Below are 71,538 nucleotides of genomic sequence, written 5' to 3' on the forward strand. Positions count from 1 at the left end.
CTAGAATGGTAACAATCGAAAAATCCTTCAGAAATCTGGAAAATACGAGTCTATATCTCATAAAACGGTGAAATCTGAAAAAACAGAATTGAAATTCGAATTCTAAAAGTTGAAAAACCCTAGAATGGGAACAATCAAAAAATCCTTCAGAAATCTGAAAAATACGAGTCCATATCTCGTAAAATGATGAAATCTGAAAAAACGGAATTGAAATTCAAATTCTAAAAGTTGAAAAACCCTAGAATGAAAACAATCGAAAAATCCTTCGAAAATCTGAAAAATACGAGTCTATATCTCGTAAAACGATGAAATTCGAAAAAACGGAATTGAAATTCGAATTCTAAAAGTTGAAATACCCTAGAACGGAAACAATCAGAAAATTCTTCGAAAATCTGAAAAATACGAGTCCATATCTCGTAAAACGGTTAAATTCGAAAAAACAAAATTGAAATTTGAATTCTAAAAGTTGAAAAACTCTAGAATAGGAACAATCGAAAAATCCTTCAGAAATCTGGAAAATACGAGTCCATATCTCGTAAAACGGTTAAATTCAAAAAAACAGAACTAAAATTTCAATTTTAAAAGTTGAAATAACCTAGAATGGCAACAATCGAAAAATCCTTCGGAAATCTGAAAGATAAGAGTCCATATCTCGTAAAACGATGAAATTCGAAGAAACGGAATTGAAATTCGAATTCTAAAAGTTGAAAAACCCTAGAATGGAAACAATCGAAAAATCCTTCGAAAATCTGAAAATTACAAGTCCATATCTCGTAAAACGGTTAAATTCGAAAAAACAAAATTGAAATTCGAATTCTTAAAGTTGAAAAACTCTAGAATGGGAACAATCGAAAAATCCTTCAGAAATCTGAAAAATACGAGTCCATATCTCGTAAAACGGTTAAATTCGAAAAAACGGAACTAAAATTTCAATTTTAAAAGTTGAAATACCCTAGAATGAAAACAATCGAAAAATCTTTCGAAAATCTGAAAGATAAGAGTCCATATCTCGTAAAACGATAAAATTCGAAAAAACGGAATTGAAATTCGAATTCTAAAAGTTGAAAAACCCTAGAATGGGAACAATCAAAAAATCCTTCGAAAATCTGAAAATTACAAGTCCATATCTCGTAAAACGGTTAAATTCGAAAAAACGAAATTGAAATTCGAATTCTTAAAGTTGAAAAACTCTAGAATGGGAACAATCGAAAAATCCTTCAGAAATCTGAAAAATACGAGTCCATATCTCGTAAAATGGTTAAATTCGAAAAAACGGAACTAAAATTTCAATTTTAAAAGTTGAAATACCCTAGAATGACAACAATCGAAAAATCTTTCGAAAATCTGAAAGATAAGAGTCCATATCTCGTAAAACGATAAAATTCGAAAAAACGGAATTGAAATTCGAATTCTAAAAGTTGAAAAACCCTAGAATGGGAACAATCAAAAAATCCTTCGAAAATCTGAAAAATACGAGTCCATATCTCTTAAAACAATGAAATTCGAAAAAACGGAATTGAAATTCGAATTCTAAAAGTTGAAAAACCCTATAATGGAAACAATCGAAAAATCCTTCGGAAATCTGAAAAATACGAGTCCATATCTCGTAAAATGATGAAATTCAAAAAAAAGAATTGAAATTCGAATTCTAAAAGTTGAAAAACCCTAGAACGGAAAAAACAGATATAAAATTCGAAAACTACACAATCAAAAACCCTAGATAAGAAAAATCTCAATTTACCCCCTCATAAAAACTCAAACTGAAAGGTCTACTGTGTTCTAACGAATTACCCCAGCTTCCCAATATTTTAAAAAAGCTACTTTACCCCCCTAAAAACAGCCAATCTTGGCTGAACGTGGGATGCGCGATTTTGACGTGGGAAACACTGTTCCCACGTCGGACTGCCGATCTCTTCGGCAGTCATTTTCGGCCAAATTTTGGTCGTTTCAGCCTCCGATTTTCACATAAATCAGATCTAAATGTTGTCTAACACAAAACCCCTCAATCAATTGAACAAAAACAACCAAGAATCAAAACATTTTAAGCATTATTCAAACCGTAAACCCTAAAATTTCAAACCGAAAAATCTCAATCAAATCTCAATAATATGAGCAATAACTTGATCCAAACAAGATTACGAGAGATATACTAACCTTCTTTGCCATTTGTGGGTGCTGGAAATCAAGAAAATCGACGGAAATCAGATCGCCCGTGGGATGAACGTGGTGACGTGAAAATTTTTGAAATTTGAGAGAAATGCACAGTAAATTCGCTAATATTAACGTGGGAAATAGGAAATTTTTTTCTGTATTATATATGTGGACATTTTCGTAATTTTGCCAAACTCGCGTTGACGTGATAAATTTCAAAAAAACCCCACGTGGGATAAGGATCTCCCACGTCACCCCAATTGTTTTAAAAAGCTAAGTTACCGCCCTAAATTAGGCTGAACGTGGGATTTTGATTTTGACGTGGGAAACACTGTTCCCAATCGGACTGCCGATCTCTTCGGCAGTCATTTTCGGCCAAATTTTGGTCGTTTTAGCCACCTATTTTCACATAAATCGAATCTACACGTTGTATAACACAAAACCCCTCAATTAATTCAACAAAAACAACCAATAATCAAAACATTTTAAGCATTGTTCAAACCGTAAACCCTAAAATTTTAAACCGAAAAATCTCAACCAAATCTCAATAATATGAGCAATAACTTGATCCAAACAAGATTACGGGAGATGTGATAACATTATTTTCCATTTTCGGTTGCCGGAAAGCAAGAAAATCGGCGAAAATGACGTTCGCCGTGGGATTGCCGTGGGATGCGTTAAAAATTCGAATTTTCTTTGAATTGTACAGTGAAAATTTGCTGTGTTTATATATGGGGGCATTTTCGTCATTTCACAAAACCTGGGCATTTTTGCTTAAACCTGAATTTTTTGGGCAATTTCGCTTAGACCCCTTTGATTTTGCCTAATTTTTAAAATTTCCCATATTTTAATCACAATTAAAATTTTAAGAAGTTTAATCGAGTCCTAGTCAAGATCATTTCAATAATTGACCTTCTTGGATAATAATAATCCCAAGCTTTATTGGAGTTAGGCGCAATCGGCTTAGGGATTGTTTATTTACAATCACACAACTAATCATAATATAATATTAATGTGCTGTGCTGTGCTGTGCTACCTTTAATATTAGAATTTTTCTTAATTTCTAATAACATTCTATTTAATTCCAATTTTGATTTACATTCCTTGAATGCGGACTCTTTTGTTTTGCTTATCTATTCTTTATCTCTTGTCTTGCCAAAAACTGACAAAAAACCTTCTAAAAGTTTTTTTGTTTTTATGTATTTTATCATTCTTGTCAAATGAGTTCAATTAAGTGCATATCATATCTAAAAAGAATAATGTCATATACGTATATTTTTTAATATCAAATTAGATATTTAAATAATATGTCATTAATTAATTAATTATTATTTTATTTTTAATTTAAAATTATTCAATCACTTAATTTATAATATATTATCTGAGTACTTTATTAGAGACAAAAAAACAAGTGTATATAATTTTATTAATCAAATAATAATAATAAAATACCATAAAATAAAATAAAATTTGTTTTATCTCCAGACTAGAGAAGCATAAATTATTAGATGCCATCAAAGTAGGCCTGGAAATTGAGGAGGAAAATGCAAGGCTGCTACAATTTTTGAGTGGGATGATAGGATTAGGATACTTCTGCGAAACAGGAGGCAACAAAAATACAAAACATTAGTGTCCTCATTGCCTATCTATCAATTGTTTACTTTTCTTTTTCTCTAATCTTTTTTTCTTTTTTTCAAAATTAGGGTTTAGAATACTGGTCAAAATTAAAGAGTTCAACAAAAAATTCATTAGTAGTTAATGTTTCTCTTAATAGAACCTATATATAATGATTCTTTGAAGAGTAAAAAATATGTAAAAGATAAAGTAAATAATTAGAAGAAAAATAAAACAGATAGTTTATTATATACCGCCCTTATATTGCGAGGTAAACCTTAAGATATGCGTTGGCTTGTGCCAATAATCAAGGTTCGATGATGGGGTGAAGTACTCTGTTGAAGGTTTTCAAGACTTTGACCAAAATATGAGGTTAGATTTTCGTAATCCTGAACCAGCTAGACATGACTTGGAAACCATGATTCTCTTTTCCACCATGAGGTACGAAGCAAGAATATTGTTTGGAAATCAACATCCACCAGAAACAGTGCTTAAAAACCATTGGCTTCTTCATTCACCTTGTCAAGCTGTAAAGAAATGCCAACTGCCTTGGCCATCTCCATTATTTTGTGTGGAGCCCCGTAATCCCTTATGTATCAGTTATTACAAAATTTTGTCCTTTTTGTTTTTGAAAAACTTGATATTGTATACACTATACATGAAAAAAATTAAGTTTGTACACAGGTAAATTAGTTTTCATTTCCTATAGTTTATTAGATTTATTATTTTATACTTTGTTAGCTTTATCCATATTTTCATTATAATCTACAAATGTATTATAATATAAATACCAATGTAATTTATTTCTACAACAGAATAAGTTTTCATTCAAGAATAATCTTATATGGTATCAAAGCTAAATTGATTTTCTTTATTTGTCTCTATTATTTTTTTCTCTCTATTTTGAGTCAGTTTATTCCTTGCTTCCTTACACCATGACCACCCAAAAATGTAAAACTAAAATTTTTTCATCTTATGCTCTTCTAATGTCATCAAATCTCTCACAAAATGAATTTTTATTCTCTGTTTCAAACATAAAAAATTATGTTGGGAAAACTTTAACTTATACTAATTATTTATTTTGGAAATCTTTTTTTCCTCTTATCCTTATCACTTATGATGTTCTTAGGCATGTGGGTGGTACTTCTCTTTGTACACCAAAAACCTTTATGAATGATAATGGAGAATTTGTTTCTAATCCTTCTTATTTCATATGGATCAAAATTGATAATCTTATTCTTTCATGGATCCAATCTACTTTATCAATTAACATTTTGTGACAACTTCTCAAACCAAATCAAACAATGACAACTAGAGAAGTTTGGCCTGAGATTAAAAACTTTTTCAAGATCAATCCTCCTCTCAGCTTTTGCAATTACAAAGTGAGTTTTACAACACTCAAAAGAACTATCTCTTTATTGATGCATATCTTTAAAAATTGAAAACAATATTTGATTCTCTTACCTCTATTAGGTATACCATCACTGAAGCCAATATTGTCTTTCAAGTTATTGAAGGATTACCTCCAAAATACGATAGTGTTGTCGTAAACATTAGTGCCCAAAAACTTTATCGTCTTTGATTGATGCCTGTACTCAATTATACCTTCATGAGATTCGTCTTAGACATAATTGTCTTTCACCCATAAACACTTCTACTGCACTTGTTGCTAATCAACGTTTGACATAGGGTAAAGGACAAAGTATCACATCTAGTTCATTTTGATAATATTGGTCGCGGATGTGGACGTAATCGTTCATACAACTTTAATAATCATAGTTTCCTACCTAGTCAAGGATCCCAAACTAGTCATGACTTTCATTCAAGGCATGACTTCTCTTCTTATTATAACTCTCCAATACCGGGTATCTTAGGTCCTAAACCAAACTTTGCACCAAATTTTTCTCCCTCTTCCCAACCTGTGCAATGCCAAATTTGTTATGAAAATTCATACAACTCGTGAATGTCTTGTGTTATATCGTCAACATCAACCTTCTCTTTCTCCTTTCAATGATAATCTCTTTAAATCCTTTGTTTCATTCTATCTTCAAAAGCCCTCACCATTGTCTTGGTTTCCAACACCAATGTTACATCACATCTTCAAGAGCCCTCACTATTGTCCTGGGTTCTAAACACCAGTGCTACATCACACATGACTAATGATTCTGGTAATCTTCTTTAATCTTCCACTTATATTGGTAATGATTTTGTTGTGTTTGGTGATAGTTCTATTCATAAAATTTCTTCAATAAGTTCTGTAAAGTTACAAACACCTTAAGGTTATTTTCTTTTGAATGATGTCTTTGTCGTTCCTTCATTCAATATCAATTCCAATTTACTTTCTGTTAAAAAGTTTACTAAAGATAACTCATGTAGTATTGAGTTTGATCCAACTAATTTTTATGTAAAGGATCTACAGGCACAGACTCCACTTCTTGGGTGTAATAATCCAAAAGCTCAATACCTTTTTAATTTTTCCTCTTGTCATATTCTAAAATACATTTAGTCATTAGCTACAAGTCACATCCCAAATGAACTTTAGCACCGTCAGCTTAGTCATCCTAATTCTCAAGTTTTGCCTATAGTTTTATCATTCAATAAGATGTCCTGCTCTTTAGATAGGTATTTCAAGTTTTTATGTAATGTTTGTTCTTTGGGAAAACATGTTAAACTTCCCTCCTTGCTCATGTAAGAGCTCCAACTCCATTTGGAATAATTCATTTAGATCTTTAGACATCACTTGTTTCTTCTTTTTTTGGCTTATGATACTATGTAGTGTTCTTGGATGATTATCATATTACATTTGGATTTTTCCATTGCATTATAAATCACAAGTTCTTGAAAAATTCAAATTATTTCATAAATTTATAATTAATCAATTTGGATGTTCCATTAAAACATTCCAATATGATAGCAGTGGTGTATTCACAAGCAAATTATTCAAAGATTATACCAATTTACATGGTATCAAAATGCAATTCTCTTGTCCTTATACACCCAACAAAATGGTGCAACAAAGAGATCACATCGGACAATTATTTAGGTAGTTCACACTTTGTTATTACAAGCTAAATTGCCATTGATTTTTTAAGTAAAGGCCTTCATATGTCAATTCATTTCCTTAATTTGCTATCTAAGAAATCTCTTGCAAATTGTTCTCCCTTTCAAATGTTATTTCGTTGAACACCTAATTATACAAATTTGTGAGTATTTGGGCATTTGTGTTCTTCTAATCTTACTACCAAATCACAACACAACTTATTAACTCGATCAGTTGCCTGTATTTTTCTTGGTTTCTCGGATAGCTATAAGAGGTTCAATGTTATGATCTTATTTCAAAAAAGGTATATCTCTCTTGGCATGTGTTGTTTTTTGACAATGTTTTTCCATTTTAAGCTTATCCAAAATCGAAGACTTTCATTCCACCACAGACACTTTTCCTTTAAAGTCTCCATTTCCTGTATTATCTTCTATTTTATCTCTACCTCAACAATTAATTTCAACTCACTCTATCCAAAATAAATCTTCAAACCAACAATCCATATTTACTTCCTCTACTTCATTTTTATCACTACACCATGATAATTCTAATCCTCATCTTATTGATTCCTCATTATCATCTTCTTCTTTATCCTTATCATCACCCTTAATTAACTTTTCTCAAGATATAGATAATTTTTCCTTATCTTTTTCTAATTTATCTTTATCACCATAACAAGATACCTCTAATCAACTAAATAATGTTTCTTTCCCATCTTATCCCTTATCTTCTTACCCACACGATAATATCTTTTTTACATCATAATTAAAACCTTCAATAACACCACAACATGGTCCTACCACAACTTCTCTTTCCAATGTATCCTTACATGCAAACCAATAAAAAAATACACAACATATGCAAACAAGGTCTAAGACAAGTCATTCCAAAACACATTCACGTTTTTCCTGCCATATTGAAAAATAACAACGTAACTGTGAGTACCACTTATACTACCCTTTCTAAGCCACTTAATTAATGGCGTCATGTAATGAAAGATGAGTGCAATGCTTTAATTTAGAACAATAATTGGACTTTTATTCCATGTCCTGCAAACATAAATTTGATCAATAGTAAATGGGTCTATAAAATCAAAAGAAAGGTAAATGGTTTTATGGCACACTATAAAACGTGTTTAGTCGAATGGGGTATACTCAACAAGCTGGTCTAGACTATGATGAGACATACAGCCTAGTTGTAAAGCTGACAACCATTCATACAGTATTAATCATTGCAGTTTCATGGAGTTTGTGCATTCGACAATTAGATGTCAAAAACGCCTTTTTACATGCCAACCTACAAGATGTTTACATGAAATAGCCAAAAGGGTTTGAACATCCTAACAAACGAGATTTTGTATGCATGTTAAACAGGGCCATTTACTACCTCAAATAAGCCCCATAGGCTTGGTTTCATAGATTTGCATCATTTTTGCACCAAATCGGATTCAAGTCTTGTGCTACAGATAAATCCATGTTTACTCTCAAAACTAGTACTAGTATGACAATTTCATTATTGTATGTTAAGGATATTGTTTTAACTGCATCTACAATAACACTTTTGCATAAATTTCTTTCTTTATTGAGAACTATCGATCTTGGTTCTTTAAATTATTTCTTCAAAATTTTGATTACCAAGAATTCATAAGGGATCTTTTTAGATCAATTTAAATATGTAGCTTCCATTATTCAACAAAAATGGTCTTCAACATGTTAAACTCGTTGTCACACCAATAACATGTACAGATAAACTATCTATCACTGAAAGTCCTTTATTACATGATGTTCAATTATATTGCAGTCTTGTTGTTGTGTTATAATACTTGACATTTACTCGACCTAACATCACTTTTGCAGTTAATCAAGTTTGTCAATTTTTAAGTGCTCCTTGAGAACATCATTTGAAAGTAGTCAAGCGCAATATTAGATACACCAAGGGTACTGTAACTTATGGGCTCCAATTATTTTATAGTCTTATTGACCATATGTTTGTATACTACAATGCTAATTAAGCAAGGTGTCTAGATACTAGGCATTCTACATCTGGTTTTTGCATTTTTTTGGGTTCTAATTTAGTTTCCTGGCCTACAAAGAAACAAGCTACAATTAGTTGCTCTTCTGCTAATGCAAAATATCGTGCCTTAGCAAGTGTAATAATAGAGGCATGTTGGTTACAAAATATGTTTCATGAACTATCCTTCAGTCTCTCACAACCTTGAGTTATCTATTATGACAAAGTCAATACAACTTACATGGTTGCCAATCCCCTTCAACATGCTCACTCCAAACATATTGAAATTGACATTCATTTTGTAAGAGAACTTGTTAAAATACATTCCTAATGTTGATCAACTTGCAGATGTCTTCACCAAGGGTTTTGACTCTAATAGGATTCGTAGTCTTTATGCTAATCTTTGTGTCATGCCTCATCACACAAATCTTAAGGGGGGATGATATTGTATATGATACAGTTGAAAAAAATTAGGATTGTACACATGTAAATTAGTTTTCATATCCTACATTTTATTAGTTTTATCCTTTTACAATTTGTTAGCTTTATCTATACTTTCATTGTAATTTATAGATGTATTATAATATAAATACCAATTTAATTTATTCCCATAGTGGAGTGGGTTTTCATCCAAAAATAATCTTGTAAAACTGAGATCGTAAATCTAATGGACAAGTGTTAAGGCATTCACATGATCATTTAAAAAGAAATTTTTATGGATATAAATCTCAACAAACCCTTTAAAAAAAGGGAAACTGAAAATTTTATCTTATTTAGTAACCACCTATACATAAATGTCATACCTGTAAACTTTTATATATTTATACCATAAAACCCATTAAAACCTAAAAACATCATTAATTTTAGCATTCATGCATGAATCCATAACAACACTCATGAACCATTAAAAGTTGACTTTACAAAAAAATCAGTGGAGTAAGATTTTGTCAAATCAAATGCCCAAATAACTAACCCTTGAGTGAAGCGAAATGACGACAATCGATAACAACCAATGACTCACCCAAAATAATCAATGACATAATGGCAAGACAGGTTAGTTATTATTTCTGGTTAATAACATAATTAATGGATTATTAATGGTGGATGCATGTCTTTGTTAGATTTAGGGTTTAGGTATAAAAATAAGGCTTGATTTGTTGTTTATGATTTGGTTTGAGCATGATTTTAATTGGTGGTTAAGGTTTTGTTTGGAAAAATAGGTTAACAACCTCTTCAACCTTACCTTGTTGATAATAGATGCATTGTTTTGTTAGATTTAGGGTTTAGGCATGAAAATGATATTTAATCTATTGTTTTTGATTTGGTTGAGTGTGATTTTAGTTAGTGATTGGGGTTTTATTTGGAAGCCAAGGCTTGACCTAACCTTTGCCATAGTTACATTTATATCTTTGTAGAATATTAGATTTAGGGTTACTACTTTTGTAGTTACTAATTTTGTTATTATGTCAAGAGAATGCAATCAACTACTAGGAAGGGCCTCACAGATTCCATGAGGCAATAAAATTTCGAATGCACTTTATGTTTCTCCTATTAAAGATAGACACAATGAGTGTCATCAGGGACAAACTAATGATAACTTAGAAAGATGTTTTGAATGACCAGTTTTGGGTGCTTCTTGGAATTGGAAGAACCCTAGTTTAGCATGGTTTTTATGCATGTAATGCTACTTTGTATACTTAAATATAGGGACCCGATGAGAGAACTTTGGTTTAGATTAAACAATGTTAATGTCTAGTTTGGCCTTGTAAAGTTTGCTCTAGTGACTAGTCTATTCTTTAGGCATGATATAGACATGTCTAACTATGTCGATTGTTCAGTAACTCTTTGATTGAAGAAAGAATACTTCTCGGATCCTAATAAGTCATTAATTTATAGCGACATCTAAAGCGTAATTGAGGCACAAATATAGGGAGACAATGATGAGGATGTTGTAAAGTTTACGACATTGTATTTATCGCATATGGGACTATTATAGGTAGACAATAGAAATATCATCAAAGATTGCTTCTTGTATTTAGCCGATGATCTAAATGCACTTAGTTGTAACTCTTAGGGTATGATGTCATGGAATAAGATAGTTAACTCCATATGGCAAGGCGTATAAAGAAGATACTAGTATTGTCTACAAAAACACCAGCCTTACAGAGAGTTGATCCTTATGGTTACCTATTTGATTATGAGATTCCCTATTGCATTCCATGTAAGCATCGCATATTCTATCAAGTTAAAATTCATACAAATGATCATAAATACTAACCTGTTTTATAGTATTGGAATTATGAGATGGTAGGAAACCTAGTGCCTTTTATCAGTCTCTAAGTAGACAATCGGGTTTCCTATATGCAAAAGTGGAGAATTGTTGTCTTATTGACATGAGATAATGTATAGCAAGTTGGGATGTTCATCTAATTAATGAATCATTCATACTTTCTAGTTAATCGTTTGAAATTACATTTGTTTACTTCTAATGAATTTATGTTTTGTTCCAAGAGTTTGTTTCACATGTATTATGTCCAATTCAAATTGAGCAGGAGACCAAGTGGTATATACAAGAATTAGAGTTCATAGGAGAAGAGACACCAATTACCTCATTAGATGATGAGATGATAGAATTTGATAACAATGATGACACTCATTCAACACGTCATCCTACTTTCTAAGCACCCTTAAAAGGGTCTTCTCAATCATTTATTGTTGAGGTTTGGAGCCCCCAACTCCTCATGCCCACCCTCTAACTCATGTATCCCTTACATGGGTAGCCAACCCCTAACTTTCTAGCTTTTTTATCTATGTATAAAGGTCCACATCACAAGGCTCCCAACCTTTTGTCCTAAGTGTTTTCCTTTATGTACAAATGTCCCCTCTACAAATGTTTATCTCTTGCTCTTTTCACCCTCAAGAGTTTCAGAGGGTCTTTCCTGTAAAACACTTATTTCATAACACTACTTACAATAGTGTATTAGAGGATTGTCTCTAGTAACTCTTTTCGTAACATGTCTTCATGATTAACTGTTAGATGTAATAACATCTTAACTAGCAAGTTGCAATGATACTAGGAGAAATGCAACAGCTCCTTCAATAGTAGGCAACAATGATATAGGGAGAGATGTAAGAACTCTAATCTTTCATAATGTATTGGATGAAAGCACTTGAAGATTCATGTATTCAAAGATTGAGACTAGTACACATTCACGATAGTTGTCTTTTTCATTTGATTACATGTGTTTATATGTGTAATGATGAAATAACAGGTATGTAATTTATTCAAGTGGATATGCCCCTACCAGTAGATATGCCCTAGCAAAAGGTTATACCCTAGTAGGATAATGTGCCATAATAGCAAGATATCCCATTGAAAAATGTTGGAAGGCTTTAATAGTTCCAAAATAGTCAGCATTTGGTTATGTTCTTTAAAAAGGTAAATAGTTTATTAGTCTATTCACAGATCCAACGAAACATATGGAAGATTGTTACATTGAAAGACAATATGCCCATTGATATCCCTTCCAATGCATCACAAAGAGAGCCCGTTGTTGTCTTAAAGCTAACATTGGTCCAATTCTATACAATATTCAAATGGTAGTTCCTTAGTGATTCATATAATGACAATAGACGTGTCTTCCTTGTTGGACCTAATTGTACCACTGGACATGTAAGCAAAGGTGCCTAATAGACCCTATTGGTTACGCAGGGGTTGCATAACACGGTATGCATTAGTCTTGTATATATTATTTTATTTCTAAGTTTAACTAATGTTATTATTTCTTCTCTAACACAACACATTGAAGTTTTTCTCAAGGTACTTCATAAAACCTTTCTAGATAATAATTGGATAATGGTCTTTACCTAATTTATGGCACATCTCTCAACCTATGTAAGAAAATTCAAGCATTTAGGTTCGAAAATGGAATGACCTTTTTTTTCATGCATTAAATCCACGACGTGTCCCCTCCCAACTACCCAATGAATTTTTTAAAAAATAAAGCTTAATCAAGAAAGTGCTATAATTTTATTAGTTTATTCAATTATATGATGTTAAACAATATTTTTAATTTGCATTGCGTCCCAGATATTCTTTCCCATCAACTTTGACAACCAATACTAGGTAGTGACGTATTGGCTTTGAGCAATTAGACGTTATATGTACATGACTTCATAAAATATACCACTAGTAAAGTGAAATTCAAGAAGCTAATTACATTGTATAAGGTACTACCATATATGATTGTGACAAGCAATTATTATCAATCAAAGGGTATCCAACCACCACCACTTAGACATTGTATATATATGACTCTATAAAACATATCGCCAGAAAAGTGAAATTCAAGAAGTTAATGGCACCGTATAAGGTACTGTCATACATGATTGCAACAAGCAATTATTATCAATCAAGAGGTATCCAGCCACAGCGCAACGTTAAAATTCATGTGTGTTTGGAATGTCCCTAAACAAGAGCTAGTAACAAGAGACTGTGGAGTTTTTATGCTAATGTTTATAGAGTAGCTTGCCTAGAATCATGAATTCAACTTTACATCTAAAACTTTGAGGTTGTTGAGGAAGCAAGTCCTCATGCCTTTATTTCATGGAAGGGCCTTTGGAAAGAAATATTTGTTGCGCATATTATAAATTTACATGATTGATTAGATGTTTTCATTAATGAAATATTTTAGTTGTCTAAGCAAATTTAGGGCAATTCAATTAATGGAGGGTGTACATGCAAATGTTGAGGACTTTATTTATTTGTACTCAGATATAGGAGCATTTACATTTGATTGGTGTTTTATTAATTTAATCACTTTGTATATAATTACTTTATACACTTTTGACTATTTTATTATGGATTATTATAGCTATGCACATTTCTTTGTTTAATCACATAGTCATACAAGATTATTCAACGTCAAAGTAGTAAACTAAATATTATACATATACAATGACTATAACATAGAATTGTAAACTACATCAAATCAATGACTTAACTTAATTGAATATGAGATCAATGTGGTTGTAACTTATATAACTTGTGTGCCTTCACCACAACTTCATTGCAAACTTCACCAAAAGTAAATGTGCAATGAAGTAATGAAGAAAGGACATTAACACAATCAACCTTAACAAAGCTTATCCAATGTGCTTGCAATTATAATCCTATATCTGAGACAAATTAAGGTAGCATATTAATATCTAATAAAACATAAAATTAACACAAAAAAAATTAAAGGTTTACACTTGATTTCACCAATAAATTACAATTAAAGTGTATACACAAAATAAACCATGATAAACTATTCAGCTGAATAGGTTTAGCGGTAGCTACGATAACCTTGTCCTTTATTGTAACCTGAATTACCAGATATGGTAACAATGAGCACTGGAGCAAGACTCAAACAATTTAGTCAAGTATGTCCAAGTTGATGACATTTATTACAGTTTTGTGGTTAAACTTCCTCTCCTTCTAATAGCCTCATTACATGGTTGGACGAATGATTAGACTGTCGTAGTTACATCATAGATGGATAAATTGTCGACATATTAGATAATGCCCAAGTTGACTAATCCCCTATCAGATTAACATATTCTCTATACATCTTTTGTACATATTCAGTCGAGTAATAATATGAGAGATTATTGAACCTTGCCATAAACTCGAAGTGTGCACATAGAATCTAAGATAGTCAAAACTTCCTATAATCACATGTTTGCTGTAGAATATTCATGACATACGTATGCTGTCAAGAATCATGTACTTTGTATTTGTGGACGTTGATTGGTTTGACCACTATATTGACAAATTTATAAACATGTCCAAGAATCTTGTTCTTAGCCTAGAGTGTTAACGAGTAAGACCTCAACTAATAAAAACCAATGTAACAAAAAATTAATAAAAACTAATTTTATTAATTTTAGTCAAATATACCTATTAGGTTTTGCCTATTGTAAAACCAATGTTGTATTGTGTTCTTAAGAAACTCAACCAATACAATGACAGACAAAATGTGAGCAATCTATGTCAAAGCATTAAAGGACTCAGCAATATTAGTCATCATAATGTTGTACCGTCATCCTCTAAAGTATGTGCGCACCAATTTTTCATATCTAATATTAGCCAAATAGGTTGTCGTAGCAGCATTTACCTTGGTAATTCTACTCATGGAAAATTTAGAATCACAGATGAAATATGTTTTAGTAGCTCTCCAAAATAATCTTTATGTATGCTTCGTTTTTTTTGTACTGTGTATACATGTTACCTTTTATATTATAGTTACAAAAACCATATAGGGCATGAGGCAATATGTTGACCACTAACACAGTGATTAAACGATGTGGATTAGAAAAAGTGGCCAAATGTACACATAAGAATGACATTTATGTCTCGATTCCCCCCTTGTTATCGATATAAAAGGCCAGTGGATATATTTAATTATGTCATCTTTCATAACAATAATGAAAAGAGTCCAAAGGTACTTTCCTTTTAAATGTTAAACGTCAATGCAAATCACCAGGCAACAAAACTATTATCGAACAATCCAATCTAATGAAAAAAAATGGAAACTTATTTTTCACATGGATATCAATATGTGTTATAGCTCTTGGGTTATTTAGCTCTAGATTGTGATAATACTCAGGTAAAAGTATGAAAGATCCCCCAAGAGATCCTCGTAATGCATTTATTGCATATGTTTTCACACACTACGTTTATGTGTATGAAATATTGATTTTGTACCTATCTGCCATGCCAAAAATAATTTTCTTCAGTCAAAAGATTTAATCAACTACAAACATTGATTTAAAGATAGTCCCCGATAACCTAGCACCAACATATCTATAATGTGATAATATTTGATTTCGTAGACAAGTGTGTGCATCATCGATATGTTGTAATGTGTAGTTGTCTCTATACTCCTCTCTTATTGCACATGCTAGCCATTGGCATTGTTCATATACACACTAAATCTCATGTTATTTCCCATCAAAGTAACCTACTTTCCATTGAATACCGGCCTTTAATGCATATTTTTCAAATAATGTTTTCAATTCTACTTTTGAATTATAAAAGCCCATTACTTTTAGACTGTTGTCTCTTTGTGTTTTCCGATTACTAATACTCATGTTCTCAACATCCACGACAAGCTTAAAAACCAAAAAATAGATTAGGATTAAGAATGTGACTTGTATATGCTTCAATATCTATGGAGTCATGGCCTTCCACGCTACACTCAACCTCGTCATTACAAACATTTGTTTGACTTCTCCTAACGTCTTGGATCGATACATCATACATGTCATCACCATCATCGAACTTGACAAATTTATTATCATCGTCATCATCATCATTACCCTCAGTATCATCATAGTAATCCAAACTCATGTCATCATCATTATCATTATCAACACCATGATTTACACCATCATCTTGAAAACTTTGTGGTTGTGTTTAGTCGTATGTCAAATAATTCTCACTTTCTTCCTCGTGAACCTCTTCATCTTGTAGATTGTCTGTTCCTTTAATACGACTCTTGGTAATATAAAATTTTGTCGATCCTCGTAAACTTCTTGCTACCACTATCACATACTTAAGATCATCATTGTCTCCAATCTCATATGACCTTTCACCCACCGATACATCGCTAGAGATACATTTGTGAATATTTGACTGACTTTGATCAATTCTAAGATGATAACATATTTTTTCCACAAATCATTCAAAATCAATACTTATGCCAATGTAGATTGGTCTCTCATCCCCACCGACATATCTCATTATATTGTTATCACTTGTAATCCATTGCCCTTCGAAACAAATTTTAAATGTGGTTTTTTTTCCATTTTTTGCTTAAACTAAACTTGCAACGTAAAACAAATAAATTTGGATAACTAATTGAGAATTTACAAGTCTTGAAAAACATATTGGCGAGATCGCCTACAATTAGCGAGGTCATCAACCAAGTCCTTAGATGGATTTTGACCGAAATTCACCTTATCTTGGTAAACTCATTTTACATAATCATTTCTTATTTTTCTAGTTGAACTATCAGTACTTCAACTAGTTTAACTTAAAATTACAATATTGAACAATAGATTAAAATAAGTTCTCATAATCACCTATTTGTCTAGTTTACATTCTAGTTAGTAAATACACATATTATTAGCGTATTAAACGTATTCAAAAGAATTTTTGAACCCAAAATATATTAAACACGTATTTTATACCCTTCCTGTATTAAATGCGAATTATACATCATATTTTATATTTGTTGTATTTTTAAATTTTTTGTTAAACTTAAAGTACAAAATTGTCCCTTTTATTTTCAATTATTTACAAAAATGCCATTGACATTTAAAAAAATCCCAAAGACATTTCTTTCTTAATTCTCAACCCTACTTTTGCATTTTCTTCTCTTATGGCATATACGAATATTCACTCTAATTTGAAACTTTGAAATTTAAATTGATTAATTTATTTATTTTTCCTAATTGACTAATAATATACTTATTGTACAAAGAATTTTAATTATATATTATGTTATATTAAGTTTTATAATTAATTAAACATTTTACATTTGAATTATTATATTGATTTTCAATAAAAGATTTATGAAAAGTATTAAAATTATTATGACATTGTCATATTTTTTTAAAGATATTATTAAGGATGTGTCGTATTAAACATATATATACACGTCCCATACATTTTCTGTATGCATATTTTAAGGATTATTTTTATAAACGTATTTTTTATTATTTATTATATTATACTTGTATAATTCACATATTTTTTTTTTGTATTTATTAGCTAAGGTATACATTCTTTAATTTTCTATTGTTAAGCAAAAAAAAAAAATACATGATATAAGGGATATGGATCACATTGTCTAGATTAGGATGACTTTTCTAGGAGTCTTTTGAAAAATATTCATCTTTTGCGTTCAAAGGTTGACTCATTATAACGTTGAAAGCAAAATTAATTTAAATATTATGTTAATTAGTGGTATAAATATTTAGTTTCTAAAAAGTGCAATAAATTTGTATAAGCAGCCGTAAGATGGTAAAATATTCAATTAAAAAAAAACCCAACTGAATTAGATGTAAATAATTTAACTATCGGATTTGAACAATGAGGCTAAAATGTTAAATTGTTAGACTATCGCAATTTGAATGGCCATAACTTGACAACTACTTGTCGCCAATGAAAAATCCAATATCAAGGCTACCAGATGGACTCTCTCCTGCTGTCACAAACGCACTGTCAAGCTGTCCCTTCCAACCAAAAGTCTCCATATTCTTTACCAAACCCACCACAACTGCATATACATTGGATAAATATGGGAATCTGGATACTGATAAGGTTAAGAAAGAGGAGGAAGAGGAAGGGGAAGAGGGTTAGGAGGAGGAAGAAGTAGAAGCATGTTTGGGTGAGGAGGCGACTGTGAGAAAGAAAGAAAGAGAAATAAAAAAAGACTACGTTACACATATTTTTTAATATTTTGCGTGTCGGCAATTAATTGGTTAAACTTTTAAGTATTTTTGAATTATGACGAATGAGAACATAATTTAATTTGTCGTAATTAGGCCCCAGACCCACCACCACAACAATTCAGTCGCTTTCTTCTTTGGGGAACAAGTCACCATATGACAAATTGACCCAACAGGCACGACCCAGGATTCACGTTAAATACCAACCGCACCGCACCATTCACACTTATGCACTACTTCTTCCATTCCAAAGAATTATTCAAACTTCAACACCAAACAACAACTTAATTTCTGCAAGCACTAGTCTATGGAACCCGAAGCTTCATCGTAAGTTAATCAATTTGGAAACTTTTTTTTTTTTTTCCAAAATCAACTCACTATATATTCATTATATTATTTCAGGTTTGAGACAAGTGAGATATTGGCAACATTCGTGTCATCAACGGCAGTTTTAGAAGCAACATGGAGATTTTGCAATCGGGCCAACGCGACTCCCAACCAAGGTTTCGTGATGGAACAAGTTGGGAAAATTGGATACGTTGGTTTTCCCAGCATGGGAAATATGGATTCTTATTCTCAGTCAGGGGTTTTGACATGTGTAGAAGATAGTGAGAACAACCAGATGTTTTCTCCTTTGCAACGCCAAATCAATGAAGGGGAAAAACCCATCATGGTCGAAGCTGCCTTCTTGCACCTTTTCTTATCCATCTACCCAACCTTCCGAACCCAGGTCAGTAATTATTCACTTTCTTAAGAAAAATTATAACACCCTGGCTAGCTACTAGTAGATTTTACAAAAGCTTAAAATTGTTGTAAGATGGGAAGCGAATGAAAGGAGAGTTTAATTATAGTCGTTTTTAGTACGTTTCAACGCTCTTGTATTGTTTCAGAAAGAAAGGTGTGGAGTTAGAAAGGATAAGAAAGCGATCAATTTCAATAGATTCTTGAGTGGGTTCGGGTTTTTGAGTTAGTCAAGTCTGACAATGGTGGATTGCCAAGACCAGAGCAGTAATTTTATATTTATATTTATATTTAAAAAAATGTGAAGCCAAAGTGGGGGTGAGAAAGTTGGTGTAAGTCCATAAAAAATTTATTGTGATTATGTTATGGCTGCCGAAAACATCATTCGGAAAGAGATTAATTTGGGCTCTAGCGTCTGCCCACAAACGGTACCATCATTACTGCCACCGTTTGTGGCTGAAGCAAATCTCTTTTCTTGGAATCCACTCTGTTGTTAGCCCAGCCCAAATGTGTGAGTGTGACTCTACCTACACGTAGTCCACCCCACTACAACCTACCCTTATCGTGTTACAGCTAGATCTACCACGATTGTATGCTTCCTACAAATATATCAACATGAATAAAGAAACTCCATCACAAATCTAACACCATTCCACACAATACCACATTCTTCTCTCCCCCCAAACCATTTCACTTAATTGAAAGACGTTGTCTAGATTTTTGGGTTTTATCAAATTTGTGTTCTTTTGATATTTCTATTATGATTGTCTGGATGAATTTGTATAGGATAGAGATGAATGGAGAAACCAAATTACAGTCTCCAAGGTGGGAATGGGATTGATCAAGATTGTGATTAATGTCAAACCTAGGGTGGGAAAATGTAATAATTAAAGCTAAATGAATGTGGGTCAACCAAATTTTTGTTCAAGACCACACCAAATGTGGGCCAAGTCAATCAACACGGTTTACGGTTCACGGGTCAATTTATTGAATTAGACTTTTTCAACCATTTTAGAAATTGCATTCATTTTCACGCCACTCCCTGTTATGTTTGAATTTTCTCGACTCATTCGGTTTCTTTCTTTCAACAAAGCAAAAGCAGTTTTATGTCACTTTTATTCTCAACACGTACGTTTAACCTTTTTCTAAATTTACATCTCAGTTATTTATACTTTTATTTTAACAATAAAACTGCGAGGACCGAGTTTGAGAATACACATTTGATGATTATCATTAATTAATTGAATAATTTTAAATTAAAATTTTCACATTATATATGTATTCATTTATATACTCAAAAGTATTATTTTAAATATCTAAGCAGATTGTGGCATTAATGGAGAGGAGCAAATCAATTGTGATCACTGGTCATTCCATAGGGGGAACAACCGCTTCTCTTTCAACTCTCTGGCTCCTCTCCTATCTTCATTCCTTAATTCATTCTCCCTTTTCAGTACTCTGCATCACCTTCGGCTCACCAATGCTTGGAAATGACTCCCTTTCCAAAGCCATTCTTCGCCAGAGATGGGATGGTAACTTCTGCCATGTCGTCTCCAAACTGGACATTTTCCCAAGGTTGTTTTTTGTCCCTCCATTTCATATTTCTCACTGCCTGCAACTTCTCCAGACTCTTTGGCACTTTTTTGAGACTTCTCCAGAGTTAGCAGCCCAGTTGCATAATGAAGAAAAGGTCACAATGTTTCAATATGTGTTGGGTTGCTTGGAAAAGCTTGCACAATGTGAAGGAGGGTCAAATCACAGTTTGTTTTGGCCCTTTGGGAGCTTCTTTTTCTGCTCTGAAGAGGGGGCCATATGTATGGATAATGCAGTTTCTGTCATTAAAATAATGCATTTGATGCTTATGGCATCCGCTTCGCCTGATTCTAGCATCCAAGATCATCTCAAATACGGAGATTATGTTGCAAGAGTTTCTTCTCAATTCTTGAAGCAAAGAAGCTTTATGGGAGGAGGTCTTCCTGAGTCTTGTTATGAAGCTGGAGGTGCATTGGCATTGCAGTCTTTAGGCATGGCTTCCCAGGTAGTGTAGTGCCTTCTGTTGCAAGCAATCATATTATTTGTACCGTTTATGTATAATGAAGTGAATCAAATTTTCGATCTCTTTCTGTTGAATCAATATGTAGGAATCAGTTGGAGTGGCAGTGAAAGACTGCCTGAAGAGGGATAGGAAAATGGTTCGCACACCAAACTTAAATGTGGCTAATCTGGCAATAAAACTGTCAAAAATCAACCCCTACAGGGCTCAAATAGAATGGTACAAGGCAATTTGTGATGATTCCGATGATCAAATGGGTTACTATGACTCCTTCAAGCAACGAGGAAACTCTAGAAGAGACTCCAAAGTCAATCTGAATCGTATGATGCTTGGCAGTTTCTGGGATAATGTGATTTCAATGATAGAAAGTAATGAAGTGCCTCATGATTTCCATACGCGAGCAAAGTGGGTTAATGGTTCCCAATCCTATAAACTCCTTGTCGAACCTCTGGACATTGCAGAATACTATCGAAATGGGATGCACCGTGTCAAGGGGCATTACATAACGCATGGTAGAGAAAGGAGGTACAAGATTTTTGATAGGTGGTGGGAAGAGAGAAGGGTTACTGATGCAGAGAACTACAGAAGGAGCACATATGCAAGCTTGACTCAGGATACATGCTTCTGGGCAAAGTTGGAGGAAGCCAGGGACTGGCTAGATAGTGTTAGACGTGAGAGAGATAAAGGGAGGCTAGATTTGCTGTGGAACAATATCAATGATTTTGAAAGCTATGCAGCTGGATTGGTTGACAGTAAGCAGGTTTCTAAAGATGTTTTGGCAAAGAATTCTAGTTACACTTTGTGGTTGGGAAAATTGACGGAACTGAAATCATGGTCGATGCAATTCTCTATTTAATTTCCTGTCTGTGCTAATGTACTCTCTAGGATAAGGGTGAAAATCAGGCTTTGTATTCTATTTTCAACAACTTTGTGTTTGCAACTTTGGCACTGATGGCTGGGAATTAACTACACAATTAGCTGCCTAGGGGTCTTCTTGTGCATGATTACCAGCAGATAAAAATGATCTGTAAATAGAACGACAATATAGCAAGTTGCAATGGGTGACTATCAAATGTGACGCTATTCACTAAGGAAACGGAGGCTTTATAGAATGGAAGTGTAAGCTAGAGCTTGTGTGAAAAGAAAAACGAGGAGTCTTAAGGAACAAATTCACGAGCTTGACTTGACTATGTTAGTGCTTTTACTTGGTGCTACAATGATTTATTTCATAATGCAGCTCACAACTTTGATAGATGTCAGTTCATATTAAAGAAGATGAATGAATATATAAAATGATGCATGGATCCCTTGGTTGGACATTTATACGTATATAAATTTGCGTGCAGCAAATCTTCTGCTTCACACACAGTGGTATTAATGTAGTCAATCAAATGTAACAGACATGTTCCTATTGATACTGAAAGAATTGTACTGGGACTGGCAAGGTAATCTAAATCTGTTAGTCAAATCAAATACTAATTGGAGCCTATTTTAATCAAAGAAATAATATAACCATAAGCCTTTAAATGTATGACAAAGAAACGATCCAAGAACGTGTGGGATGAATCTTAAACCTTCCCATTTTCGCTATGTATGTTCCGAACAGGTCCCTTGAACCATTTCCTTGCATCCAACAGCCACCAGAGCATTATCAGACCCAAACCAACACCCAAGGCCACAGGTGCATAGTTCAAAGTTTCCAAGTCAATTGGGTAATAAGTCGGCAAAAGAAACGCTGAGCATGTATAGCAAATCCATAGAAACGCAATCAAGCAAACCGGTCTACTAGCTTTTCCCAGATAAAATGGCCCAGCTTTAAAATTCTTCTCAGACATTACCATTCTTGCAAAGATTGGAACCGCATAGCCACCAACCCATCCAATTGTGCAAATGGAAGTTATGGCAGTGAAGACTACATTGACTTTCAAGATTGGAAGTCCAAGAATAATACAAATGGCTGCGCAGAGCCACACTGCATTTGAGGGAACTTTGTGTTTTGGGTGCACTTGTCTCCATATGGATGAAAAAGGAACTCCTTTATCTCTTGATAAAGCATACACCTGAATCATGGGCATGGCAATTACTTCAAATATTCTATAAGAAAATGTTAAATTGGCTTGAAACTTTCTATCTCGTCATGTAACATATAGATTTAAGCCGCACAATTTGCTTAAAGTGAAATGCATATTGTCCATGTTCAAATTTGTGCGTTCAGAGGGACCGAGAGAGGAGGAGGAGCACTTACAACTCTGGCAGCGCTTGTAGTGATTGAGAGCCCACCAAAGAAGAATGAACCCCATATGACAAACAGTAAGATAATTGCCCCAGTAGAACTGTCATACCTCCCGTGGAACGCATCATAGAGGATTTGAGCTGGCACAAATACTCCTGCGGTCTCGTTGGATGGATCATAGAGGTAGCTGAAATCCTGAAGAAGAGTTTCCACCACATGTCAGGCCTAGTTAAGGTAAAGAATTTCTGGGTAATATCTTATACTGAAAGATTAAGCCTCACTGGCATTGCCAATCTGACAGGGGATGATAATTTACGGAGGCTTTATACCTGAATGCTGAAAGTAAGGGCCAAGATATATGCCCATCCAAATACTGAGATGATCCCAATGCTAGAGAGAATCGCAATAGGGCCATTCTTGTCTGCACCTTTTGTTTCTTCAGTTAAATGTGCTGCAGCATCATATCCATACAGGGAATACTGGCTGACAAGAAAAGATAGAATGACTGCATAAGGTTTGCTTGATATTCCTGTTGATGTCGGTGACATTTCGAAATGTGTGAACACATATGAAGCAGATTGTGTAGTCTGTGCAACCAAGGGAAGCATTATAACAATGACTAGCCCTCCAACAACCTGCTCAAGTAGAAATGTAATCTCCTATGACAAAGTTCTGTTTGGTTGCCAGGAAAATTGAGGATGTAACTAAAGAAAATCTGTGAGGTACCTGCCACCATATTGAAATTATGTCGATAAAGGCAATGACTTCCAAGGCAAAGGTGTTGAGAACAGCCCATATAATGGTGAGACCAATATACATACATAAGAATAACCACTTAGGAGCAAAATAACCTCCATCTTTATTTGTTCCTGTGCATAATAAAATGATGCTTTGCAGTGTCTGTGATCCCGCATATGCCTTCCAAATCAAGTAATAATTGTCAAAACTATAATCTGATTTTCGATTGCATGAAGTGTTCAACTATCTTTTTTTTTTTCTTTCGATGTATGAATACCTGAGTTCCTATGCCAGCAATAAGACCAATAGTCTCGAGCCAAGCACAGCACCATGATGCAAATGGACCCCATTTGGGGCCAGCTAAATGAGCAGCCCAGAAGTAAAGAGAACCAGTAGTCTGTTCAATCGCAAGATATGAGGTTAGTTTCACTCCACCAAGGGCATCAATCGTTCTGAAAACATAAGACATTATCTAGGCTTCGGATATTTGCAGACATTTCTAGTGTTATTGTTCAAACAACGCCATTCCAGACATGTTATTAAACTTCCAACAACTGTTGCTAAATCATGGTAATCTGCAAAAAAGAACAGAACTATTCTTTTCTTGATTAAACCTAATAGGAAAATAAAAAAGATGCCGGTACAGTTGACCAAGTTTCTGCCCTTTAAAGCCTTACGTAAAAAGTCATAAAACAAATATGCTGCCCCATGAAATTTTCAGTCTTCAGAATCTACAAGGTTTTATTTTTGCTTCTATCTAATCATATTCAGCCTTTAAAGATACTTTTTAGTGTTAAACAAACATCCAATTCAAAAAATCCAATATAAAGAAAATTCAACATGGCAGTAAAGTAAAAGGATTATGCATATGTGTACATAAATGAATAAAAGTGACTAAAAGAATTGAAATAATCAGAAGAGAGAGAGACAAACTGGGAAAGAGGAACAGATCTCAGCCATTGCAATTCCAACAAACAAGGTGAAGAATGAAACAACCACCCATCCCCACACAAGACTAGCAGGACCTGCATACAGAAGACTTGAGCCATACAAGGGAGTGATCCCGGTGAAGAGTGTCATTGTCGAAAACGATATGGCAAGAGTTTTGAATAAAGTCTGAAACAAATTAAAACAAACCAGAAAACATCTTCAGGAGCAAGAGCAACACCAAACAGTAAAGGACAAGACAAGGTTAAGATGAAAAGTGAAAAAAACCATTTCTCTTCGGAGTTCCTGCTTGTATCCGAGCTCATTCAGCCTTTTTTCTCCAGAATCCATCTCTACAATCTGTTGTGAACTCTCAGGCTGCTTGTTCTAATTGATTCTAAAGCTTAAAATGAAAGTGAATCAATCATACACAAGGGGAAAGATTCAACAAAGGTAAGAGTTGACTCGAGATTCTCCGCAGCCATGTTTATACAGCATAAAAGTCAAAATTCACTGTTGCGATGTTTGAATATTAAGTACGAGTTCCCTCCAAGCAACTAATTATAACTACTTTTATATAATCTCCCTGTTTCAGGTTCACACTTGTGAAAACCAATGAATGATTTCTATATTACCAATTCAACCATTCAAAACAAACCATTTTTGTACCCAATCACATAAGTCAACGAGTCTGCAAGTGGAAGAGTTTGGATTTACAAGGAGATTTGAATTGTCTTATCAGAGGCTTGAAAATTAGTCATCAACGTGACATATGCCTTTTTTTTAGTGGACAGGAAATGGGCGTATCAATCAGAAGAAAATTTACGCCATGGTATACTTGGGGAACATGGGGAACTGGTTTCAACTATTTTATTATTTTACTTATAAAAAATAATGGTATAGTTAAAACATTAATCATTAAAAATTAAAAATAAAATAATATTTGATTAAATGATAATATATTATTATTTATATATAAAATTATGTATAAAAATTATATACATAATATTATTATTGAGTAAAACCAAATTTTTATAAGTTATGATAAGATTATTACAGTGTCCATTCATTCGCTCTAGGTGTCACCTTTTCGCAGCCAGATCCAACCAAAATGCTACAAAATAAGATGTGATCAAAACTTGAAATAGTAGTCAAGGTACAATCCAATAATTAGAATCGCTATTGTGACCATTAGTAGTATTGTTATTCCAAGTGTTGTTTTTATTGTTGTTGGTAATAGTAAGTAGGTGGTGAGGAGTTTGTTGGAATCTATAATGGGTGATGGAGGTGGTTATTAGTCGGTGAAGAGTTTGAATTCGAATTATTGGGTCGGGATAGCAAAAAGAATGAGTATGGAGAGCACAAAGGCAGTGGTGATGATTGTGGCAACAAAGATGAAAATAATAGAAGTAGAGGTGATGATCATGATGACAGTGAAGGTGATGATGATAATTATAAAAATGGAGATGGAGAAGATGCTGGTGAGGACTGAGGACAATGGCAAATGAGGAAAGAGATGATAGAGGTGAAGATGACAGAGACAATGATTCAGATTTCGGTGGCAACGAAACAGGTTGTAATTGTGATAAAGATGTTGTCTTCAAAATGCTGGGAAGGTTTTGTAGCTTCTACCATTATATACTTTCTAATGGCGACAATTTGAAATTTTAGAATTTAAGGAGTTGGAATTGTAATTTCCCCAAACCTTGGGTAGGACATAGTCATTTAATATCTTAAACTTTCATCCGTGCTCAACAAATACAATGGGAAATTCAGACGGGTGAATCCCATACTCACCCAGTATTGGAAAAACAACCACCCATTTTTTAAAGAAACTATAATCCACACTCCCTGTTGTCAGTTCAGGGTGTTAAAGATAGGATCAGAGCAATGCTATATACACTAATGACAAGTATATTCACAAATTCTGGTTGGCAACACTCATATATGGTTTGTAGGTATATGCCAACAGCTAAAACTACATTTCGAAACATGAGCTCATGGAATAACCTTCTTCCAAAATATACTAGTTAGGACTTAGCAGATTTTATCAGTCCACAAAGAAAGAAAAACAAAAAAGCAATTAGTTTCACAAAGAAAATGGCAAATGTAGATCATACTATCACTGATTAAAACAATTCACAAAATACTCCGCTGGAAGGATCAAAGAATAAACACTCAACAAAGTCTGCATACACATGAAACACTCCAAAGGATTCCCTAGCTTCCAAATGCTCAACAGCACATTTCCACTAAATTTCCTTCCTGAGCTTGCTCCAACTTTCCACTACGGCTTTCCCCTAACTTAATCATTTGGTGTGGCTCACACATATAAATCCTTAATATTATACAAACTATTATCTAAATGAAAACCTTAAAAGTTAACTCGTATCAAAAGCTTCATAGCCAATTCATAATCCAAATATTATTCACATATTGATGTTCAGGTGTCACAATACAATGAATTGCAATCATTCTGTTGGTAACCATGAACTGGGATTCAATCAGTACACAAGAGAAATAGAGGACAGAGAATAAATAGGCTTTATCTTTGCATAACATATACTATTATCTAATCTAACAGAGTGGGCACGTATATACCATTCAGCATAAATATGGTATTAACTTTGTAAAAATTATTTAAGGTAATAAACAATATCCATCTGTTACAATTTCTCTTTTTCACGCCATTCTACTCTATTCATATTAACACAAAGAATGTCATCAATTCATGTTTACTAAAGATCTTCAAGCCAATCATATTACCTCACAGGGAAATGTTAAGCATGAGTTTCAGCCACTGAAGCCTCATTGCCACCTATTATAAAAAAGAAAATGTAAGAAAATTTTCAGAATTGGAACAAAGTAGCAAGTTATAATCTGCATATTAAGCATCCTGTACATTCCATAATTCCTAATCTATTTATCAAGTACTACTTGGCCTTGTTCACATAAGTATGATCCTGCAAATGCTTTTCAGAGGCCCATGTGCATGCAAGTTGGAGTTTGGACCAAACAATGAAAAAATCCCTGACATGCTTCTTTTTATATTGCCCAAGAGTGATACTTCTTTACACCTCTGTTATATCTGCTGCTTCAATTTCATTAAGCAACAACCACAAATTTCTCTAAAGAATGAGTAAAGCTATTAAGAGATGCACAAAGTATATTCATTTCCATCATGCGGCATGACTCTTTAACTGCTAGCCTTTTGATTTCATGTTCTCAATGGAATGCTTGATGAGAGGGAGAGTTACCTCAGGTTATGAATAATCAAGTAGAAATACATAGTATCAAGAGACCATGTAAAAAAAATTGTGCTTCAACATCAAGCTATAGGTGCTGCATCAAAGGAATGAAGAACTTCTTCTAGCTTCATTCTTGTATAATTGTCAAGAGGACTCTCTTGCTTGTTTGAATAATTGATATTCAGAAGGTAAAGCTTCCTAGAGGCCACAAATGCAGCTGAAAAAATTCTTTTCAATCCACCCCTACTGCTGTCTACTTTGTACTCAAATTCGTAAACTTGAAGACCTTTCTGGCTTGATCTCTCAGCCACTTCAATCAGCTCAGCTTCTATTGTGCTTTCCTGTGGAACAAGAATAACTATAAGCCACACAGGATCCAATGCAGCAAGATGCTGAAATTTAATAAAGAAGAGAAAGAGGGAGAGAAACAATAGCTAATGTTGGAGTTTATAAACTACTGCTGGTCCCTTGTAACCTTCAGCTGTAAGGTCAGAAGGTAACTTAACTTAAAATTTGAGCCAACTTTAACATACTTAATACTTTATTTAGATAATGCTTCTGGTTGTGTTTGCTATTATTGTTCTACTTGTAGTTGTGTTCAATTCAAGTGCCTTGCACGAGTGTGTGTGTCAGAGCTGATTATTATTGAACTAATACATATAAATATAAGCTTCTAGCCTCTAGGTCAATAAAAAGACTAAAGAAAATGCATGCACTTCTAAAGTCAACAGTAAACCTTTCATGGCTTCTTCACGAAGAAATAGCAAGTCCAAAAATTCAATCAGCCAGTCCATCCAAATCATTAACAATGGATAGCACCTCAAAAATATGCAGAACAAAGAAATGTCAATAATTGCCTCTTAAACTGAGACAGAGAAACTAAATAAAAGAGATTACACAATGCCACCATAAGTTTTGGCAAAACAAGAAGTTTTTTAGGTGAATTCATTAAAGTCCAAGCTCAAGGGATTGGCAAATCACAGCCTTCTACCAATTATCAGCAAATAAATGAAGAAACTGCAATCATTGCTATATAATTATATCATTGCCCTTATGTTACATGTAGCCCCCAAAAGTAATTATCAATCTAACTTTTCAACAATTGGCTTCTGATCTGATGCAATTAGGTCACTTTCACTTTCTCTCATACAGTCTATCATTGGAACTTGGCACTGTCATGCAACTTGGCAATAGTAGTCCAATGCTAAAATCTACATTTCCTTTTATATATAGTCATCCATTTCAGCATCCTCATTTAATCTAAACTCACATGGTTATTCTTCTAGATAATGAAGGTATTCTATGAAAAGACATGGAAGATTTAGCTGACAGTAACAGGTGAAGCACGGAAAAGTGTTCAATAAACAATGGAAGCATCAAGCAAAACTATTCAACCAAATTTAACAGGCAATTTCATCTTATATCATATTTCTCCTTCTGAGCATTCTAACAATGGTAAGAGTAGTGGATCCTCATTCACATTTCTTTACAAAACCATATATGTACTTTCATTTTACACTTTTCCTTCTATGTATCCAATAAACTATATTTTTTAGTGTCTCCTAGATTTTGATGCCAGTTTTACTTTAATAAATTGACAACATAAAGTAACCATTAAAGCTCAAATTGGTCACCACGTTGTCAAGAAAATTGGAGCTGAATGGAAACTTCGATGTAAACCTCAGAAAGAATCATAACCCCATATTGTTTCAATCAGTTCTATTAACAGTCACCCAATCATCAATACCTCAAACAAGCAGCTCAAAATTCAAGTTTTTCAATTGGCATCAGCATAAAAATTATATATAGGAACTAAGAATTGCTAGCACGTCTCCAAACGGCTGGCGTATAATAAGGACAATAAAATAACAACATTAATATTAATGCATTTTATCTACAAGAAATCAGACGACTAAGCTTGTTTTTTTTTAATGAACACATACAAATTATGAAGGTGGAAATACCCACCAAAAAGAATTAACATAATAGAAAAAGTTACCTTGCGCTTTTCGGCCTGAATAAGCTTCTCAGCAACAAACTGAGGAGTCCCAAATTCTCCAAGACTGGAGAGACGAACTGGGTTCACCACAACTCCAACATTGTTACTTCCCTTGTTTGCCTCCTGAAATAGAACTGTGGCCCCTGCTTTATCCACCTAATCACCACACACATTTCATTAGAAACAGAAAACAGAGGGACCCAAATAAATAATTGAATACCTTAATCCAAGAAGAGGGTCTGAGGAATGTGAATCCCTCTGTGGAATCTGTGTATCTTTCGAGCTCCATTTCCTCGGCTTTGGAAACTTTTGCATAAAACCCATTTAAGAGAAGTGCAACAAGCGATAAGTTAATCTCCCTCTTGCACAGACAAAGGGATACTTGCAGTGTCTCTGTCTTGAAGTTTCGGGGTGAAAATGGAGGTTTGGTGGAAGAAGAGAATTTTGTAATGGGGTTGTGAACGAAGGCGGAGTTGTGATGAGTTGAGAGGGCCGAGCAAATTTGGGAATCCATCACAGAGAAGACGTAAACCTCATCAACATTTCAAACTTTTCCAGATCTTATTTTTTTAATTTGGCCAAATAACTATTCCCCCCTAAAGTTTAATTTGCCTTATCTATCCATTAACTTTCAAAAATCTAAATATCCACCTATTAATTATTAAGACTATTTGTTTTAAGATTATAATATTTATTTAATCAGTAATATTAAAAAAAACTAAAATTATATCTTTTTTTCTATAAACTCTAAAAACAAATAATTTCTCTCTCACCCAAATGTTTAAAAAGTTATATTTCCCCTCTACTAGGGTTTGTAATTTATTTCCTTTTTCTCTAATGACTGAAACCGATCAAGACCCTCATTAGCCATCCTGTTTATCTTCCATTGATGAGTTTGATTGAAAAAAGACAAAAAGGTAGTGAACTAGTCGATGACCGAACACAAATCTTAAGGTCATTGATAATTGAATTAGTCGCGATTCAATCAGATTTAGCCACAAAGGCTTCTCACCTCTGAATCTGATCAAATCATGGTTGATTCAGTTGTTAATGGCCTTAAGATTTGTGTTCAACCGTCAGCTAATTCATCACATTTTTTGTCTTTCTTTGATTAGGGTCATTGGTAGTAAGTAAAAAGGATGGGTTGTTAAGAGTCCTAGTTGGCTCTAGTTATCAGAGAAGAAGTGAAGAAATTGCAATCCCTAGCAAAGGGGATATGTAACTTTTTAAACATTTGGATGGAGGAGAAAATTTTAGGTTTCAAGGTTCAAAGGATAATAAGATATAAAATTTTTAAAACTAATAGATTTAAGATTAGTGGAATACTCCAAAGAAAATAACTTAGAGAAGTGGATGTAGGGTAAGTTGTTGTCTTCTCTGACAACTTTGTCTTTGTCTGGGAAGACAAAGAACTTCGTCTTCCTCGACGAAGTTCTTCGTCTCCCAAGGCTTCTCCGACGTCGATCGTGTATCCAAATGGTAGGAAAAAGATCGTCGGAAAGAGATGATGCTTCGGGAGGGAGAGGCCATCGGTAATGGAGCTGGAGATGTCGTCGGAGATTTCAAAACGAAACCCTAGGGTGAAACTGTCATTTTTTAAAACTTAGGCTGGGAAAAAATTTTAGTTTTCAAAATTTAGGGGGGCAAAAATAGATTATATTTTAATTTTTTTTTAATATTATAGAAAAAATGATGATTTTACCCCTACTATTATTAATTTTAACTGCTCATAGGTGGATGTTTGGTGTTTCCATAGTTAAATGGTGGATATTTGAGAAAACATCAAACCTTGGGTGGGAAATAGTCCTTTGGCCATTTAATTAAAGTGTATATCATTAACCTTTTAACCTACATGACAGTATTTGTGCAGAGATGAGATCGTATGTCCTTCATACGTGTCATTTTATCTTTTATACGAGTTATCCTATCCTTCATATGAGCCATCTAATCCAAGATAAAATGACCCCATCGAGCCAATGCAGCATCAAAGTAACAAATAGAGAAATCTTGTCCAATGACTTGGGGATCATCTGACGTGCACTCGATAGTGAAAGGTACAATAGAGGCCTCCGGTGATATGCGCTCATGGCAAGGTCATAATAGGGGCATCAATAAGAGTGGGTTCAGTGACAGTAGGCTGAACAAAAGCCTCGATATGAGTTAGAGCAATGATCAAAAAAGCAACATCAAGAAAAGTAGATGATGCTTCTCTTGATAAGGATGAAGAGGATGTTGATGAAGAAGATTGTCTACCCAAAATTCTCATGTATTGAATGATGTCGTCAAACCAATATGTGACTTTTTCAACTGGAGTTAAAATTAGCAAGAAATTAAAATAATCCTACAAATTTTGTTTAAGTAAATTTTGTTATACTTTATTCATATTTTAATCAATAACAAATTATTACTTATTACATCTCTGATAAAAATAGTTAGGATAACATCCTATCCCTAGATGTCTTTCATGTGCCATCTCAACATACATGCAGATCCTAAAACTAGCATGATATCCACTCATCGATGTAGTGTGTCCAACGTCTCATATATCCAAAACTATAATTTTAACTTAAATTTGTTAGTCTAAAAAATTACAATAGTATTAAATCGTTTCTATTTTAATCACAATTTTTTTTAAATTAATAAATGATATAATTACTTGGAAAGCTAGTGAAAACCCCATGATACCATATTGTTTCTTAAAGTTTTTCTTCTTCTTTATAAGGCCAAAATTCATATAAATTCGGAAAATATTGTCACATATCGATCAATACGTCATCTACCACACTAGTACTCCCCATGGGTATGCATTGAATCCACCAAGATGATTAGTCAATTGTAATATCTTTTGAGAGATTATTTTCTTTAAATCACTCTCTAATAACTCTATGTGAAAATAATACAACATGGTCAACTTTACTGTATCAGTGTCGTCCACCTCTAAGGCTTCTATTGGAAAATATAACTCAAACCAATATATTTAACTAACTTACGCCCATGGAAATATGTATTTTGGATCCAATTTATAGCCTTCAACAAAATACACATGTCAATATCCAACATTCGACTAAATCAAAGGCTTGTTATAGTGGCGAACTCTTACGGGCTAAACCTAATGTCAACCTCATTAACTTTAAACCATAACTCATCACTCGAGTTCACCTTGTTTGCCTCACTTAGGATGAAGAAGTATATTAATACTCCATTAAATCAATTATCCTTAAGGTTAAGAAAATGTCCAAAATAGGTACGCTGAAACATTTTTAACTGTCTCTCTATCAATATTTTCTTAATCATGACTCCTACATTTCTACATCCACATGTAGTAACTTAAGCTTTGAAGTGTTTTTCGATAGAGAATCTCATTTCACTCTTTCCATCATCCATTTTTCTCTTTTGTGGAGCTCTCTGTAAAAAAAATTAAATTACAATTATGTCAATCTTGTCAAAAAAATTAAATTACAATTATATCAATTTTACATAAAAAATGAGTCAATTCTTAACATATATGCATTATTCAGAAAAACAGACTTCAAATTTGAATTCTTCGCATAAAAAAAAATCTTAAAATGAAAAAATTTTAATTTGCCCTTTTATATGAAAAATATCAGAAAACACCCATAATTAAAATTTTCATTATGGCCCCAACCCCCACCACTAGAATTCGTGTGGTAGGAAAACTTTAAAAAACTATAATTTACCCCTCACCACACGAATTAGTTTGTCAACTACACGAATTCACGTGTCAACCTGTTCTGTAAATTTGCACTTTTGCTCTACCACACGATTCATTGTTTAAAAACTCACATTTTGGCCTCTAACCAGACATATTCATTTGGTCCAAAAAATTTAAAAAATACACAAAACCTCCCCATCTCCAAGAAATCTCACACGAATCCGCGTGGTGAACAAAAACTTTGCATAATGACTGCTAATTTCGTGTGGTGAGATTTCACCTCCCAAACTTCATTTTTCCAATCTCATTTCATCAATAATCAACTCTACAACTAATCTAACACAAAAACTGTGATACCCTTAGACGAATCCCATATCGACAAAGCACGAGAGAAATGATGGGTTTGTCTATGTATCCCACATTAGTTAGTGGTGAGAGAATTTGATTGGTTAAATAGCCTGTGAGCTTCATAACTGTTAAGACGTGTTTTGGGTTGCAAAACCCAGAAGCAAACCCATGATAGACTGTGTGTCCAAAGTGGACAATATCTTAACAATGGGTCGGGTTATTAGACCAGGGTTGTCACAAATGGTATCAGAGTAACTTCGCGTGTCCTCTTGAATGATGGTGCGACAAACCTCAGCGAGGACATTGAGTCCCGTAAGGGGGGGTGTATGTGATACCCTTAGGCGAATCCCACATCGACAAAGCACGGGAGAGATGTTGGGTCTGTCTATGTATCCCACATTGGTTAGTGGTGAGAGAATTTGATTGGTTAAATAGTTTGTGAGCTCCATAACTGTTAAGACGCGTTTTAGGTTGTAAAGCCCAAAAGCAGACCCATGATGGACTGTGTGTCCAAAGTGAACAATATCTTAACAGTGGGTCGGGTTATTGAATCAGGGTTGTTACAAAAACCCTTAGAAAACTAAGCCAAAACACCAACAAATCAAGCAATTTCATCAAATATTTCAATTCAAAAACTTAAGTCTAAATAGCCAAATATCGTATGCAATCAACTAAATCTTACACTAAAATATATAAAAACATGACAATAATTGTTTTACTAACATTTTTATCCATTTTGGTTGTCAAAAATGTCGCCAAATTTGCGTGAGAAAATCGGCTAGAACGTCTGCAATTTTGTGCACTCAAATACGCTATTTCATGTGGTTGGGAAGGAAATTTCATTGTTTTCTTCTTTTTTTCATGAAAGGCATTTTCATCTTCACAATGAAATAGGATAGTTTTGTTTACATTTAAAAAGTTTGGGCATATTTTTTTGACCCCTAAAGTTTGGATAATTTAGTTAATTTCCCTCTAACAAATTCATCCATCCATTAAATATAAAAAATTTATTAAATATAAAAATATAATAATAATAATTTTACTTCATCTAAAAGATTCCTTCCTTACTAATTTTAAACTAAAATAACAAATAATGGCCATAACATACTAGAGAAGGCCCGAAGATGGTGTCAACATGCTCCCACCTTGAGCACTTGAGAGTCCTCCATTTTAACATATGGGAGAGCTTATCTATGGACTTGCAAGCCATAAAACTCCTCAGATTGCTAAAGGTTTCATATATCCACAATTGCATCCAAGAAAAAAGGTTTTTTAGTTAATAAAGTTGTTGTACATAATCATAAAAAATAAAAAATACTATATATCATTAATTTATAATAAGGTCACCTAAAATGTTATTTTATAACCCATTAACGCATAATTTTGCACTTTGATATCTTCAGTATATGGTAGATATCCAAGCAAAATATCCTTATAGCTTTTCTAGACCACCCAACTCATGGACTCAGAGGTCATCGTCCATACCATTGTCTCCCATGAAAACTTATTGAAACCATCTCAATCATTAGCTAGTCACAAGATGCGATCCGATATCACTTTTCAATTATTTGCTCCCATCATTCCATAATAGAGCAAATACTAGGGATGTGCAAAATACCTGTTCGAAACCGAAATCGTAGGTTACCCAGTGTTTGGTTCTGGTTCCTACACAACTGAAGAAAATATGGTAGGTTTCGGGTATGAAATTAAAGGAACTTGTATGTTCTAAAACCAGTTTCGATTCCTTGCTCTCAAGAATTAGAATCGACCTAATAATGAATTAAACTCTACTTACATCCTCCAGAATTCTATTGTTGTTGTTTTAGTTTGTCCTCTTCCAGCCGACCCAATTTTCCTCTTCCAACTAACTATAGACTACTACCCACATCTTGCTTTCTTTTTGCTATCGTTGTTCTAGCCACAACCATTTGCTTTCCTTCAGCCACAACCACAGCTACATGCTTTCCAACCATAGCCACAGTTTTTCCTCTCCCAACCGACTACAAACTGCTACCTTTCTACTCTCACTGCTTCAATCTTGTTTTCTCAGGTTATAAACTGAGTTGTGCTTAAACTTTCACTTAATTTAATTTTTGTTTATACTATTTTTTATGTTTTAAGTTAAATGCAAATGCAATCAAAGCCGAGGAAATTTTAATTGAAATAATTTTATTGTAGATTTATCTAACGAACTGGTGATTAAGCTAATTAGTATATGATTATTAAGGTTTTAATCTTTTTTTCATATATTTATTCTAGGACACGATAAGATAACTACATTGTTACACTGTTTTATAACTTACTAAAAGATATTAGTTTCTTTATAAATATGAAAACATAATAAATTCATTACAAACACCATAATCCATTAAACATAATGAAAAAGTGGTTCACATGAGAATAACAATGATTATTACTAACAGAGAATTCCAAATGTTATATATATAAATTGATTGTTTATAAAATGGAACTTTAAACCATTTCTTTGCTAGTATATATATATGTGTGTGTGTGTGTGTGTGTGTGTGTGTGTGTGTATGTATATTTTGTATGTGTTAAGCCTTCAAAATGGAACTCTAAACCATTTCTTTGCCAGTATAAATTCACATTATATATATAAATTGATTATTTGTGAAATTTCAAATGTTTATTCTTGATTCCATTTTAAAGGCTTAACACATACACAATTTTTTTTTTATGCATTTATGTTTAGTCTTGTTTCCATTTAAAAGGCTAATTGAGTTTGTGTTTATTGATCAACAAAAGGTATGTGTATGTCTTCTGGTAAAGAGACAATGGATGAAGAGTGTACTTTAAAAACACAAGCTTCTTCTAAATAATCTACCAAGTCCAATGTGTGGCAACACTTTGAAAAAATTATGAATGAGAGTACCAATAAGCCCAAATGCACAAAATGTATGTATTGTGCAAAGGTGCTAATATATAATGTGGCTAATGGTACTTCGACGATACACAAACACTTGGCATGTTGTAAGAGAAGACTTGAAAACATAAATAAAACTTAAAAACTTTTCTCAACTGACAGGACAATAAACAAAGGAGAAGAAAAGGAAGTTACGAGTTTAGCAACTTGGAGATTTAATTAAGAGTATTCAAGGTATATGCTTGCAAAAATGGTAATAGTTGATGAACAACCTTTTTCAATTGTGGAATGACAAGGTTTTAGAGATTATGTTGACTCGTTGCAACCTTTATGACAACATATTTCATGTTTCATAGTTGCTAGAGATTGTATGAAGATTTTCGTTGGTGAGAAATTGATGTTGCAAAAAATATTTCAGTCTTTGAAGTCTAGAATTGCTCTTACCACCGATGTATGAACTTCTATTCAAACTTAAGTTATTTATATCTAACAACCCACTTTATTGATAAGAATTGGTTTTTGCATAAAAGAATTTTCAATTTAACGACTTTTAATCGTCACCAAGGTAAAGAGATTGGGAAAGTGGTGGAGTCATGCATAAATGATTAGGGTATTTACACTAGTATGTCAACCATTACGTTGGATAATGCAAGCGCAAATGATGTGACTATTAAATTCTGGAAGGAAAAATTGTTGAATTAGAATGGTTTAATTTTGAACAGTGATTTTTTCATATGAAATGCATAACTTATTTTATGAGCTTGATTGTCAAAGAGGGTTTAGTTTAGGTTAAAGATTCAGTTACTCAAATTCTTAATTTGGTTAAGTATAGCATTGAAATGAAAAATAGTACACTGTCGTTTGATGATTGAGAGATTGCCACTATACTAGTAAAGATATTGAGCACATTTTATGAAACAACAAAAAGGATTTTTGGTTATAACTATGTGACTTCTAATTATTATTTTAATAAAATTATTGAAATTATCACTTCTTTGTGTGAGTGGGAGAAAGACCCTAATCGTTGTCTTCAAAAAATGTTTAAAAGAATAAGAGAGAAGCATGACAAATATTATGGAATATAGATAAAACAAACGTGATGGTGTTGATTGTTGTGTTCTTAGATCTCCGCTACAAATTGAAATATATAAAATTTTCTTTGAAAATGATGTGGAAGTTATTGAGATGGTGTTCGACCACTTGAGATATGTGTTGCAATGAATGTATGATGCGTATGTGGAAATTAATTCAAGTTTGCATGAAGTTGAAGCTTCAAGGTCTTCTGAGGTTACAATGAATATAGAAAAGTTATTAACTAGCGTTTCTGATGGTTTCAATATTAATAATTGAATGGACAAGCTTAAACACATATGTTTGATAGAGTTGCGAGAAGAAAAACATGTTTAGAGTTACAACTAGGGCTAGATTTAAACTGAACTCGTTTGAGCTTAAGCTCGAGCTCGATTCGAATGAGCCAGTCCTAGGTAATCTCAGTCAAGCTCGAGCCTGAGCTCAAGCTCTACTTATTAAATTTGTGAATTAAAAATTTTGATACAAAACGACGTCATTTTGACTAATATATATTAAAACGATATTGTTTTAATAACGAGCTAATTAAAAATTCGAGTTTGAAACGAGCCGAGCCAAATTCGAGCTAAGTTCGAGTCTAACTTTCATGAGCTCGAGCTTGAACTCGAGCTCTACTATGCAAAACTAAGCCGAGCTTGAGCTCAAGCTTAGTTCGATCGAATCTAACTCTAGTTACAACATTACCTAGAGGAGAGTTGTAAAGACATTACAAATGAGCCATGAATTGGTTGATATTGTGTGCTGTTTTTATTTTGAGATCTTTGTAGTTAACATTTGAAGCTAATTGTTTTTGTTAATTGTTAGTTATTCTGAATTTTTTTCTTGTTAATTGTTCTAGATTTTTTTTTTTTTTTTAATTGTTATAGATTTGAAACTTAATTAATTAATTTAAAAAATTGGTTAGTTTGGATACATTCAGCAAATTGTACTAAAGGATCAATATATATAACAAAAAATTAGATTTTATAATATGGATATATATATATATGTCTTTTACAGGTTCTGGGTAGGAATCAGAACCTACTTGAAACTTGTAGGGTTAGTTTATGGCTACAGGTTCCACGTTCCTGTTCCTATTTCTAGAAACCAGTTAGTTCCAATTCCTGAAAATTTTGTAAGGTATCTAGACCCACTCACCCCTAGCAAATATAACGCAACTAATTTAACAGCATCCTCGTCTCAATTGCCCCATAACTGAGACATAAATACTCATCTCGAATTATCATATGACACATGTTTGGAGCTTGGGAAATACCTCTCTCTAAACCATGTTGTCCCCATCGTTGTTATATATTTATCAATATTTGTCTCCTTGCTAAATCTTAGCCTAATCACCAACATGAATTTAATGAGGTTGAATTTGTAGTCCACCCCATTGAGCCTAAACCAAAGCTCCTCTCCTGACTCCCCTTGTTCAGTTGTCGAAAAAGTACAAACTGAATAAAGGGTCACATTATAGTCATGTATTTCAAGATCCAAATAATGTTCAAAGCATGGTTGTCTTAACATTTCTTTTTGGGCACAATTTAGCTTGTCCCTAATGTGCTTAACAATGTCCTTATGGCTATAGACGTTTATTACATCCTTGAAACTATAAGCATCATGGTACTGCCTCTCCCCAAACTGTTCATTAACTAGAAATCTCTGCATAAATGAATTACAGTTTGTTAATTCATTAATTAAAAAAAATTGCCTGCAAAACCCATGAAACCTCATTTTGTGAACAATGTTTCTGGCACATGTGCCTAAACAATGCCATTTTTTGTTTGCATGTGTGCACTTGTATGAACATTGTATATTTGTGTGTGTGTGTGCAAAATTATCTCTCCACCGAACAAACACTAAATCGATCGATTTACTTAAAAGCACAAAAACCTTAACTGCCCAAAACTAGCAAGATTTCATCAAATCCTAATTCAAACCACTATGGACCTAACATTTAAAATATAACAAAATCATACCAATCGGTGTTTGTCAGATGGAGGTCAAAAAATAAAAAAGATTTTCAATAAATATTTGATGCTTGCTAGTTGGATAAAATAACGATAAACAAACAATGGAAACTTACCTCTAAATCCATTTTGAAGTGTTTTCATGCTTGCTGGAAGTATGATTTACAAGACTGGAGTGAGTTTTATCATTGGTTGCTATGTTTGTGTGTTGTGTTTTACGGTGGTGTCTTTGGTGGCTTTTGCGTTTGTGTGATTGGTGGGTGGCTTTTGAGTAGGTGTATATATAAGGGGCATAATTAGTAGTGTACATCCAGTATGCTTACAATGGTATAATGAAAAATGAGTTGGCTATATTAGTATGGGTGAGAAAAATTTTGCTTATTTTAATTAATTTCCCTTTCTTAATTTTCTACTTTCCTCTCTTTTTCTTATTTCTCTGTTAGAATTATCTACAGATTAGTCGAATGTGAGGTAATGAAGGGTGACCCATCAACAACTCAAAATAATGAATGCCAATAACACGAAAATAACGTTCGACTACCTTCCCACAACCAAGTCCCCTAGCAATGTCATATGTGAGATTATAAATGGTGACCTATTAACAACTCTAAATAACGAATGACAATAACACAAAGATAATGATCCACCTTTGCACAACCAAGTCCCCCAGTAATGTCATATGGTGCTAACTTTCTAGGCAATATTGTCATGTAATTGCTATTGTAAGAACAATGAATCTCTTATAATTATTTCTAAAGAAAAGATCTATGTTACTCAAACCATAAACTTGGACATGTATAAGGAGTGGGGCTAGCCTATGACCCAATCTAACACACTTTAAAAAGGCACAACCAACATTTTTGTAGGCCTTGCTAAAGGCTTTTCTAGGGCAGTGGAAGTAATTAAGGTCAAAGCACTTATGATTTCTTACAATGTGCACTTACTCATCACAGAGTAATTGTTGGTGTTGACATCATCTATCAATGTCGTCATCATGTTTGACATTGATAACTTTCATACTTTTGACATGTTCTAGTTTCATGTTTATTTGTATATAGTTTTTATTGTTTTCAATATGAATATATTTGTTTATTAACTTAATTAATTTCTCATACATCGTGTTTGTCATGATTTTCACCCTTTCTTTTTATGTTCTTATGTTACCCTCTATCTTTGCTTAATCTCTTCAGTACTAAACCAAAAGAATAATAAAATTTAATATATTGATCAATTTTACAATAATAAATATTAATTCTAAAAGTAAATTATTGAAGAGCAGTATGCGGTTGATTGTCATGTTTGGTGCATAAAAACCATTGAGTTTTTATATTTTTGTAATTAAAGTTGAGTTTTGGTTATCTCAATTTTGTATATTACTCTTTATTTGATTTTAATTAATTACCTTTACGATGTGTTTGATTAAAGTAATATTTTATAAAAAAAGAAAATTTATTACAAAAATAAATTATTTAGAATATTTTGGGATATAAAGTATTCATTTGATAAAATTTAATAATATAAATAATTGTTATATTTTATTAGATACAATAAAAGATTACTTAGTGTTATTTTACTTAATTATTTTTAGATATAATTATTTTAAAATATTTTTCATATTATTTATTTTATTAATTAAAAATAAAATTATTTTTTTGTTAAACTATAACAAAATATAGTCACAACATTACTCATTATAATAAAAAATTATCAAATATTTCATTACTTATAAACTTAATAAAAAAAATATAACCTCAATCCAAATCATTTTTACTTCATTTCAGAAATCAGTTTTTATCGGATTTTATGAAAAATTATAATTACTAGTATAACCTGAGAGTAAGAACGGCTTTAAGGCACTAAATTATTGGCCAATAAATTTAGAAAATCTTAAAAAATAATAATGAAAATGGTGTGAAGCAGAAAACAGGAGAGCCAAAATGAAAATGTATGGTAGGAAACTCCGCAACGTAGATGAAGGAAGGAAGGAAGCAAGCAGGAGGCGTAGCATACCAAGTTCACCACAATACCAAACCCCTTCCATTTATTTTCTTCCTTGTTTTCTATTCCATTTTTAATTTATAAATCAATTTCTCAACAACTCACCATGCTTCTTCGTTTCCCTTGCCTCCCTGTAAGTTTCTCTCTCTGTTTTTTTGTTCTCCATCCAGAATTTGGCATTCAGACAATATCCTTTTGGGTACTCAATCTTCAATTACATAAATTTACATATATCCGACGAACAGAGGCCACTTACTCCATTTATTTCCATTTCCATTTCTCAAGTGTTTCTTCATGTTTCTTAATTGAAACACAAATTCCAATGCTCGTTATTTGATTTTATTTATGAGGAAAAAAAAGTCGGACTCAGTCGTTATTATTTGAATATTTCTTATGTAGGCTTCCAGAAATTCTTGTGCAATCCTAGGCAGGGTTATGCCAGGTAAGTTTAATTCATTATTCAATTAAACATCTTAAATTTCTTTTCAGCCTTTGCTTCATTATGGAGTTTGTTTTTTTAACTAAAATTTATTGGAATTATCTATTACCCGCCGGTTGTGTGATATGTATAATTGACATTTTGTGTTTTAATTTAGGTTGGTTATCACTGAGTAGAGGAAGAAAAGTCGTGTACTTCCAGGGTTCTGTAAGGTTTGTGCAAACTTCATGTAGACTATATGTTCCTGGAATGCCATCACGAAATGTAGAAGTAGAAAAGATACCTTCAAATTTTTTAAGGGATAAGAAGGTAGTTCCTGATGCAGATCCCCCTAGCGTTGAAGATGTCAACAGATTGTATCAATTTTTTGATCAAAGGTCAATCTCAAATTTTGCAATAGGTCTAGTTTTAAATTTGAGATAGTTCATGGATGATCTTTAGTGGTTGTTTTTCCGTTATGCAGTACCAAGCTTGTGGTATTGACTGGAGCTGGAATTAGCACAGAGTGTGGAATTCCTGATTATAGAAGGTTTTTTTTTTCTTGCTATGTTTATTTACTTAGCTTACCAGATATAACATACCTTGTTAATACTCCTAGAATATAGCAGTAAGCTTTAGTTTCATAGGTGGACTTGAGGCAACTCACATAAGTTGTTATATGTCATAACTTTTTGCAGTAACGAACTGGTTTTAATGATATCTATAATTCAGTTTTTCTTCCTTCTAGTATTATACCTTTCTTCTGTCTTATTGGCCACCAGAATGGTAACACGTGATTAATCAGCTAAAGCAATGTTCTGAATTTCTGTCACATTGACTGTTTTTCCCGTTGGCTTTATAGGGCTTGCTCTTTTTGATCACATGTAAACGTGTCATAGGGTTGCTACTCAATTATGAAATGTTTGACTGTTCATTTACATTCACTATTTGTATGTGGTGCTAAAGGTTTTATTTGTTTTAGTACTCTTTCTGTTGAACATGTAAAGTGTGCATATCACTTTGTCATAGTATCTCTTTATGCAATTGTGTCCTTAATACAGGATCATATTTGCTATATTTTGGTTATGTTATTTGCTCTGTAGTTTACTTGGATTGTTGTATCTGAATTTTGACTTTCTCTAGCTGACTAACTACTATGATTGAGCTCATCTCTGCTAAGTCAAAGTGATGCCTATATTACCATGTTTCTATTGTTGTTACCGTTTGTCAATTAAAATAATTTGTCTATGTCATACCAATTTTTATTTGCATAATGCATTTTTTTTCGTATCTCATTTTGGATTATGATATTACTTTGTTCCCCTCCTCTTAAGTGACAGTAATACATATTTCTTCTGTTTCAGCCCAAATGGAGCTTACAGTACTGGGTTTAAACCAATTACTCATCAGGTGATTGAAGGCATGTGCAGTGATGTCTTTCTCCTGTACCTTTTTTTATTAATATTGAGGATTCACAAATCCAACTTTAGGAGCTTTCATGAAAAACTTGAGACAAAGCAAGGAGTGAGTGGAACATGGAACTGAACTAAAGAGCAGACTCCTAGTAAGGTTAAATGTACTAACATATTAATGATTTTGATAAGATCGAGTTTATCCAGATTTTAATTAATATCTTAAGAGCCAAAGAATAGCAATACATCATTTGTTCAAAATGGAAGGCTTTAATAATTAGGCACACATTTATTAGATGCTTCTTTTGTAAGGTAAAAAACACTAACATATTAATGGTATTGATAAGACCAATTTTCTCAAGATTTTAATTAATATCTAATGAGCTGAAGAATAGCAATACATCATTTGTTCAAAATGGAAAGTTTAAATAATTAGGCACACATTCATTAATAACTAATAACTTTGTTTAATTCGTTCTATTGAGAAATTTATGTAACCTAATTTGCTTCTTGCCTGAGTTATGGAAAGCACTAAAGTGGGAAGAAAAATAATTGATTGTCTACAGAATGTGTAGATGATAGTGCTTAGCTTATTATTTGATGCATCATAAAAACCAGTTTACAAAACTGTCTCTGAATGGTTTGATAAAATTTCTGTAATTGGTTAAAAAAATTAACCATTTCCAGGTCTTTTTTTTAATTTTTTTTTTTTGTGTATGGAAAGGAAATGAGCGATAGGGGAGAAGTCATTTCTAAACATTTTCTTCTCTTCCTTTACCCTTTGAGTGTTCAACTACCAAGATTGCCTTGTCTTTTTAATGCATGTCGTAAATTCAGGAAATGGTTTAGAACTTCATGACCAGTGTTTGTAGCCTGTAGATAGATATATTTTTCAAACAAGTTTGAAAAAATTTTCTCTTTTCCATTTTTTGTGTGTGCACCTTTCCAAAATGTTTGTCATGTCTTAGCATAGACATAAGGCACATAGTCCATTTCCTTGAGTTTATAATACAGTGGTTTGGCTGTAAATTATGAAATTGGAATACCTGATAAATTAGGAATTTCAATCATCCTGATCCAACCTAGATATATTTCTAATATTTTGTTGTGTGGTATTTCAAGACTTTGGTGTAGTTTACTAGAAGCAATTTTTGTAGATGCTATAATTGTTTCTTTAGTATCAAAGTCTTTGTTTAATCTTCCAGCAATTTGTCCGTTCAATTAAGGCTCGCAGACGGTATTGGGCAAGGAGCTATGCTGGATGGAGACGATTTACTGCTGCACAGCCTGGTCCTGGTCATATGGCTTTAGCTTCTCTTGAGAAAGCTGGCCGGATAGATTTTATGATTACACAAAATGTTGACAGGTCCATTTGTTTCTGTCATGTCCATTGTTTCAAAAACTTGGCTAGAGCCATGAACAAGACTATTAGAACTAACATATCAATATATTATTTCAGACTGCATCATCGTGCTGGAAGCAATCCACTTGAATTACATGGGACTGTCTATAATGTTTCTTGTTTAGATTGTGGTTTTTCAGTTGGCCGGAATGAGTTTCAAGACCATGTGAAGGCCATTAATCCAAAGGTTGGTGCTTTTGACAGCTTGATGAAACATCAAGGCCCATAATGTGACATCCTCACTTTCAAGTTTGTTATCCATTATCAAATCTTAAGAAGCAGTTTTCTGATAGACATTGAATTTATAGTGGAGGAAATTATTATGAGATTTTTTTTAATTACTAGGGATTTTATATATTAATATAAGAATGAAAAAAGATATGTGTGGTGAACTTAAGTAATGAAATTAGAGTTACCAAAATTGGCTCCAATCTGCAATGTGCTTGATGTTCACTGGTTGAGTAAATTTTTATTAAGTGCAGTTAATATTTTTCAAAACATGAAGTTGCATGACTTACCGAGACCTGTTGATCTGTTGAAGCAAGTTTTTCATTTCTCATGATCATTGAAAAAGCATCAGAAATGGTGTAGTTTTTACTTTGATGATTGGATCATACTTGCTATGCACATATGCAAAATTTCTTGATATTTGGATCTTGATTTTCTCACCGTTATTGATGGAGCTAGCCCAAAACTTCATAGATGGTAAAATATGGAAAAATATGAGATAAAATTGAAAACATCAAACTCAAAACTCAAAATTATTATTTTCCTAACAAAAGCAAGTTTGGTTGACTCTGAGTTGTGGTTCAGAAGGCTTAATCCAGAATTTTCCTTTTTGCTATAATGTTGGATTTATCAGCTGAATGGATTGTTCTTTGCGTGATATCCTGCTATTGTTCTCACTTTTGCAACAACTTTTCATCTCCTTAAGACTTACATGCAAAATAATCCATTCACTTTTCATTTATTTGGGACCAATGATCAATAATTCAGTGTTAACCTTTTTCTGCAGTGGGCAGCAGCTATTGAAAGTTTGGACCATGGTAGCCCTGGTTCAGACAAGAGCTTCGGCATGCAGCAAAGGCCTGATGGTGATATTGAGATTGATGAGAAGTTTTGGGAGGAAGAATTTTACATTCCCACTTGCCAAAAATGCAATGGAGTGGTCAAACCTGATGTAAGAATTTTTATTTTTATGTAGAATATACAAAGGTGAAGATACTCTCGTTCCTGCTTAGACTAGAAATTATTGTTCACTGAAAATATCAACTAGTTGAACTACAAGAAATTTATAACCATGAGTTGATTTCTTTGGCTTAAAAGTGTCAAGGTCTAGCTTATAACATAGCTGTCATGAAATCGTACCATTCTTCATTGAGGAGAAATATTGATGTATACTTCTTTGAATGTATTAAAGGTATAGGTTAGCATTTTTCAATCCTTTCACTGACTCACGTATGCAGAATCATGCTTTTCGGCATATAAGTTTGTGTAACTTGGATGGAAATTTTTTGTTCTACCTATATTTTGTATAATACTGAATTAATTTGGATAAAACTTGGTCCTCATTCTCTTTCCCCCCTTTCTTGTTCTTAATAATTAAATTCATCTTGACTCAGCATTTATCCGCTGTTTTGGGTATTTTGCAATAATTCATTTATAATTGAATTTCCAAGAGGCATTTCTCTTTAAATTTATTTATATTGTGTATAATATTTTCAAGGTCGTCTTCTTTGGTGACAATGTCCCCAAGGATAGAGCTGATAGGGCGATGAAGGCTGCCAAAGAATGTGACGCATTCCTTGTACTAGGATCATCTTTGATGACCATGTCTGCTTACCGCCTTATCAGGTACTTCCATTGTTATGTGCATTTTGTCATATTATCAAACTCTTTTTTTTTCCTTTTGGCTGGTAATCTGGATTATCAAGTAAGATACTTTTAGATGGGAGTATCTGTTTTTATGTACTGTTGTCACATTCCAATCATGTAGGCAGTAGTAGACATCATATGAACGACATTTTTTCAACAATTGACCTGTTTGATAGCTGAAGATGATAAATTGCACTGTGAATGGCAAATATTAACTGATCATGCTTTTGAACAATTGCATGTGTAGCTTTAATAAAAATTAAGATAAAATTGACCCCTCTTGTCTGTCTAGATGGGATCTAGTGAATGTGGATGTTGTGTATCTTTCACTGGTGAACTTTAATGAATCTTGACATGTTCAGGGTTATATTTTGATTTAGGCCAAATGACTTATTCCCACCAAGGTTTAGTGTAAATCTAAATGGCACCCCTGTTAACTTTCGAAAACTAAATACCCACTCATCTATTAGTTTTGGTTATTACAATCAAGAGTAAAATCGTTATTTAATTAAAAATATTTAAAAAATTAAAATTTATTACTTTTTCCCCCCAGGTTTAAAAACTAACAATTTTTTCTATCTAAGTTTGAAAAGTGACTTTAGCCCGTATTCTCTTTTACTTTCCTTCTTTGGCAAGCTTTCTGTGGAGACAGCTGGCTTTCTTCTTCTGCCACTGGCGATCACCGATACTAGTGGCAACTTCCTCTGTCGTGGATGACACCAAGACCGGTAGAAATGACTGGGTTTTCGCTCACGAAGCTTCCTAAAATAATGATGAATCGCAATGAAGATCTACTTGAAACGTCTATCTTTAGCGTCCTTGGTCTTCAGGAAACTTAGATCGGAGTTTCCCGAAGATGGACATCGAAGATCGATGTTTTGTGTTGATCTTCATTGTGATTCATCGCTATTTCAGGAAGTTCCGTGCATGACAATCTGATCATATCAGTTAAATTTTTTATGGTTTCCTCACCAAGAAATCACTAGAGAGGGAGGAGAGATGTCGCTGGAGAGAAATATTGGGAAGAACGGTCACCAAATAGATGAAATGAAGTTTTTTAAGATGTAAGTACAATGTTTCAAAGTTTGAAGGGGCGGATGATCATTTTAAAATATAAAACTCTAAAAACATATATGGTGGGGGTGAAAGATTAATTTTTTAAAATTAAATTAGAGAAGAAATAGTTAGTTTTGAAAATTAAGGGGGAAAAATATAATTTTTTTGTTTAAATAAAAATCGTTAAATAACGATTTTACCTCTAACTGTAACACAAAATACTGATAGATGGATAGGTTCTTTGTTTTTCAAAAGTTGACAGGGGAAGTTTGAGTTTACACTAAACCTTGGGTGGGAATAAGTAGTTTAGTCTTTAATTTATTTGCTATGAGAGTGCAGCTTTAGTGTGGAATCTTGGTTTTCTTTTTGATGGAAAAGAATTTAATCTACATATGTTTGACTGTATTATAATTACATCATTATATATAATGAGAAATGTGTCATTTCGCTTGAGTTTGGCAGAGCTGCTCATGAGGCACGTGCTAGTACTGCAATTATAAATGTAGGTGATACGAGGGCTGATGGGTTTGTGGCCTTGAAAATTAATGCGAGACTAGGAGAGGTATGTCTGCTTGAGGATTCAAATTCAAATTAGCCACTGCCCTGCCCCGTAGTTACTATCTCTTTTTTTCTAACCATTTGTTGTTACAGATACTGCGCAGGGTACTTGATATTGGATCTCTGAGTGTTCCTACTCCTTAAACAGCGAGGATTTATGGAAGAAATTCCTCCTCATTGCCTACGTACGGCCTAGCTGTGTTGTTTCTAAGAGGGAGGAATTTCTTTCGTTCCCCTGGCCCTGGTTGTGAACATCTACTTCACTTAATAAATGATATATTTCCACATCAGTAATTCAAATGATGCAACAATATTTTTTTAACCTAACCTACCTATTCAATATGGGATTATTTTAATCCCTCCGCATTAGAAGAAACAATACCAAATTGAGGGTAGATAATATTATTATTGTTCAAAGGATTATATGTTAGACATAACATGAGCAGATGGCTGGTATATATCAGATATTCAAAAGATTAAAACCTAATCTATTTGTTTACTTAGGCCTTTGATTTTCATATGTTTCCAGGTAGGTTGATTGATAGGCGATAAAATTGGACACTTGATTGAAAGGATAAGCAAACACTGGGGAACAGCGATGCCATATCAATTACATCTGCCTCACTCCTAAATAAAAATGACAAAAAATCTTTGGTCATGTTCAGAATATAATATCTGGATTTTCATGAGGAGGAATTGGATCTCTGACCTCTTAATTTGTTAGAATTTGATTATGGAATTGAATGACATAACTAATCATCCAGCCTAGCAGAGAACTGAAACCAAATCTTGGTCAGGACAATGTACAAATAAGCTGCCTTAACTACCTCATCAAACCCCACCCTGGCTCCTAAAATTGCTAATTTATATAGTACCATTTAACCAAGTAACTGAGAAAGCAATCTGATACAGGCCACGCTTTTCCCCTCGTTGACTTCAAACATCCATCATTTTCAATTGAGCATTCATACCAGTCGTGTCATGGCAAAATATGGCATTGAGCAGTCATAAGACACAAATCACGGCAGAATATGGCATCACCAACATAACAAAGAAACACAATTGAAACAGGGAAATTTAAGAGTTGTAAGGTTAAAACTGTCTTCAAGACCAGCAACTGATAGACCCCTGTTAAAAATCCAACTAGCAACATCGCCAAAATATGTGTATCACATGAATTACAGGTGGCTCCAAGGCACAAAACCAAAACAACAGTTATCATTTCCCAAGTACTACAATACTACCTACTTCAGTTCCTAACTATCAAGAAGGAAAAGCCCAACCATTAACAAACTAACAATTCCGTACAAGTATCACCATACCTAAGATTCACCAAGTGCTCTGTCAATATCCTCCACGTGATCACGCAGTATATTCCACTAAACCAGGGGAACAAAAAACTATTAGTAATTCAACTGCACAAAATTAGAGAAAAGAATAAGGCATTTAGAGACATACCTGATCCACACTTAACAATATACCTGGAATAGATTATGAATAGTCAATATAGGTCATGGATAATTTAAGCAAAAAATAAAGAAACAACTAGTCAAAACAGGCATAACTAGCATGTACTTAAAGCATACATGAGAAGAATTGAGTGAAAACAGTGCTAACAACAGCAGATTAAAGATGACATGATTAAGAAATAAACAATCTGAAACATCAACCACAGATTATCGGAAATCTTCCACAACCCTATACTTCTCAACAACACTGTGTTCTCATTCATAAGACCACAAGTACAACAACAATCAGCCATAGAACAGCTATGTTCATTTCGCAACCTTTGCTAAAATGGGAACAATACATGAATGTGGATGAAGCAGAATCTAGCCTGCCAAATACTCCTCTTCTGAAACTTTTTATTCCCAAATAATGTGACAACTGATTTTATATTATATCAATGATGACACTGTGCAGTTAAGAAATTAAGTATTGCAAAAGCATTTGTCATCCAACCTGTGATAAAAAAGACTTCTGGAAAAAATTAAAAGGAGTACTATGACTCAGGTAAGTAATACACAACTATGAATCATAAGCCAAACTAAAATGAATTCACAATTTGAAAATTTAGAATTACATATGACAAACTAGACAAAAAGGCTACTAATTAACGTGATTAATCTCTTAAATCCCACAAACATTTAAAAATAAAAGTTCCATAACTGAACCAGGAGCTGGATTAACCTAAATTTCTAAAATAACATAATTTCATCCAATGCATATTTAAATAAAAAAATATTGAAAGAGGATGGAAAAATTATACCCAGTTTAGCAACTTGAATTTCTAAAATGGCATCATATAATTTGTATAATTTCATCCAAAGCATCACAAAAGTAAATTGTTTTAAAAAAAAAAGTAAAATTTATCAAATCCAGTTCAACTCCAACTGATAACAATGAAACCCTAAACTCTAGCAGAAAGACAAGAAAGAAACCTTTTTTGCCAGGCAATTTTTTGCCATCTTTGACAAAGAACTCACGAATATCAATCCAGATTTTGCCTTGCCAGTTCCTCACTGAAACTCTCCTGTTCTTCGATATCTACACACAATCCCTTCACATTTTAAAACTACTCAAACACACCGAAATGAAGAGAGAGAAAGAGCGTTACCTCACAGACGACGATGTCATCGGAGTCCGCTTTGGAAACTTTATTGGGTCGCGCGTGGGAGTCACCGCTGCCGTCAGACTCATACTCCTCTTCCTTTCTCTTCCATCTCCCGGACATTTCGCCTCGATTAGGTGTTATAAGAATTGCAGCGAAATTTGGATTGGAAAGGTTAGTAAAAGAATTGCAGAGAAAGTAGCATATATAGAGTTGAGAATATCTGTCGCTTGCTCTTCTTCTGTATTAAAATCGGTGGGAATATAAAGCCCTTGAAGTTTAATGCACTTACAGGACCCCCCTGAATTGCTTCATTCATTATAAAACCACCGCTTGCATGGGCACGCAAGGACAAAGATAACGCTGCCATCATTTAACAATAGTTTAATCAAAAATTAAATTAAAAAACATGAAATTCTAGTGGATGGATTCCATTATGCTTTTAGTATATTCCCATCCACTTACCTTTCTTAGTGTTAAGGTGAAATTGATATTCATTATAAATACATCACTTTGATATTTATTATAAATACATATAACTTCAAACAAGAAAGGTCTCTTAATCAATGCAAGTTTGTTAGATAACGAGTCTATGTTTCTCGTAGGAAAAGGAAGATGAAGCAAAAGAGGGAGGAGCTTATTAGAAGGAAAATGAGCAACGATGGAAGAGAGCCATCACTAACAGGTGGAATTTTGGAGGATGGACAGGTGGCAAGTCAGCATTTGTTTGGATTATCATTAGCAGGGAAGACACGTGACTTAACAAAAAGGGGGATGAAAGAGAAGGAAAACAAAAAGGGCACGAAGCGGTTAGTGAAGGAAAAAGAACAAATCTTAGAAGAATAGGGAACTTTGGGAGAGATTCTAGGCCTCTTGAACTACATGGAAGGTTGTTGGAATTTTGTTATTTTGCTTCAATTGAACATTCATTATTTTGCTTCTATTTTACTCAATAGAATGTTAACAGGAGGTTGGATGGGATGGAAGTTGGGATGAGAGACTATAAGGGAGTACTTACGTGATTTAAGAGACTTATTGGTGGGAAGAGAGGAGTCACCAATTAACAAAGGGAAAGCTCTAATGGAGTCCTAACCTTCACCTTCCCATGCTTCACTAGAGAAAGGAGTTACCTCACCTCCACCTCCTATGATTGAGGAACCAACACCAAGAGAGGAAATAAGTGACAACCCTAGAGTAACACAACATGAGACTATTCACCGACGGTTAAAGCTTCTTGTGTTTATGGGTAAAGATCCGGTGGGGTGATTTTTTTTAGTCGAGTAGTATTTTTCAGTGAACCACATCATTGAGTGGTAGAAGTTAGCAACCACAACAATGTGTATGGATGGAAAGGCATTGATATGGTATTAGTGGAAAGACGTTATGAAGACTTGATACCTTTTCGGTATGTAGGCACAGTGGAGGAGTATCACACTCAATTTGAATCTATATTAGTGTCGTTACGTGATGCACTCAAAAAGGTCTTGATGTTAATGTTTATGAACGGGCTGAGATGTGAAATAAGAGCTAAATTTAAGTTTTTCCGACCAGTTACATTGAAGGATGTAATGATACAAGCGCAAGAAGTGGAGGAAAAGAACTAGATTATCAACGCTCGACTTGATACCCATTTCACCCACCCAAACACCAAAACCTAATACCCAATTCTAGCCCACCCAACCCAAACCATAGTCTCAATTGGTCTAACCATACACATGACCATCACTATAACCCAACCCAATAGTAACCATCCACACCTAGCCCAAACCAACCTTACACCCAACCCACTTTATCAAAACCAGACCCAACTTGACCCAAACCATCAACTAATTATCCCTAAAACACTTAGACCCTATGTACCTACACCACAAACCAATTCATAGCACCAAACACCTACCATAGAACCAGTAGCTCAGACACCACCATGACATATCCTCGATGAGATAGGAGTTTCTGATAATTGTCTAATGAGGAGTTATGTTCACGTTTGGAGAGAAGGTTATGTTTCCATTATAATGAAAGATATATGATGGGTCATCGATGCAAATTTTGACAACTTCGCATAATGATAGCATTAGAGAAAAAAGAAAAATAGGAAATGAAGACCAAATAAGAAGAAGAGACAACAATGGAGGAAAGAGAGATAGAACTAGTTCTAAATTCAAATTCGATAGTTGGTCTAGAGACTCAAAAAACGATAAAACTTATTGGTGCATTGAAAGGTAGAAAGGTAATCATTCTTTTAGATAATAAAACAACACACAACTTCATATCTCGAAAATTAGTGGAAGATTTGAAATTACTAACTACACCCACTTGATTTGTTATAACACTGGGGGACAAAAGGAGAGTCAGAGGTAGGGATGGTGCGATTCTATTGAACTAAAGTTTCAAGGTATCACAATAATTCAAAATCTCTTTCCATTTGAATTGGGTAATGTGGATATAATCTTAGGGATGGATTGGCTCCGTATACTAGGAGAAGTTAAGGTGAATTAGAGAATTCAAACTACGAAGTTTGATTTGGGTGGGAAGAAGATAGAGTTAAAGGTAGAAGCCTCTTTGTGTAGAATAGAATGCTCAACTAAAATAGTAGAGAATTCAATGAGAGTGGGCAATAAAGGGTTTTGATTGGAATATAAAGGAATTGGAGATTATGGGGAGAATATACAACTACTAGTAGAACTGAAGTTGCAAGAATTATTAGATGAATATGGAGATTTATTTAAAGAGCTAAATAAGCTGCCACCGAAGAGGATTCAAGACCATGTAATGAGATTAATTTTGTTGGTGCAACCACCTAACATATGGTCGTATGGATATACATATTATTAGAAGATGAAGATGAGACAATAGTTTGAGAAATGATTACAACAAGGGTTATAAAGCCTAGCGTCATCCTTTTTTCAAGCTCGATTTTGTTGGTGAAAAAAAAGGATAGATGATAGAGGTTATGCGTAGATTATTGAGCCTTAAATAAAATAACCATATCGGATAAATTTCTGATTCTTGCTATCGATGAGTTGCTTGATAAGTTAGCGGGAGTGTTCATATTTAACAAATTGGATTTGAAGTTAGGATATCACAAGATCCGAGCATGGGAGGAAGACGTGGAGAAAACAACATTTCAAACTCACAATAGACATTATGAATTCCTCTTAATGTTATTTGGACCATCAAATGCGCCTACAACGTTTCAAAGCTTGATGAATGAAGTTTTTCATTCATAATTTTGGAGATTTGTATTAGTCTTCTTCGATTATATATTGATTTATAGTAGACAGATGGGAGATCACTTGAGGCATTTGCGGGTTATGATGGAGTTATGAAGAGATCATCGATTGGTGGTGAATGTGAACTGTGTTTTCGGCTAGTATTGTATAGACTATTTGGGACATATAATGTCAACACAGAGAGTGTAGGTAGATCCAAGTAAGGTGCAAGCAATGCAAGATTGGTAAATTCCCAAAGATTTAAAGGAACTAAAGGGTTTTTTGGGGCTTACTGATTATTATCGAAGATTCATGATGAATTATGAGAAGATCATCGAGCTGCTTACTTGTTTATTTAAAAAGATGCATTTTTGTGGAGTGATGAAGCTACATATAGTGCTTACTCTTCTAGATTTTTCAAAGCTGTTTATTGTGGAGATTAATGCTTAGAGAGTGGTATTAGGGTGGTATTAATGCAAGAGGGCTTCCCAATTACTTTTATGAGTAAAGTGTTGTCTACTAGAAATAGAGGCAAGTCTATATATGAAAAGGAGTTGATGGCCATCATCATAGCGCTGTAAAAATTGAGGCATTATCTTCTCAACAAGCATTTTATAGTGAGAACGGACCAACACAACTTGAAATTCCTAATTGATCAACTAGTTATTAATAGTGACTAGCAGAAATGGATTATTCAAATGTTTGGTTATGATTTCGAGATTCAGTATTAGCTTGAAAAATAAGAATGAGAAAATAGATACCTTTTCAAGAAATCTGAAGTTTGAATAACAGTTGTGGGCAACAACGACAATACAGGTGGTGGGGCTTGATGCAATTGATCATAAAGTGTTCGAAGATGAAAAACTTCTGTCCATTGTGTACGATTTGATGGAAAATTCAGACTCACATCTGGGTTATGAACTAAAAAGTGGTAGGCTGTTGTATAAAGACAAGTTGGTCTTTCCTCTAGGGTTAGTATATATATCAAAATTTCTTACTGATTTTCATGCTTCTCCATATGGGGGTCACTTGGGTTATTTTGTACCTTCAAAAGGATCGTGGATGTACTATTTTGAGAGGGAATGAAACCTGATATAAAGAATTATGTGGCAAAATGTGAGACATGCCAGAGGATGAAATATGAAGCTGCCTCACCTGCTGGACTACTTCAATCCTTTCTGATACCATCGCAAGTGTGGGAAGATGTTTTGACAGATTTCATAATCGAGCTACCCAAAACAGCAAGTGTAGATACCATCCTTGTTGTGGTCGATCGCTTAATTAAGTATGGTCATTTTCTAGCTTTGAAACACCGCTGAAAGCTGTTGAAGTTGCTCATAAGTTTGTTTACGAAGTTATTAAGTTGCATGGTTTCCTCCGCTCAAAAGTATCAGATCATGACAAGCTATTCATGAGCAAGTTTTGGGTAGAAATTTTTAGAGTCATAGGGATGACAATGAAATTTAGTTCAGTCTACCACCCCCAAACTGATGTGCAAACAAAAATGGTATACCATAGTAGTGAGACTTACTTACATTGTTTCTATTTTAGGCAACCGCGATAGTGGCCCAAATGGTTGTCTGTGGGCTGAGTACTAATTTAATACCTCTTATACCAGCTCCACGAGCATGACTCCATTCCAAGGGGGTTACCTAGGTGGTTAGAGAAGGAATCTAAGGCGGAAGAAGTGAACTTGATGATTCCGGAGAGAAATGTCACCATTGATGAGCTCAAAGACAACTTACATAAAAAGCAAGAACGAATGAAAAAAATTTGTGGATCGAAAAAGGAGGGAAGTTGAATTTGCAGTGGGCAATCAAGTCTTTTAAAAAATGCAGTCCTACCGTTTTCGCTTTTTAGCTAACCGACCCAACAAAAATATGAGCCCAAGGTTTTATGGTCCTTGTGAGGGTGATAGAAAAGATACGAGCAGTTGCATACAAACTTTCGCTGCCCCTGACTTTAAGAATACATCCCATTTTTCATGTTTTCCAGTTGAAAAAGCAACATGGGGAGACCATCTCTAGTAAACCAAAACATGAATGAGCAAGGGGAGCTAAAATTACAACCCTTAGAAACTCTGGGCTATTGATATTTTGACCAAGGAAAATTGGAGATCTTAATATGCTAGAAAGACATACTTGAATGTGAAGATTCTTGGGAATTTTAATGGTGGGGCGCGCGAAGAATGTTAGATCATGAGTCTATGTTTCTCATAGGAAAAGGAAAACGAAGTAGAGGAGGGATGAGCTTATTAGAATGAAAATGAGCAGTAATGGAAGAGAGCCCTCACAATTAGGTGGAAATTTGGGGGATGGATAGGTGGCACGCCAACATTTGTTGGAATTATCATTAGGAGGGAAGACACGTGGCTTAACAGAAAGGGAGATGAAAGAGAAGGAAAACAGAAAGGGCACCAAGTGGTTAGCGAAGCAAAAGGAAAAAATCTCAAAAGAATAGGGAACTTTGGGCGAGATTCTGGGCCTCCCGAACTGCCTGGAGGGTTGCTGGAATTTTGTAATTTTGCTCAAGTTGAACATTCGGTATTTTGCTTCTGTTTTATTCAGTTGAATTTGCTTATAATTGCTGTAATGACTTTCATTTGAGATTGAATTTCTGTTTAATGACAAGATGAATTTCTGTTGAATTGTTGAATTGCTCATTTAGCTTTTAGTTTGTTTAAGTGTGGATTGATTCGGGAATTACTGCTGATTCTTGGAGTAATTGGAACTAAAACGAATGAAGATGAACTAGACTTCTGTCTTGTTTTTTCATTACAAATTGTTAAATAGAAATGCTGACTGGAATGTTGTTACCACTGGGAATCGGTATATACAGGGAGGTGCTGCAAAATTTTCATCAGAATCCTAGCAGAATCACACACAAAAACATATTTATGCCTCATATACATTTACATACATACATACATACATATATATATATATATATGACATTGTGTCACATATTGGATAGTTTATATGAATGATTATTGATTTTTTTTTTTAAATGGACAATTAAAGTGAAAATCATATCAACCATTAAAGGTACAATTCCTCTAAATTGTTCAATGTCTGCCTAAACATTACAACTTATCTCTGCCATTGATTCCTATCTAACAACTCTAACCACAATATTAACTCTACTGATTCACTGGGTATTTTTGTCCAATGCATCAAGAAAACAGCCCTTCTGCAATTCCCTTCACATAATATATAACATGCTACCAGGGTCTTCTACTGTTTGAATTAGAAGGGGCTACCAACTGTCCGCTTTTGAGATTCCTTATCCCTCGTCATCCATGATGACTTGGACTTGTTCACACCACTTTCCGCTTCTGCCTGTTGCTGCTTTGGTGGTGGGAATGCCAGTCTCTCTTGTTTTTGCAAATCCATATTTGAACCTATAGCCGTACAACTTGGTGTTCTCATAGGAGTAGCAAGGTGATGATGATCAGCAGCTAAAATATTCTGACTGTTAGTCTTGCTAACCATTTTCTCGTACAGGGCTTGCGGTTGAGCCATCGAACTAACTTCTCCCCCAATAATGCCTTCACTACTTGGCACACCCAACTTCAGTTTTTCTTGAACCTAAACATAATAAGCTCAGATACTGATATTTTATATATGAACAATTTCTTTCTTGTCCATAAATGATTGCACTTGAAACAGTTAATAGGATCATAACAATATCTTTTTTGATAGGAGCCGATAGTATATTTCAACAACAGAAAAAAAAAATAAAAGGTGATCAAGTGTCCACTGTAGATTTTCACAAAAAATCTCAAAAATCTTGTGTATAACAACAAAAGTAGAGAAAATACAGTGTCCCAAAAACCATATAAAACATAGCACATCAACTCAAACCCACTATCCGGGTACAATGGTACATTCATATACTGAAATTTATAGATGACCAATTTCTTTCATTTCCATAAATGATTGTATTTGGAATCATGACATTATAAACTGCACATATATAATGAGCAAATAGATAGCTGCTGCAGTTGTATATAAATTACTAGCTGGACTCCATGTTGCCAATATCAAGCATTAGTTAACTATGCATGCTGCAGACCATTACCATCAGAAACTATTTATTATAACCCATCTCAATATGTATTTTTTGAACAAATGGTGTTACACGGGAACTTAATTGTTGGGTTGTTGATCCTTGTACACTGAAATAAAAACCAGCCATGGAGAAAATCATATCTAGTTAATTAATGAATAAGAAGGGAAACCCCCCACCTTTTTTCTTTTTAATGAGCTATCATTAGAAAATCAGTGCAAGAAAACCGCAAATAGGGGGAAAGGGAGAAAATAGAAAACTTATTAAGAACTCAGAAATTGGGAAATTATATTTTTTTTTTCTGAAGAAATTAAAAATTTTAAGTTTCAAGAAAAAAGAATTGGATTTACAGGAATTTAATTATGAAAATGTGTCCACACCTTCTCATCACCATATGATGCCCTTCGACGGTCCTTTGCCCTAAAGATTGCCTTCTTTATCCCAAGACTGTCCATGACTCCAGTTGGCCATAATTCTGCAAGCTGAATAATATACACAATACAGAGATATAATGGCTCATCAGACAGCCATAAGTTTGAAATATAATCCTCTGAATTGTAAAACAAATTCCTAGGTTTATGAAGAAAAAAGTGAGAACAAGCTTTACAAAAACTGGGAGAGAAAGTAACACATCAATTTGGAGACATAATTCCTGCTCATCAATCCACATTATTTGTTAAAAGCTACCACTAGGACATTTAGAAAATACAGTTTCAGACAAATGGAATGGCAAAACATGAACTGTTGCAATTGCACAGGCATTTAAAACTAACTTGCTACATTAAAATAACTTCCAAATCCTGGATATTCAAAACTTTAACTTACAGAGAAGAAGAAAATTTACTTAGAAGTCACATTAACTTCATAAATAAATGTTCAGGTTGTTCATATTGGTAAAAGAGAAATGGAAATAGAAAAACAAGTACCTCAGCATATAACTTTCTAATCTGCGGACCTTTTTCTTCATCCATCCCCTAGACATTAATCAGCAATATTAGTAACATGTAAAATTACTAATGCAATATAACATACAACTATTTGGCATGGTAAAAAAAAAAAACACCTGGATGTATAGGTCATACAGATCACACATTTTGTCCTCCAGTGCAATATTCATACTAATTTTTTCTCTGAAAACTCTTTTCCCCTCTGAGCAATATGCCTCATGAAAATTATCTGCTGCTCCATCACTTTGTTTAAATGCCTGATGAAGGTTATACATTTGCATCAACGGAATCACAGTTTCTATCAGATTTAGACAAAAGACTTAACACATTCAGTAGCAGCTGAAGAATATCTTTCTCAACTTAGAAAACATTACAAAGAATTGAGCCTAAGAATGTTCCTCACAACATTGAAAAACAGTACATCAAATTAATAGAGCTAAACATTACATGGAAATGATTTTCCATCAAAATTATAATTGGCACGCATTAAAAAAATGCATTATTTGCAATCTAATTTTTACAAATTCTGTCGCTTATTGAGAGGAGTGTTTAAATTTATTACAACACGTGGAGCAAAGTAGCAAAAGTGAACTACTCTTAACAATGCCCAGATAAAACTTTTAAGCAATTGGATAATCATCAAATTTAACAGAGTGGCTATGTACAAATTTTTTATTCACGGAGATAAAGCATGAGAAATTAAACTAAAACCAAAACTTAAGTACATCAAAACATTTGGAAATTTCACAAAGTAGAATTTAAGGAAACCTGCAGTTTGATCATCTCAGTGACCTCCATTTTGATTTGTTGAAATCTATCAGCTTTCTCTCGCTTGGCTGACAGACCAAGCAGAACCATCTCTCTTAAGTTTCTCTGCAGCCACCAATGATATATAGAAAGAATTAGAAGTATAAAGAGACACATAGTGGGAAAGAGAGATTTCTATAACATGTATAATAAGCACTAGACTGATAAAATGAACCAAGATCTTGTAACTCCTGAAGACAACTTCAACAATAAATGACTTAAAGAAATCACAAGGAGAGTATTCCCACCAAATTTTTAAACAAATACAAGATCAAAATTATACATACGGCAGAAGGATTATCATCTATTACTATATTGTTTAAAGTTGGTCCCAATTAGAAGAGACTACTTTTAGCAAGGGGCAGCTTGACATTAAAAAATGGCTGAAGCATGTCTACAATAAATTGAGTATAAAATTCTTGTAGTCTACTTTTGACAAAAAAAAAAAAGAAGTCACCTTCAGCGTTCTAAGCTGCACTAGATGTCCAAGAATACTCATAAGTTGGTCAACCAACTCATTTGATATTTTCCCTTGGCTTGACTGCTGAAATGACAATTGAAAATAATCAAATTAACTGAAGTGGAACTAAAAGCTTAAGCCGTGACTGAAATAGCGTACAACAAAAAAAAATAGTAAGAAAAAACAGTTCATCGAACCGCTAGTCTAGCAACTTTAGCAAGCTTTTGCTTCACTTCACGAGGCAGTCTTCTTTTAACAGCCAAGGATGAGGTGTCAGCTTCCTGAACTTCTACATTTGGTGGTCTTGCTGTAAAAAATAATCCACATTATATAGCATAAACACACTTATTTGTGTTAAACATCTACATTTATGATTAAGCAAGACTTTATATTTACTAGGAAAATGGCCCATATTTATCATTAGGCAAGAATTTATATTGCCCAAGGAAAATGACAGACTCACATTCTGCAACTACTTTCTCCAACTCCCTGATGGCCCTTTCAAGGGATGAACATTTTGGCCTCAAACTCGAGACATCCTTTAAATAAGAGGCCATTTTCTGAGATATGGGATACGAATTAAAACAAACGTACGTTAGCACAGATGTTGTTCCCAAAGAATTCCATATCCAAAGAAATAAAATACAAAATGAAACAGAAAACATATCTTAACACTAATCAAAAAGGTTTTTACAAGCGTACACGAGTGTGTGTGTGTGGACGCATATGTAAGTGTTTGTGAGAGAGAGAGAGCACATCATTAACCAATCATCATCAACTTGGGCATCTCTCTTTCCAAGTGCTTATTAAAAGAAACTACTTTGTTTGCAAAATGGGTGACCATATCTGCACGCTGAGAGACGATGTATGGTATTTAAGAAAAAAAATTTAAAAAAAAAAAACCAATGTTTTGGAAATACATGAGAAGTGACCATCCTAGTGTTTCTGCAATTCTTATGGTGGTTTTAATGACTTTTCAACAAAAAGTATCCTAGTAAGGAAGGTTTATAATTTTAAAAACAGCATATTTCATTAAAATTAACGACTCTCAAGGCATTTCATGATAATGACCAGTGGAAGGCAGAGTCCTCATGGGAAGTTTCTTGATCAATATATAAAACTTCAAGGTGGTTCTTGATGATTTATAGTAGATGTATACAACAATTTTTGAAACTTCAAGGGAGGCTTCTACCTATTTCCACGACTATGTCCCTTGCAATTAGATCTAGCCTCGAGGAAGATCCATGAACTCTTTTCTAAACCATGGATCATAGAGTGAAATTTTTTATGCATAAGCAAAGTTGATATTACCCCAGATAACTTCAATACAGTTTTAATTTTCAAGATACCACACTAGATGAGCATATTTACAACCAAAATAATGAGAATAACATATAAATTGGGTTGGTGGTTTCCAATCTAGGGAACAAAATGTAATAAAAGGTTGAAGGCATGATTTAATGTTCAGATAAACATATATGCATCAGAAACATTATGAAAGTTGAACCTACAGAGCCTCATGTAGAAATAACACAGCTCAAGCAAAAAACAAGTTCATCAGATTCTCTGACATAATCATGGCACCATTTTGCACACACATATAAAAAGACCAAATTCACTCAAGTCTGCTGAGCTATGAGAGATAGCACAAGGCAATACTCCTAAGATGAGTTACCCGTTACCCACTAACACCAATAAAAACAAAAACAAGATAAAGTTAAACCCCAGAGATATAATCTGAGATTTTCAGGAAATGCCAATACATACCACTGGCTCAGTGGGAGAAGCAGGAATATTAAGGTCAGGCAGTCCATTATTTCCATTCCTGTCCCTCTGCCAAACACTGGTCAAGAATTCAAATTCACTGGAGTCAGTCAATATTCTGTTGGCCTGAGGCTCCAGTTTCATAGAAGCATTTTTATCATCATAAGTCAAATTGATAGCACCAGAGAGTTTATTCTCATCTTTTAATTTGTTCCCTATACTCCTGCAATGGGCAATTCCAATCCTCTGCTTTTCAGTATCTTTTGAATTTTGATTAAGTACAGAAGTATCTTTATTTGGGATTCCTGCAGAGAAAGAATTCTCAGATTTAATGCTAGTATCAGCAAGCTTTTTTCTGGAGAACGCTGTTAGAGAACTTGATGGATTCTGTGACTTTATATAATGTTCATTGTTGGCAGCAAAACTCTGGGAGAGACTGGAAGGTTGTTTTCCCAACATTAAATTCTTTGCAGCAACTTTTGGCCTTGCATGACCTAATTTTGCATTCTTATTTGGTACATCATCATCCATCCTCTCCCCTAAAGCCTTTGGAATACATGTTTTCCGCTTTTTCAGCTGGCCTTCAGTAGAACCGGTGGGTTCATTTCTGGCAATTCAATGGAAAAGAAGAGTCAAGCGTGGACTGAAGATAAATATAATATCATTAATTGGGGAATGACGGAGGCAAAACTAATAACAAAAATGCTTACAGACAAACCCAAAAAGAAAAGACAAAAAAGGAGGAATTACAATTGTTTTGATTTCCCCTTATTATCAGTAAACTCATTGTGCTTAGTGAGTGCCTTCTCATCTTGGAAGTATTCATCCTGCATAGAAAGAGACACAAATTACTGCTATAATTTGTCCATGTCAAAAGAATAAATATTTTTGCTGCAATCACATGTACAGACACAGACAAAATCGACCATAACAACACATCTCAAAAAAGTACACTTCTTTGAATCATATCACTTGCTCCACCAGGAAACTTTTTTATCGTAATACAAAGAACTTCGAAAAAGTCACACATAATACTCAGGATGGAAAAAAAAAAAGGATAATATAAATATATAATAATTTTTTTTTTTTTGAGGCTCTTCCTCTATGATACATCTCAACAAGTTATTATTTAATTTTGGGCAATGAATGATTAATGATTTTCTCAATAAAGACAATTATTATAACAACAATAATTACGCATATCTAAGTTTCCTATAAAAAAATTGGTAGTATTAATAGCAATAATTACAGCAATGACAAATTAATAGTTACTACTATGTTTACAATAATAATTATGATTCCAACAGAATAACCATCATCTCTCTATATTCCTATCAGAGGCATCACCTTCTTCCTCTTTTTCTGTTTGCTTACAGTTAAAATGATAGTCATCAACATGCCACACACAACTCAAACCCTAAAACTTCAGTTTGTGGGTTAGATGCATCAAAGAGAATTTGTCAAGCGGTGTATAATCTCCAACGTAGTCCTGGTTATTTGATCAAATTTGGACCATCCTAAACAATAAACTTCATTCACCTCAAAAGTCCAGAAAAATGCGATAGCTGTATTAAAACAATGAATAAAAAGCCAAAAATAAAATTCCCTTTTGCCATGGCAGCAAGCTATTTCTTTTATCAAAATAATTACGAACAACCCAACATATGTAGTACAAGTCTCTAGGGTATCAGCAAATACTGCACTTAAAGTGATGCAAATGTAACAATTAGAATTTAATGTTCACGGTAGAGGTGATAAAGCTGAAGTCTTGTGGATGACACAGCTCAGGCAACTCTTTGCATGTTTAACCAAAAATGGAAAACAAATATTTTGGATAATTCTGGAATAGATATCAATCTTTCCAGGGAAAGGATTCAGTTGTTAGGCTCTTTTTGGGCCTCCATTTCTAGAGACTTTAGGTTACTCACTTTATGAGTCATCTACATTAGCAGTGCACATTGGCTAGTTCAGTTTCTTCTTGGGCATGTTGTGAGAATTAATTGGACAAAGGAACATTCAACAGTGTCTCCAAGCTGGTTGGCTAATTGCCGTGAAGATCTTGCTATCTCTTCTGTAAATCTCTTTATACATATACAATTCCTTTGTTTCTTATCAAAAAATTAATAATAGTTCATAGAATGCACAACCCAAGGTAAAACCCAATTGAATTATCTAAACACATGAACCAAAAAGGCTTAAAGGTTAAAGATTTTCCATTTGGCCACAGTTTAAATTATGCTTCTACTTCAATCTTTCAATTCAAATTCTGCAAGTAACTCTAAATATTGCAAAGCAGATTTTATGATTCTGAACAATCGCTACCCATAGAGTGAAATGAAACTGAAACTCCCAAGATCTAAACAAAAGACCTGACTGTTTAGGCACATGCTTTTAAATTTATAATAATAACACAAATTTACTTGTGCGAAGTGTTTGTCAACTGGTGTGAGAATAATAAGTTGTGAACTATAGGGAGAATAATTGTAACAGTAAATGAGCAATAAAAAATCATAGCAACCTTACAGCCCAGATATGAATATGGGATATGGCTCACATAGGAACCAAAGGCACTTTTTATAGCAATTCTTAAAAACTACAAGAAGTCATGCTAGGAATAAGGAAACAGAAATATACTGTATATATGTATTTCACCCATTCTAATCATTAAACATTTTATGGTTACCACCAATCATTCTTATGAAACATCAGATATCTATTGGTAATTGGTCAAGTATATAAATCACCATTATAAATATCTATTCTATATAACATGGTTTTCCAAAAATGCAAATTTTCAGGTAAATGTAGATAAATCATTATGATAGTCTATATAAACATCAGATGCAGATGGAAATCATTGTGTATTCATCTATTTGATAAAAGAAAAGTTTGATAGCAGAAAACAGCTACAAATCAGAAAATCCTAATAACTGGAAAAACTAAATAATGAGAAAGATAGAAATTAGAATGCTAAAAAACTAAATATGATTTACAGTAGATCTTTCCCACTAAAAATACCAAGTCAAAATTTTAAAAAAAAGAAAAAAGGCATTTCTATTAAAATTCTTACAATCCAAATAAGACTTACAATATATCTTTCCCCTTAAAAAACTAAAAGCTCAGCAAAATTAGTACAGCTTTAGTCAAACAAGATTCCAGCAATCACGTCTCGAAACTCCATGGGCTAAAAAGATTTAGCTTGCATCCAGCTTAAAGCTTAAAACCAATCATTATGCTCTTTGTACCATTACTATATAAATTAATTTGAAGATCACAACTTCATTTACACATAGATAGGAAACAAGAAGGCCAATGGTCAATACATGAATGTGCCTTCAAATTGGCCAAATAAATAAAAGAGAAGATACTAAACATGTTACTATTTTCATCCACCCTGCCCTTTACAATAAAATCCAAGAAATAGAAAGCATTTCAGAAACATGCAACTTGAAACGTTACTTCTATTGGATCCTGAATCATACGGAATCTCAATTTTGTGCTTCAAAGATTTATGATAAAAGATGATAAAAAGATACATATAGGCTGAGTATGGCACACCATACAGGACTCATTAGTTTTTTGGGACTGTATTACATTGGACAGAATTATATAGTTTATGATAATATACTATGTTTGGTGTGACACTGCACTAAGTTGTACCCAAGGCTCAAGTTTAGGGTAAATAGTATAGGCATACAATCTTTTAATGTTTCTGACTAAAAAACTTATACATGTCTCCACTTGCCTCCTAGATCTTCAACAAAAATATCCAAACTATACCTAAAATCTCGTCTCATCTTGCACCTTTCTCTTCTTTCCTACCAACTCGTGAACAAAAATACAAAAAAATCTTGCCCTTATTCTCTTCTAATTCATCCATTTCATGCAAATGTTGAACAAGCAATGCAATTTTTTCAAATTCCACTTTGTTCAGCACTAATTTCCTAGATCTAAATCAGTTCCCATGTCTTCAACTAACTCTTGACTCTCTTCAATTCTTATCCTATCTCGACAGCCCTTTCCCTTTTCTGCTCCCAGTCCAACCACATAAGAACTTCATCATTCTCAAGCTTATTTAAATATATATACTTCAATTAAATGCAAGAAGACTGACAAGGGGTGAACAAGCTAACAACAAAAAAAAGAGTGCCAATGGCCAGTAAAAGCCTAAAAGACAACCCAGAATGAAAATAATAAGCACGTGATTAAAAGCCTCAAAAATCATAAACAAACACAAGATCCCAACATATAACAAAGATCCTTCTCTCTTAGTGTGATCTAAAAAAATTTGTGATAAATATCAAAACAATATTTTTGGGCTCAAGCTTGAATGGGATTTGTATCCACTCATGTTAATTTTACTTCATATATAAATTATTATGAATTTATATATCATTAAATATAGTACAACACCCATAAGAAACTATAGAATAGCATATCCATCATGAAAATTTAGTCATCACAATAGTTGCACTCAACAAAATTAAACCATAATAACCTCTCATTACTATAAACAGATACTAATGCTAAAAGTGCCAACTTGTTCATAATTTCTCATAAGAAAACAAATGATAAAATTCCAAACACAAGGCAAAACCCAGTTCAATTAACAAAACCCTTATCAATGCAAGGCTTTTAATTTCAAAGAAATGTTAAGCAAACTACAAGTCCTCAAAAAATCTCAGTTGAAAACTGCAACCAAAAAGTAAATTACTCCAAAGGGGATTCATAGAAAACCTCACCAGAGCGACCTGAACCTTCTTAGTCTCTTGAGTCAAAGGGAGGTCAGCTTTGTGAGCGTCTTTGATCAGCCTCTTCCATGAAACAATTGTGGTCTCACCGGGCCTCAACTCAATGGTGAACCTCTGCCGAGTCAAACCCGAACTAGAATCTAACGTCGGAGTCGATGAAGAACTGTTATCAATCTCCATGAATCGATCAATTACAGTGACAAAATAGGGGTTCAGCCATAAGCGGAAAAAGCTGTGACCTTTGGGGGTTAGAAAGACAAAGGGAAGAAGGGTATTGAGAAAAAAGATGGGATACTAAAAATGGTGAAAGAAGTAAGGAAAGAAGAAGAAATGGGGGTGTAACTGTAAAAGTTGAAAGGGTTTCAAGGGTTTGTAGATTAGATTTAGATACAGATACACTTGTTTTTTCAGATTCAGTTCGCTACCAAATTTGAGGGACGTGTCCTCACTAGGACTGGTAAACGATGCGGCCGGTTGATATGGCCGGGTCGAAACACATACAGGTTCAAAACTGAACAATTTGCACAGGTAATAAATATTTAATCTCGTTTCCAGGCACAAGTCAACCCACAGATAACTCAGTATTTTCGTAATTTTAATAAAATTATTTTGCCATTTCAATACAATAATTTACAATACAATTTCAAAATATCAAAATCACATTGTTGAGATTTTCACTTACAAAAATACATCAAACTATTGTGAAATTCAATGTAAAAATATAAAGTGACATGAGAGAAAAAATTAATGAGTCATTTTTTAACGTGATTTAATTGGAAATATTTAGAGTTCATGTTCACAATATATTATCTAATTAATATAAACAGAAAGTTGTATTACAAAGTTTGGGGTGATATTTGATTGCTGGTAATGGCTCTCTTCTCCTTAGCCCTCCCACTATTATGAATTTATGCTTGTTGAGGTTAAAGTTACACCTATATTTGCTTTTATGAAGTGTTTTGATGTGTGTCATTGTGATTGTAATATAATATAAGAGTAATTATACTTAAATTATAATTGTTCAAAATTATGAAAAGTGATTCCATAACAACTGGAAATTGTTATTTAATGCTAGACAAATTATGTTAGTCGTGGCAAATACGGACTCATCTATCCTATTTATAATTTTTGGATGAGGTTGTCTTATTCAAGTCATCTTCTTCACCTATAGGCTAATGCAATGTCTATTTGCTATTTTATAACACCCATGAGTAATATCCAGGGTTGAATTAGTCATTTTACATTTAAGATATGTTTATGGATCAGACAAATGGTTGTGTTAGAAGAAAATGTGAATTTTGGCTTTAATGATCGGTTGTGCATAAAGGGTCTATGCTCGTTCTTAAGCCTGTCATGTAGACTATAAGGATATTGTGCCGCATAAAGGAATATTAAAGGATGCATGATTGCGACATTGGTTTCTAGTTGATTCTATGTGAAGAATCATGTCTCAAGATTATTGGGAAAATTTTGATTGTCAATGCTTATTAGGTTGAAGCATAGAGAAAGAGTACTTATAAGCTTGGTCAATAGAGCGTTTTATAGCCATCGGAGAAGGGAAATTCTGATGATCAAGAGGGTTATCTTAACATCGAATTATGCGGCAAGAAGAAAGGTAAGTAGGGCTTCTATGTCTTAATTTTGATTTTGGCATGACGACTTTTAAACTGAAATTTTAGTTGATGATTTGATGAACTTGAAATTGAGTTATGACTACATGGAACAAGATGATCATGATCTTTTGTTAGAACTAAGTGAAAAGGTATGGATGATATGGTGACGGAAATGGTCATGCATATTCATTAACATGCAACAAAATGTATGGTGCAAGGAAGAATCAATGGTGCTAAAAATTAATGAATGATTAGTTAGATTTTATATCTTATCCAAGCTAATCTTTGATGGAGATGATGGAGTGGAGCAACCCAAGTGTGAAGCTTCCAAACTTTGTACCAACCAAGCAAAAATGGCCCTTAGATGAGAATAAAGAGAGAAAGTGAGGTGAGAGAATGTCATTTTCACATTCATGCAACACTTTACCCTTGGAAGGCGCTAGCCATCCTTGGATAATTAATTATCTATCTCTTTGAAATACTTGGTTTATTGGTGGAACAATCTAGATTCATTGTGGTTTAGCCATTAGTCATTTTCAGATGAATCGAAAAACATGTTCGGAGACTGAATGACTATGGTAAACATCTAGTAATGTGTCATAGTCCCTAAACCATGATGAAAACACATTCCATCAAACCTATTTTTCGATTATACGTTTCATATAGGTAAGATAATTTCGTTGTCAAATCCTAATCAGGTAAAGGTTCATGGTTCATCAAAATCTTAGTCTCAATATTCCACTGAATCATTGATCAATATATTTGGAATATGTAATCACGAATATTCTTTGTATAATTTACATTAAACTCTAGCCAGAGATTTTGTTTATAATATTTATCGATGTTCATACAGGAACTCAAAACTAGATAATTATTGATTTTAGCAGATACTTTGAATCCATTAACTTTGAATCAACGGATCATTTCTTAATCATCATTCGTCTCCGTAGACAAACAATGTATGATCAACTTAGCTTTATCATATCGAAAATGACTAATTCCATATTTATACATCATATGAACTATACACATCCATATCGGATTTGACCATGATATTTCAGGTCAAAAGATTACTCCATACACTAATACAATTATATGATAAATCATTGACTACATTGCAATGTCCCTGTGATTTATCATAATTGGTCACATTCAAAAAATAATTCACTATTAATCTGTACGAATGCCCTAGTGACATGACTGTCATGACCACCCATACTAATATCATCTCATGATATTCAATAGAGGCATCAAGTATGCCCACAATATGATATTATTATCCAATTGATATCATGTATGTTGAGAACAATTTGACAATCCTATTTTGTTAATTAAATGAATTATTTAGATAGATTATATACATACGTTACATTTTAACCAATAAAGGAATTAGTTTTGTATACAAACAAAATAACACTTTCTTTTATTTAATAAATCATAATTATATATATACAAGATAAAATACTTTGAAACCGACAACACAAATGATTCTTAGTTCATACATCAACACTAAGAAGTGATGAGGGATGTATGATTTGTTGACAAACTGTAAAGATCCATGAAATTTTATACACGCTTAGTTACTGTTGTGGATAATATATCACTTTGATTAAAACATAATGGATATTTTGTAATCATAAAAGGAATGCATGACTTGATATAAGTAGGTAAACATGTTAAAATCATATGGATGGCTTGCGATCATGAGTTGGTTTGTGCAATGTTATGATCTAGTAAATATGTATATGAATTGACTATTTTTTATATATAAATAATGTTAAATATCATGTTACACACATAAGACTAGGTGAGTACAATTAGCTTATAAAAAACAGCTTGAAATTGATGTATAAAATGTGCATGCATGGCTGTCCCAAAGACATGCACGATCATAACAGTCAATATCTAATATGATTTGTATGTGATGTACAATTATGGATAAGAGCATGCATGTCTATACGTACGATGGGTTATAGATTTTGACAATCAATAAATGACATTGTATAGGTTATGCACGATTGCTTGTAACATGTAAGATATAGTGAAGTGGATGACAAAGCAGAAAATGGTATACGATTGTTCAAAATATATAAAAATGATTTTACCCTTAGGAAATTAATAAGACCATAAAGGAAAAAGAAGAAGTCATGTATAATATGAGACATACACCCGTGCATAGGTCATTCATGCTCTTATAAAGGGTTATAGTTTAAATTACCAATACATGAGGAAGTCTTGAATGAAATAAATATGTATAATCATGGATGAAGCATACACGACCATGCATTGTGTCACGGTTAAGAGTGCCCATGCATAAGAGGAAAGATGCAAGCCCGTGAAGAATTCTTGTACAACTATACATTTGAGCAGAATAAGGATAAAAGTTCA

At 33.5% G+C, this 71,538-nt stretch overlaps 6 protein-coding genes across 10 annotated transcripts; 2 read left to right on the forward strand and 4 right to left on the reverse strand.

The window, feature by feature from the left end:
* Positions 1–18,505: 18,505 nt before the first annotated feature.
* Positions 18,506–22,092, forward strand: LOC123199158 (lipase-like PAD4). The gene is made up of 4 exons (XM_044614036.1): positions 18,506–18,640; positions 18,716–19,043; positions 20,379–21,092; positions 21,196–22,092. Exons 1-4 carry the CDS (start codon positions 18,621–18,623, stop codon positions 21,961–21,963), a joined length of 1,830 nt encoding a protein of 609 aa, XP_044469971.1. The 5' UTR covers positions 18,506–18,620; the 3' UTR covers positions 21,964–22,092.
* Positions 22,093–22,434: 342 nt separating this feature from the next.
* LOC123199160 (amino-acid permease BAT1 homolog) lies at positions 22,435–25,550 on the reverse strand. Of its 2 annotated transcripts, none has more exons than XM_044614038.1 (7): positions 25,216–25,550; positions 25,012–25,117; positions 24,356–24,475; positions 24,067–24,258; positions 23,670–23,975; positions 23,353–23,535; positions 22,435–23,167 (listed from the first exon to the last, which is right to left on the reverse strand). In XM_044614038.1, the coding sequence occupies exons 1-7, from the start codon at positions 25,329–25,331 to the stop codon at positions 22,676–22,678; spliced, it is 1,515 nt and encodes a 504-aa protein (XP_044469973.1). In that variant the 5' UTR covers positions 25,332–25,550; the 3' UTR covers positions 22,435–22,675. The 2 variants fall into 2 exon arrangements, with proteins under 2 accessions (XP_044469973.1, XP_044469972.1); XM_044614037.1 differs by having other exon boundaries at positions 25,012–25,194; positions 25,294–25,549.
* Positions 25,551–27,603: 2,053 nt separating this feature from the next.
* Positions 27,604–30,811, reverse strand: LOC123198600 (psbP domain-containing protein 2, chloroplastic). 2 transcript variants are annotated; one of them, XR_006498076.1, is made up of 4 exons: positions 30,473–30,811; positions 30,253–30,408; positions 28,263–28,594; positions 27,604–27,823 (listed from the first exon to the last, which is right to left on the reverse strand). XR_006498076.1 is itself a non-coding variant. In XM_044613314.1 (3 exons), the coding sequence occupies exons 1-3, from the start codon at positions 30,764–30,766 to the stop codon at positions 28,334–28,336; spliced, it is 711 nt and encodes a 236-aa protein (XP_044469249.1). In that variant the 5' UTR covers positions 30,767–30,811; the 3' UTR covers positions 28,259–28,333. The 2 variants fall into 2 exon arrangements, 1 of the variants encoding a protein (XP_044469249.1); XM_044613314.1 differs by lacking the exon at positions 27,604–27,823 and having other exon boundaries at positions 28,259–28,594.
* Positions 30,812–42,088: 11,277 nt separating this feature from the next.
* Positions 42,089–49,207, forward strand: LOC123199286 (NAD-dependent protein deacylase SRT2). Of its 2 annotated transcripts, none has more exons than XM_044614190.1 (11): positions 42,089–42,329; positions 42,596–42,638; positions 42,793–43,012; positions 43,099–43,164; positions 43,979–44,024; positions 45,232–45,392; positions 45,486–45,615; positions 46,444–46,608; positions 47,155–47,282; positions 48,822–48,921; positions 49,011–49,207. In XM_044614190.1, exons 1-11 carry the CDS (start codon positions 42,303–42,305, stop codon positions 49,059–49,061), a joined length of 1,137 nt encoding a protein of 378 aa, XP_044470125.1. In that variant the 5' UTR covers positions 42,089–42,302; the 3' UTR covers positions 49,062–49,207. The 2 variants fall into 2 exon arrangements, with proteins under 2 accessions (XP_044470125.1, XP_044470126.1); XM_044614191.1 differs by having other exon boundaries at positions 45,253–45,392.
* Positions 49,208–49,979: 772 nt separating this feature from the next.
* LOC123199287 (RNA polymerase II transcriptional coactivator KIWI-like) lies at positions 49,980–51,846 on the reverse strand. The gene is made up of 4 exons (XM_044614193.1): positions 51,535–51,846; positions 51,359–51,464; positions 50,376–50,398; positions 49,980–50,296 (listed from the first exon to the last, which is right to left on the reverse strand). The coding sequence occupies exons 1-4, from the start codon at positions 51,649–51,651 to the stop codon at positions 50,240–50,242; spliced, it is 303 nt and encodes a 100-aa protein (XP_044470128.1). The 5' UTR covers positions 51,652–51,846; the 3' UTR covers positions 49,980–50,239.
* A 5,908-nt stretch (positions 51,847–57,754) lies between these two features.
* On the reverse strand, positions 57,755–68,022 carry LOC123199280 (ubinuclein-1-like). 2 transcript variants are annotated; one of them, XM_044614182.1, is made up of 11 exons: positions 67,529–68,018; positions 63,537–63,613; positions 62,790–63,393; positions 61,486–61,582; positions 61,220–61,329; positions 61,020–61,106; positions 60,524–60,628; positions 59,872–60,012; positions 59,735–59,782; positions 59,189–59,290; positions 57,755–58,327 (listed from the first exon to the last, which is right to left on the reverse strand). In XM_044614182.1, exons 1-11 carry the CDS (start codon positions 67,715–67,717, stop codon positions 57,986–57,988), a joined length of 1,902 nt encoding a protein of 633 aa, XP_044470117.1. In that variant the 5' UTR covers positions 67,718–68,018; the 3' UTR covers positions 57,755–57,985. The 2 variants fall into 2 exon arrangements, with proteins under 2 accessions (XP_044470117.1, XP_044470118.1); XM_044614183.1 differs by lacking the exon at positions 57,755–58,327 and adding an exon at positions 58,478–58,917 and having other exon boundaries at positions 67,529–68,022.
* Between the last annotated feature and the right edge of the window lie 3,516 nt (positions 68,023–71,538).

Source organism: Mangifera indica, chromosome 16, assembly GCF_011075055.1.
Source record: "Mangifera indica cultivar Alphonso chromosome 16, CATAS_Mindica_2.1, whole genome shotgun sequence".
NCBI classification, from domain to species: domain Eukaryota; kingdom Viridiplantae; phylum Streptophyta; class Magnoliopsida; order Sapindales; family Anacardiaceae; genus Mangifera; species Mangifera indica.

What these genes read in the sequence shown, in the direction of transcription:
- LOC123199158 (XM_044614036.1), top strand. Translation starts at nt 18,621, where the DNA reads ATGGAACCCGAAGCTTCATC. An exon ending in ATGGAACCCGAAGCTTCATC is followed by an intron (nt 18,641 to 18,715) that starts GTAAGTTAATCA and finishes ATATTATTTCAG; the next exon opens with GTTTGAGACAAGTGAGATAT. An exon ending in ACCCAACCTTCCGAACCCAG is followed by an intron (nt 19,044 to 20,378) that starts GTCAGTAATTAT and finishes ATATCTAAGCAG; the next exon opens with ATTGTGGCATTAATGGAGAG.
- LOC123199160 (XM_044614037.1), bottom strand. Translation starts at nt 25,356, where the DNA reads ATGGATTCTGGAGAAAAAAGGCTGAATGAGCTCGGATACAAGCAGGAA. An exon ending in AGATCTGTTCCTCTTTCCCA is followed by an intron (nt 24,476 to 25,011) that starts GTTTGTCTCTCT and finishes GCGATTGAACAG; the next exon opens with ACTACTGGTTCTCTTTACTT. An exon ending in CTACAAGCGCTGCCAGAGTT is followed by an intron (nt 23,168 to 23,352) that starts GTAAGTGCTCCT and finishes CCCATGATTCAG; the next exon opens with GTGTATGCTTTATCAAGAGA.
- LOC123198600 (XM_044613314.1), bottom strand. Translation starts at nt 30,766, where the DNA reads ATGGATTCCCAAATTTGCTCGGCCCTCTCAACTCATCACAACTCCGCC. An exon ending in GACCCTCTTCTTGGATTAAG is followed by an intron (nt 30,409 to 30,472) that starts GTATTCAATTAT and finishes TGTGGTGATTAG; the next exon opens with GTGGATAAAGCAGGGGCCAC. An exon ending in TTCAGGCCGAAAAGCGCAAG is followed by an intron (nt 28,595 to 30,252) that starts GTAACTTTTTCT and finishes CTTGTTCCACAG; the next exon opens with GAAAGCACAATAGAAGCTGA.
- LOC123199286 (XM_044614190.1), top strand. Translation starts at nt 42,303, where the DNA reads ATGCTTCTTCGTTTCCCTTGCCTCCCT. An exon ending in TCTGCTTACCGCCTTATCAG is followed by an intron (nt 47,283 to 48,821) that starts GTACTTCCATTG and finishes TGAGTTTGGCAG; the next exon opens with AGCTGCTCATGAGGCACGTG. An exon ending in TTAATGCGAGACTAGGAGAG is followed by an intron (nt 48,922 to 49,010) that starts GTATGTCTGCTT and finishes TTGTTGTTACAG; the next exon opens with ATACTGCGCAGGGTACTTGA.
- LOC123199287 (XM_044614193.1), bottom strand. Translation starts at nt 51,651, where the DNA reads ATGTCCGGGAGATGGAAGAGAAAGGAAGAGGAGTATGAGTCTGACGGC. An exon ending in ATGACATCGTCGTCTGTGAG is followed by an intron (nt 51,465 to 51,534) that starts GTAACGCTCTTT and finishes GATTGTGTGTAG; the next exon opens with ATATCGAAGAACAGGAGAGT. An exon ending in TATTGTTAAGTGTGGATCAG is followed by an intron (nt 50,297 to 50,375) that starts GTATGTCTCTAA and finishes CCCCTGGTTTAG; the next exon opens with TGGAATATACTGCGTGATCA.
- LOC123199280 (XM_044614182.1), bottom strand. Translation starts at nt 67,717, where the DNA reads ATGGAGATTGATAACAGTTCTTCATCGACTCCGACGTTAGATTCTAGT. An exon ending in AAGGGGAAATCAAAACAATT is followed by an intron (nt 63,394 to 63,536) that starts GTAATTCCTCCT and finishes TTGAATTGCCAG; the next exon opens with AAATGAACCCACCGGTTCTA. An exon ending in CTGAGATGATCAAACTGCAG is followed by an intron (nt 60,013 to 60,523) that starts GTTTCCTTAAAT and finishes AACCTTCATCAG; the next exon opens with GCATTTAAACAAAGTGATGG.